The following is a 71,433-nucleotide window of genomic DNA, read 5'->3' as shown; positions in this document are numbered from 1 at the left end:
CCCCATTAGGGTAACTAACTGCTCTGCATCTAGGAATGACTGTTGGTGGTGAATGACTTGTCAAGGGTTTTATTTCATCCTTTAAAAAGAAAGCACTACCTTTGTTCATGGTGGGGGGTGCGCAGTATCTATGTGCTTCTGCACAGATACGGAATCAGCAGATAACTTACTCCATTTGTTCTGTCGGTGTGAATGTTAGGTCAAACTCAGCCTAGTGGCAGTCCCTTTTACCCATTGGGCCATCTCCCCAGCCCAGCAGTTTTACTTCAAACACTAGAGTTTGAAAAGAGTCTCCCAAAAGGGAAAGTAAAGGGTGTGTACATGCATGTTGATTTAATGGTGTTAGAGCAAACTTTTTTTTTTTTTTTAAACATTTAAAGCAGTTATTTTTTTTTTTTTTTTTTTTTTTCCAGTGAGGTGTTCACCTCTGGACTTTTCCTCTCTAATTTGTCAGATTGTCAGTTTTTCAGCTCTTGTGACAGTAAAAATTATCCCCGAATCACACTCGTGTCTGGGTGAGTCTAAAGAGAGGTCTCTTGATGTATTTATCATAGTACAGAGATCATCTTGACCTTGAGACTCAAGAACTAGACAAACCAGCAGCCTATCCATGAACCACTTCTCAAAGCAGACTCATGATCTGAAGGCTGCAGACAAAAATGCCTCTTCAGTAATGTACTGTTGTTTGGGGCCTTGGAACATCATGTGAGGTTGTTTCATCCTAGGTGAACTGTTATACACCTCCCAGGAGGTTTTCAACTAACCATCAGGTTAGGGTGTGGTCCAGTTGTCCCCACTATGCTATTTATTCTTTGACAGACCCATTGAATTTGTAATGCTGGAGTCCTTTGGCTTCAACTACCCTATAAGGGGAGATGTTAAATACTCCCTCTTTGGAAGAGCAAGACCCTGGCACTCCTTTTTCTGTGTATCCATAGCTGGACAATTCTTGTTTTTTATAGATGCCTGACAATATCAGTCATCAAATCTTCTTAACTTGGAAGTGTTTCCTTTTTAGCTCAGGCCATGTCATGCTTTAATATGTCATGCCAAGGTGCCAAGGTCTTGTTTTTTTAATTTTTGAGCCTTTTTCAATCTCCTGTGACTTTCCAAAACTGATAACACTTTAGGTGACCCCCCCCCCCCAGAAGAGGAATTTTTCAGTTTGAGTATGCCCTTCTGAGACGAGGAATGATAGTTAGGCCCTTTCCATCCATGACATAAAAAATGAGCATCTGTGTACACCTGTCAGGAAAGAATTCTGAGTGGTGTGCAGGTACAGCTGTGTGTTGAGAGATTAAAGAGTCCTTACAGCAGATGTAGGCAGCCACAGTGATCCTTCGCACTGTGATCTGATGGGGCCGTAGCTGGACATGCAGCCCATTATTGATGGACTAATCCTTTGGTAATGCCCTGTTAAGTCTCTTGGTCTTTTCAGAAGATTCATATACCTGCTCTACAGCAGGCAAGAGTGGACTAAGTCACACTACAAGATTAGGGTTTCTCTTGCCCTTAAGGAAAACATGGTCAAGAATAGTAGAAGAGGGAGATAAACTTGCAAGCTAGCTTCTCGGGTCTTGGGAGTTGGAGGGTTTAGAATGTGAGGGAGGAGGATGAGGTGGTCATTGGGTGCTCTGCTTGCCTTTTGTGGGAATGGGTGGAGATTTTCCAGGAATTTGGGCATTCCTCCTTTTATTCCTTTTATGTTTGAAGGGAGTTGTGTGTGTGAGAGAGTTGTCATTTAGAGTGTGTGTGTGTGTGGGGGGGGGTTCTTAGTTAATCTTAAGTCATTGTTTCTAATGTTTTCTCATATGCCTAGATGTTTTTACCCGAAAGTGTCTGTGCTTTGTAACTTTATGACTAGAGGCCATAAAGTTAGCTGAAGAATGAAACCAGACAGCTCAGGATACATGACTCTTAAGAGAAGCTGAAGCAGGACAGCTCAACAGATGTAATGTGGGCTCACACAGGCAAAGAGTAGATGCTTGGTAGGCTCTCAGAGGTCAAGTTTTATAAACTTCAGATTTTATGTCCAGGGAGAATAAGACATTTCTTTTCCTATGTGATGTAGTAACTGGATAAATTTTCATACAGTGCTTGACATTACTAAGATGCTCATCTTTGCCTTGAGCCTGTAATTCTAGCACTTGGGAGGTAAAGACAGGAGGACCAGGAGTTCAAGGTCATCCTCAGCTTGTAGCTGAGGTCAAGAGTAGGCTGAGCTAGAGGCCCTGTTTTAAAAGTAAAAATTAGTTTTGGGGAACCAGTGAGGTGGTTCAGAGGATGAAGGTGATTCTGCCAAACTTGACAACCTGAGTTCAGTCCCTGGGGCCCACATTAAGAAAGAGAAAGCTGATTCTCCTAGTTTGCCTCCCCATCAATAAAAGTATAAGAAGCATTTTAAATTCATTTTTATGTTAACTGACTTAAAACACACAAATGTAAATTTAAATGATGCAGTAATGCCTAATATACCAGTATTGATGAAAAGGAGATTTTCAAATTAAATGAAACTTAGCCTTCTGTGTAACTTGGCTGTTATTTTTGTTGAGTTTCAGACCTACCTGTCTTAGGCCCCACCTTTGATACTTTACAAGTCACTAACCTTTCAGATATTATTTGCAAAGGGGTTTTTGCTCTCTGCTACTTCTTTTATTGTTGTCATAGCTATGCTTGTCTCTGTGTCTGTGTGACTCTGCTCTGATAGGAGGCTGCTTGCTGTATGGGTGAACTGGTTGGGGTTTTCTGTAGTATGACCTGGGTGTTCCTAGAGCCCCTCCTTCTAAAGGAGGCTCAGCCAGTCATCCTGTTGGCACTGAGTTTTGCCTCTTGGGATCTACCTGGTACTTTTTTTGGCTCTTGGTCATGTTCCAAGTGTGGTTTTGGTTACTAAGCATTGTATAATATTAAAGAAATGTCTCTCTCTCCCTCCCTCCCTCTCTCCCCCTCCCTCATTTCCTCCCTTCCTCTCCCTCTCCAAGGCTTTGATGACAGTTGGAAAAGAGCCGTTTCCCACCATTTATGTGGATTCACAAAAGGAAAATGAGGTAGGGAATGCCAGCACAGTTTCAGGATCATGTTTTATGAATGATAAGTTTTTCTGAGCACATAGAGGTATTGAAGATAATGGGCACCTTTGTACTCTGCTGTCTGTCTGTCTCTCTCTAGAGGTGGGATGTCATTTCTAAGTCCCAGATGAAGAACATTAAAAAGATGTGGCACAGAGAACAGATGAAGAATGATTCTCGAGAGAAGAAAGAGGTGACTAATGAATTTGCCACTGTGTACATTTTTATAGCACAGCACCTGAAACTACATTTACCAATTGCATTATTTTTAAAATCAGGCAGAAGATAACCTACGAAGAGAAAAGAACCTGGAGGAAGCAAAGAAAATCATCATTAAAAATGATCCAAGCCTGCCAGAGCCGGCATGCGTAAGTGTCTGTCATTTCTGGCACTGTGGGCATGGCTGTGTCCAAGCAGTTGCTGGGTTTACAGGCGGTACTCATCTTTTGTTCGCATGTTTTGTCTTTCCTTTTGGGGGGAAGAGAGAGAGAGAGAGACAGTGTTTTGAGTGCTGAAGTTGACTTTTAGAGGTTCATTTTGTTGCTAAAATTAGGAGTTGCGTGATGAGTAGATTCTGCTCTCACTGACGGACCCCAGATGTGGAGTACCACCTGGCTATGCTGTGTAGTTTGAGGCAAATGATTTTGCTCTCTGTAGTATCAGTTTCCTCACCGAAAAGTGAAAAGGTAGAAATCTGTGATTTTCATTATTTTTACAAATACATAAAAAGTATTTATGATTCTTTGAAAGTTTGCTCCTGTGTGCCCTCCTCCCCAAGCTAAACAGACAGCTGACTCAGGGGTGAGTGTGGCTTAAGCTTCATTCATGTTCTTGCTGGCCAAGTGTCTGTCACCTCCTAACTTCCCTGCACCACCCAGTTCCTCTTTGTGTTTTCCTTTCTGCCTTAGTTTCCTGGTGTATACAGGGTGTGTGCAGGGACTTGAGAGGCTGGGGTTGTTGCTACTGTGGGGGATGGGCACATCTCTTGTGACAAACTGAATGCATTTATTAATTGATTTTCTTTAATAGTATCCCAAACAGTTTTAAGTATCTGGTATTACACTAATGGAAAAGGACTTTTTCTTTTTGTTTTTACACAGCATAATAAGGTATTTGATTCTAAACCTATATAGTAGAATGACTGCCCGCAATTTGTATTATTTGTGATTTTTTTTTGGTTTGGTTGTAATTTAAGAAAAGCAGTGTATGAGAGAAAGACACCATTTGACAGGGCTCAAGTGGAGAGTTTTTTTTTATTAAGGGAAAAGGATCATAAAAAGGGAAAGGGGAGCAGGGAGACCAGCCTCCAGGGATGGGAGCAATAAGGGAAAGGAAAGGGGCAGAGGGGGGCGCTGTGGTGGGCTTTTAAAAGGGAACATAGTGAATGTGCATAGGTGGTGCTCTTAGTGGCAGTAGCTGAGAAAGTATCTGTCAGGACCCCAAAGGCAGGCCAGTACATATGCCTAAATACTAACAGTTATGGTGGGGAGTTTTTGGGTTTGGTTGGTTTGGGCTTTTTGTTGTTGGGTTTTTTTGGAGAGTGTGTGTGTGTGTGTGTGTGTGTGTGTGTGTTGTTGTTGTTGTTGGGTTTTTTTGGAGTGTGTGTGTGTGTGTGTGTGTGTGTGTGTGTGTGTGTTGTTGGGTTTTTTTTGGAGAGTGTGTGTGTGTGTGTGTGTGTGTGTTGTTGTTGGGTTTTTTTGGAGAGTGTGTGTGTGTGTGTGTGTGTGGTGTGTGTTGCCACAGAAGGTCTTGCTATGTATTCCTTGCTGGCCTAGAATCTATAGAGATCTGCCTGGCTTTACCTTACAAATACTAGTATTAAATGTGTCTCCTCCACACCCAGTGGTGATTGTTTTTAACACTTTACTACAATGTGGATGGATGTTGGTCTGTTATGACATGATTCAAATAGTTTCCATTTAAATTTGACAGGTAAAGATTTGTGCATTAGAAGGCTATAGAGGCCAAAGAGTGAAGGTGTTTGGCTGGGTCCACAGATTACGCAGGCAAGGTGAGTGGGATGGTTTTTCTTGCCCTCCTTTCAATCTTAAGTAAACTTGGGCTTAGATGAAGAACAGCATAAAAACATTCTCCGAGTTCGTTTGGGATTTTGGCATACTGTCTTTTTAAATGATATAATAGTTGATAGCCTAAATTTGTTCCCACGTGATATGATGCTGAAAGTTTGAAGATTATTTAGATATGAGTTGAACTGTTAGTAATCACATTGATCAAGAGGTGTACAATAAGTACATTATCCTCAAATTGAATTTTAATTATCTAATAAGAAACAGGTGTGTGTCATAAGGACATCTGGATGTAAGCGCAGGTTTTTATGTGTGTGTGTTTAAATCTTACTTTTTAGGTTAGTATTCTAGTTGGACCCCACCCATTCACCCCATGTATGGTATGTTTGAATGTGTGTGGCACACATATGTGTGGACATGTGCATGTGGAGGCCTGAGATTGATGTCTGAAATTATCCAGAATCTCTTCCACCATATGTGTTTGAGGCAGGGTTTTTAACTCAGACAGATACAGCTGGTCTAGCCAACCAGCTTGCTCTGGAGACCCGGTCTCTAAGGAGGCTGGGATTGCAAGGGAAGGGGGCACCACACCCACATGGCATGATATTTGCATGGGCTCTGGGATCTGAAATCTCTTCACACTTACATGGCAAGCACTTTTAATTACATGCTAACTCCTCAGCCCAGCATCTTAGTTTTGATTTTTATAATTGCCTTCATAGAGACCTTTTTTCTCTTTTTATTAATTACTTAAGTGATTATCATCTCTTTCATTAAAACACATTGAATATAAGTGAGTGTTTAATTTCACATCTTTTTACCCCTCCTCTTGAGTGCTCAGCACTGTTCTTTACATTATAGGGGGATTCAGACGTAATTAAGACAATGCCTCAGCTCTTGACTGACTTGCTCCCCCGTGATAGGGTGGCTGGTCAAGATCACATGGTTAGAATGAAAGTACACAAAGATGAGGCTTGAGGGGTGGGGGAATGTCAGAGGAAGGGGTGGAGAGAGACCTTGGGGCTGCTTTTATGTGGGAGGATTGTGAAGTATCCTGGTTGAATTCTCATTTCTAGGAAAGAATTTGATGTTTTTGGTGTTGCGAGATGGTACAGGCTATCTTCAGTGTGTCTTGTCAGATGACTTGGTAAGTATTTTATCTTACATGTGCCTGAAAGGTTGTATTTAATATCGTCCATTATTTAAGTTTTAAGAATTTTAGCCTCTATACACATACTTTTAGATGTTTACTATGTCAAAAGTGTTGTGTATCATAAATGTAGAAAGTCTTTACTATACCTTAGAATAGTTAGAGAGACAGGAGTTTTCTGAAATATAAAAGCAGAACAGTATAGAGTCTTATGATCTGGCCTGGGTAACCACTGGGTTTGTTTCCCTGGATGTCATATTTTTAACAGTGTTCCCTTGTCGTTCATTATCTTTCTTTCTGCGCCCAGTTTATTCTGTGGTGCACCTCACATTATGAGTTTGGTTAATTCCTGCCTGTGGTGCCACTTAGTGTGCTTCCGCTTGCTCTGTTTTGTACATGGAAGTTGGGAGTGATAGTGTTTGACTTTTTTTTCTTTTTCCTTCACATGACTAATTCATGTGCAAAGCTCTATTCTGGTTATGTCAAGAGGCACATGATGCTCGTTTGCCTTTATGTAATTATTAGCTTTAGGTGTTATCTTATCTCACTGTTGTCAAATTGCCCATCACTTTTCTCCTAATGATTCTAGTATGTACTAGAGGGGCTCTGTCCATTTAAGTAAAAAATAAACTGTGTGGATATAGACTAGTGTCTTTTATGCTTATATATTCATGTGAAGGGGACTTATGTATGTTTTTAATATAGCCATGTGTTACTGAGTGGTACCACAGTCCAAGGAATACATTAGTAGGCTATCTCACTGAAGACATATCAGGGTGTACTTTGCTATGATATCAGTAGGTAATATGAGCTACCTAATAAATAATCGGTATCGCTCCATTGCTAATAGATGTGTTGTGTAGTACATGGGTGCACTGAATTTCTGTCTTCTCCCAAAATAGCTCTTCTTTCTCCTCTGTCTGTCTGTCTTTCTGTCTGTCTGTCTCAACCCCAGGGTGATAGCACAGACTATAATCCCAGCACTTGCAAGTAGACACAGGAATATCAGAAGTGCAAGGCTGGCTGGGGCTATATGAGAAAAAAAAATTAGTGGCAGTTTTAATCCTGACTTTACAAATATTTGGCCAAATAACCTGTTTGTAGGTAATTCCTTTAACTTTATTAGAATAGTTTAATGTCAGCATAAATAGCCTAATATGAACTTTGACCTTTTTACAGTGTCAGTGTTACAATGGAGTAGTCTTGTCCACTGAGAGCAGTGTGGCAGTATACGGAACACTAAACCTAACTCCAAAGGGCAAACAGGTGAGTGAGGTGAACTCAGGGTGAAAGTCATAGGTATTTAGGAGTTTGTTCTCTGGTGTCTTATTGGTACATTTGGTGTTTGGCATATAAATACACAGATGTAAAGTACTGTAAATTCATTATACTGCATACTTTTCCAGTAAAATATATATGCTAACATGTTTGTCTTAGTCTGCTTTTTGAAGCTATAACTGGGAAATTTATGAAAAATAGGTGGATTTTCCTGTGGTTCTGGGTGTTGGGAAGCCCATGATAGTAGGGCTACTTCTGGTGACCGCTTTCTTGCTCTGAGATACCATGATATTCAGTAGATTGGGATGGGGCTGACTGGCTTGTGTGTGACAGATCTGGTCTCGTGGTCTCTAGCAGCTTACTCTGAGCTTCTGATGGAACTCATTCGTGCAGGCAGGAGTCTCCCGACCTGAGCACCTTCCCTTGCTGCCCCAATAGCAATTAAAGTCAGTGTGACTTTGAGAGGAAGCAGAACTCACATAGGGGGCACATGTCATTTTTAATCCCAGCTCTTGAAGGCAGAGGCAGGTAGATTTCTGTGAATCTGAAGTACGATGTGTGGTCTACATAGTGAATTCCAGGACAGCTAGAGCTACATAGTGAGACCCTGTCTCCAAAAAATAAAAGACTCGGCTTTTTATCTTAATTCCTTATAATCCTCCTAGTTAGTTTGCAGCCACTCTGCTATGATATAGCAATAACTTCAGCATGGAGGAAATAAAACTTGACCATGCTGAGAATTTCGGAAAACAGTTTAAACTGAAACTGTTCGAACAGGAATTGGTAAATTCTTTTTAAAAAAGAAAAGTAGAAAGAAAGAGGGGAAAAAATGAACATAAGAATATGTTTGTGTTTTAGTCAAGGGTAGATAACCTACCTGGTCAATAAGTTACCTGTCTGTAATTACGATTCAATTCAAGTAACTTCTGTGGTTGTTAACTGTTGCCTAGGAAGAGAAACCTACAAATGTAGATAAAATATTAACCACAAGAGGGAGCAAACACTCTGAGTTCATGGTGAAGCTTGCCCTGTAATAAAAAGGAGTGAGTGAGGTTCACCAAGCTTCCTGGAAGTGCCATTATTACAAGTGGAGTGGTTGTCATGGTGCTACTCACTGTCTAGTGTTTGGCAACAAGATAATGACATGTTCCATGACTGTGAGGCTTTTAAAAAGAATTACTTTCTTTAGAGGGAAATTTTTGATTATCTTTCTCCAAATAGATATGTGAACTGCTTTTAGTAAAACTTTTCCATTTTAATTTAAGACTTTTAATTATGTGTGTGTGTGTTGCTGTGTGCAGATGCCCTCAGCAGCCAGAGGTGTAGACCCTCTGGAGCTGGAGTTTAGGTGTTAGGAACTGGACTCGGGTCCTCTGGAAGGGGAGGATGTACTCTTAACTGCTGAACTAGCTCTTAAGTTCCATATTTAAGTTTTGAAATATGGATAAGTATGTTAACTAAATCTTTAAATGCTAGAAAAATAAACCATACTGCTGATAGTTATAAGTATTTATTCCAGGTTATGGAATTAGAGTTGATTTAATTCTTACTGTATGCCTTCTTATTTACAAAAGAGAGTGAGTGTGTGTGTGTGTTTACATGGAAAGAAGCAATAAATGTAAAATTGTAACATCAAGTCACCAAATCTCTAATTTTGGAAGCTGAAACTACTAATGATGTTCTTAAAACAACACTTTGCTAAAAATTTGGACCAAAGTCTTCATAATGTCAAGTGTCTGTCTCAGTCCCTCTGCTTTTCCCTTCTGCTTTCTAAACCACAGGCTCCAGGAGGCCATGAGCTGAGCTGTGACTTCTGGGAGCTGGTGGGGCTGGCCCCAGCTGGGGGTGCTGATAACCTGATCAATGAGGAGTCTGATGTGGATGTCCAGCTCAACAACCGGCACATGATGATCCGAGGGGAGAACATGTCCAAAATCTTGAAAGCACGCTCCATGATCACCAGGTGCTTCAGGGACCACTTCTTCGACAGGGGCTACTGTGAAGTAAGTGCCTGTCACATGTCACCTTCTGCAAGAGACACCGGTGCCTTTTGGATGAGTGATGGCCCCAGCAGACCTGTTTGCTCCTTCCCACTATTACAGGTTACTACTCCGACCCTGGTGCAGACACAGGTGGAAGGAGGGGCCACACTCTTCAAGCTTGACTATTTTGGGGAAGAAGCATTTCTGACTCAGTCCTCGCAGCTGTACCTAGAGACCTGCCTTCCGGCCCTGGGGGATGTTTTCTGTATTGCCCAGTCATACAGAGCCGAACAGTCCAGAACACGAAGGCACCTGGCCGAGTATGGAATGTCCTCCCTGAGCTGCCCCTCGGGTGGGGGTGAAGTCCAGCTGGTAGAGTGCATGGCTAGGTTCTGGGCTCTGTCGGCAGCACCATGTAAAAGTAGGGGGCATGGTGGCACATGCCAATCATCCCATTTGGGAGGTGGAGGCAGGAGGATCAGAAGTTCAAGGCCAGCCCGGGCTGTAAGACCCTGCCAAAGAAACAAGGAAAGGCATTTGGCTTCTTAGGGCACAGCCAAAGTCCGTTCTCTGATTTTTTCCTTGACCATTCATTCAGGGTTGAGAGAGCAGGGCATTGGTTCCTTTCTGGACGGTTCCCTAGCCCAGGTACAGATCTTTGCTTAAGAGAAACTTTGTGTAAAAGAGCAGCTCTCAGTGTATCTGTTCTTCAGATTCACTCACGTGGAAGCCGAGTGTCCCTTCCTGACCTTTGAGGACCTCCTGAACCGTTTAGAGGACCTAGTGTGTGACGTGGTGGACAGAGTCTTGAAGTCACCTGTGGCAAGCATAGTGTATGACCTCAACCCGGTAGGTGTAGTGTTTCCCGGAAATGAAAGGGTTCCAATCTTTGTCAAAGACAGAATCACTCTCAGTTTTTGTGGGTTTGTGGAGCTGAAATAAATAATTAGTTAATGTGTTGAAAACTTAATATTGGTAATTGCCAATTCCTGTATTTTAGCTATAGAAGAGTCAGTCCGTAGTTGCTTCTTCACCTGAAATACTCTTTCGTAGTAATGGCCTGTAGGACTACTTTCTTTTTTTTAGAGAATTTACGTTATTTCTGTGTTTATGACGCGTGTGGAAGGCAGAGGACAGTGGAGTTGGTTCTCTTTCCACCTTGTCCTTGGTTCCAGGGATCAGACCCTGGTTTTCAGGCTTGCCTGGCAAAGGCTTCACTTGCTGAGTCATCTGCCTTGTCTCTCCGGTCCCCTACTTGCACTTTGATTTTATTTTATGTCTATGGGTGTTTTGCCTGCCTGCATGACTGTGTCTCTGGAAGCCAGAAGATGATGTTGGACCTCCTAGAACTAGAGTTACAGATGGTTGTAAGCTGCCATGTGTGTGCTGGGAACCAAACCTGGGTCCTCCGGAAGAGCAGTCCATAGCTTAACCACTGAGCCCCCCTCCTCCCCTTTTTGTTTGTTAGTACACGTTTCAGTCTGGTTACTTTCCTTTCATGCATAGCTTTTTTCTTCTTTTTACTCTAGAACTTTAAACCCCCTAAACGGCCTTTCAGGAGGATGAACTACTCGGATGCTATTGAGTGGCTGAGGGAGCACGATGTAAAGAAAGAAGACGGGACGCTCTATGAATTTGGAGACGTATGTATCCCTTTCTCATTGTTTCAGCGAGGGCTGTGTGCTCAAGCAGGTTGCTGGCGGTGGCTCCTTGATCCTGGGTGCCCCGACTTGTCCTCAAGTCAATAGTACTAGCAGAAACGACTGCCTAAGATTATCTGGATTCATGGATAGAGTGCACTTTAGAACAGTGTCCCTTTTGTGCAGTTTCAAAACATTAGATTCCTTCTTTCACACGGTGTCCTTTTCCTCTTAACGATTTCATGGTCGTGCCTCCGAAAACTCATTCCACAGCCTCCCTGGCTGAGAGCCAAGCATGTTTTGGGGGTGTCAGTGTTAACTGACTCAGATCAGTGTGTTTGGCCATTATTCCCAGCATAAGGTTGGGGTGTGTGTGTGTGTGTATGTGAAATGTGAGTAGCTGCAACTCAGCAGTTTTGCTTTGGAATTTATGTTGAGAACAAACATCATACCAGGTTTCCACATATTTCCCTTGCTGTCTTGTAAGTTCAGTTTATGATATATAGTGTAATTTTGAACTGAAGTTTTAAATACTTTATTACCATAATACTTAGTGTAATTGAGTGGAACAGTCACCAGCTGTAGAACTCAAATGTCCCAGTCCCTCAGGTGGGCTTCTCTCTCAGCCTGCTGTGTGACTGAAGGCTGGTGACCCAGCTGACTCCTCACGTCTACCTTGAAGTGACATCTTCTACCAGATGAAGTGGGCAGGGCCCGTGGTACAGGAAGCCCTCAGTGCATGCTGGTGTATGGTGTGTATTTCTGCCATCCGACAGCGTGAGGGCTCTAGCGCTAGCGAACAGTTTGCAGGCTTTTCCAGGTGTATATTCATCTTACACAGAACCCCCAGCGTGGGAGGCAGATCCAAGCTAAGAGATCAGATTATTCCCCATTCATCCTGTCTTTTATGGCTGAGGGCATAGGGCTTCAGGGACGAGAGCTGGTGACTGCCCCGTTCTGTTTCAGTCCTTAAACAAGTCAGTGAGTCATGTCCTATTCCCATCAGTTTTTTTTTTTTTTTTTTTCCGGGGCAGGAGCTTTGAGTTCTGGTTTGAATATGGTTTCCTAGAGGATGTTTTGGGAGAGAGAGTAATTTACTTGGTTTATTATCATCTAATACTTCTTGGCTGTTGGTATAGGTGTGGTAACACTTGCAAACTTGATGTCAGTTATTTTATGACTCTTTGTACCATTGAATAAGTGGTTTTTGTAACAGGCAAGGAGTTGCAGGTCACAGTTTAAAGATGAGTGTCATCAGTACCCTGCAGATCAGTGATGTCCTGGAGCATACACTGATTGTGTTCTGCTCTGGAGACCAAGTGGGACACATTCACTTGAGAGCATGGATCTGGCCACTGACCAAGATACCAAGCAGTATCTCGTCACAGTTTAGAGATGTCTGGGCGGTGGGGTTATTCCCTAGCAGCACTCAGCACACTGTGTGTGTGGGGTGGGGGGTTGTGTTAAAAGAAACAGATCTTCCCACAGCTCACTTGATAGCCTCAAGTCAGTTTTAATCCTTTATAGAAGAAATTGTTCCTATGTGCATATCTGTGGGTTTCAGGTCTATGTTGTAGGAAGGTAGCCCGGACTGACTGACGGTGAAGGAGCTGCCTTCTGTTGGCAGTTGTGAATGATAATGAAATCTGATTAAACCTCAGGATATTCCCGAAGCTCCTGAGAGACTGATGACAGACACCATTAATGAACCAATCCTGCTGTGTCGGTTTCCTGTGGAGATCAAGTCCTTCTATATGCAGCGATGTCCTGAGGATCCTCGACTTACTGAATCTGTCAGTTTGTGATTCCATGAGTATTAGAAAAGTTGCTTTTTTTTTTTTTTTTTTTTTTTTTTTTTTAAGGGACTGGGAACTAACTGTTATTTGGGATAAGATATAGCTCAGAACTGCCATTTAGGATAAGATACTCATGACAAGTATTTCATAAATCTAGAATGACTAATTAAAGTAAAAAAAAAACCCTGATTAGGGTTGACATGTTCTGATAAAGAGTTTGGGTAATACTTGAATTTTGCATAGTCTCAGGGCTTCCTTTCAAGTTAGGAGCCTAATTGTAATTTTTCTTAAAGCCTTGCAATTGTGTCTGATGAACTGGCAGTAATTGTGATGATTTCTTTTGTTTGTTTTTCTGGCTTATTTAAAGGTTGATGTGTTGATGCCCAATGTTGGTGAGATTGTGGGTGGCTCCATGCGCTCTTGGGACAGTGAAGAAATTCTACAAGGCTATAAAAGGGAAGGAATTGACCCGGCTCCTTATTACTGGTATACAGATCAGGTAAAACAACTGTTTAAACCTAAGTTTTTTTTTTCCCCCCACTGCAATACCTTTTTGCATACATTGAAGTTTATCTTATTATATTGCATTGGACGCCAGACGAGCTGTGCTTGCTTCCTGCAGCATTTGGACATTGCCCTTTTGCCTTTAGGCAAGTTACAGGTCAATTTCATTTGTAAAGCTCCTTATCTGCTGCAGGTTGTGTTTGTTGTTGTTCTTTTGATGTGTGTGGATGTTTTGCCTGCTTGTATGTTTCACAAGCTGTCCCCAGAGACCAGAAGAGGGCTCGAGGTCTCTTGGAGCTTCCATTACAGATAGTGAGCTAGCATGTGGGTGTTAGAATTTGAACCCAGGGCCCTCTGGAAAAACAGCCAGTGCTTTTAACTGCTCAGTTACCTTACCTTGCTAACCCCTGCTGCAGTTTTTAAATACATTATTAGATCCTACCAACATCTAATACTGTTCTTCACTCTCCTCTGATAAATCAAAGTAATTGAAATCATCTCTTCCTTTCAGGGTGTCTCTCCATCCCCAGTGTATTTTTGGTTTTTGAGACAGGGTTTCTCTATATTGCTTTGGAGCCTGCCCTGGCTCTTGCTTTGTAGACCAGGCTGGTCTCGGACTCACAGAGATCTGCCTGCCTCTGCCTCCCAAGTGCTGGGATTAAAGTCATGCACCACCACTGCCCAGCCCCCAATGTATTTTTTATATTAAACTATCCTCTCTGTATGGTTTGTGGATGTGGGTTGAATTATTACTACAGTGAGTAAACTGTTACATTGTGGAAGTTAGCTCATTGTAGTAATTTATCATGATTGGTTATAGTTTTAAAGTAAGCATACATTTTTTCTCTTTGTTCTTGTATTTAACAGAGAAAATATGGTACATGTCCTCATGGAGGCTATGGCTTGGGCTTGGAAAGATTCCTAAGTTGGATTCTGAACAGGTATCACATCCGAGATGTGTGCTTGTACCCTCGATTCGTCCAGCGCTGCAGGCCATAACCAAGTGCCCCTGAAGCATGAAGGAAGGGAAAATGTTAATGAAAAGATAAGACTGCCTCTGCAAAAGAACAAAAGTCTGAAACCATCCCTTGATGTCCCCTTGGGTGTAGTAGCTTTTTCCTGTCTATATGTTTTTTCTTCCCAGTACCATAAAAAGCAGTATGTGTGACTTGAACATCAAGTGACATCAATGTTCCTTTAATAAATATACTTATTAAATTTTGAGAAAATACAGGGCATGTCACTCTTTAGATGGGGAGACATTTTATTGTACTGTAGGTTACAGTCACTGTATTAAATAAACCATATATGATTATATAGTTTTTAATTATGGTCTGATTTTCCATCAACTTTATATTTTTGTCCTTTTAAATGTCAGTGGAATTAATTTATTACATGTTATAGCAAATGTTCAAAAGAGAAATTGGCCATATGACATAAGAATCTAGTATTAAGTACAGCAGTTGTAGATATTGGAGTCGAATACATAGTCCTTTACATTCACAATTAATCTTTTCTAAATCCACACAGTGCTTCTGATTCTGGGGGTATAGTTTTATGAAGGAGAATTGAGTTAAAATTTGCAGTGAATATGATTCAAATAATGTTTATTTAAAGGATTCCAACTAAGTCCTCAGCCTTCAGTTTAAGAGCAGGGTCAGGCCAGGCCTCCCTCTTCTGATGTAATTCCGAGTAATGAAAAGTAAATAGTTCCAGAATCTGCACTTGGAGTCTTAGCCACCATAGGCAGCTAAGTCACCCCTGCCACATGCATCATTGGGTACTATCTGTACCGCCTTGCAGCCTCCTAGCGGGTTTACTGAATGGCCGCGGTGCACAGGTGGTTCAGTTCTCCCCCAAATGCATGCCATGTGTTCTGATGGGCTGTATTCCTGCTAAACAATAAATGAACAGTTGTCAAACCATTTCTCTGACTTATTTTCTCAAAGCTGAACATCTCTGTCTCACATTTCATATCTTATGCACTTTTTAATCCATTTGTCATTGTTACTGGCTACTGTGTTTAGCATTAGTTACATGATAGTAAAAGACTGAGTTTTTAAAATTAATGCTTGGGTCCTAGTTACAAATCTTTTTGAACTTTTGTTAGTTTAAAATCCATTCAATTTCCTACTGTTTTGCAAATAAATAAAATGACAGGTAGAAATGAGACATTTGTGGTGGAGTACCTGGAACTGTCGATAAGCTGTACTTAGCTTCAGTTTAGCAGTTGACTTGACCAAAATTTATGGGAAGAGGTTAGGCTCAGTTAACTTGAAATTTGATTGTATAAATAGATTGACAGTTGACATACTGACACAGAACCTGGATTAGGTGAGGTTATGGTGACCTGGGACGGAGGCACTGAGTGTGAATGAATGGTCACAAACACCATTCATGGGCTCTTGCTCTCATTGTGTGAGTCTTGCTCCGCTCTGAAGATCACAAATGTCATCCCTCATCCTTTGCAAGGACCAGATTGTACATACCTCTGGTTCTAGTTCCTACTCTCCTTATTAGGCTCTAAGCTCTTTGCTCTTTCCTCTCAGAAGCCTTTCACTTTTCCGTCTGTAGTAGACCTGCTCAGAGAGGTGAGAAGCTAATGCTGTAGCAATCCAAATTGCAAACAGTGTCCCAACTTAGGATAGTTTGATGTTTGGCTTTATATAGTGGTATGAAGGACTGGCCTAGAAAGCATTTTGTTTTTTATCTTTAGTAGTCAACAAATTACAGGTGTTAAATACTTTTTAAAATATGCCATATGTTAGAGGATTTTGCCTGTTAGCTCAGTGCTCTGAGTATGTTTATGATAGATAAGGCCACACTATATTATATAAGGTATTAAAAAGTATATTTTTTACCTATCTCTATCTATTTTCAGCTTATGCTAAGGTTACGGGGGAGTAACATTGTATGCCAAGAAGCACCTAGACTTAGCTCCTTCCCATCTTACTGCGTGTAACAATTCCTAAAGATGTCTTAGATTCAGAGAATAAGCTCTGTTGTAACACTGGATGCCCACTATAATTGATGATTTTATAAATAGCAATGCTTGGATTTTATACAAGACTAGCTAAATCTGGATTCATGGAGATTTTTTTTTTCAAACTTCCTAGTAAAACTGGCATAAGATGATGCTGACCGTTACTAAAATGAACCTTAAGGCTCTTCTGACTATAATACTTAAGTCCTTAGTGGAATGGAATACTGGAGAAGGGCTGGGTTGTTTAAACTTTGAATTGTGTATGTCTTTCAAGCCTTCTAGGAACAAAGGTGCCATGATGTTCAGGTACTGTAATTCATACTATCTGGGAATTGTTGAATGAAGTGACTCTTACGCTATAAGTTTATTATTTTTTGGGTTGTTAGGTAGACAGAATCAAATGAAGTCGTGAGTGTGGACACTGAGTTCTAGAATGAAAGTTCAACTTTTTTATCTGATGGAGCATAACTGCTTCAAGACATGGAAGTTGTCAAAGTTTAGCTTAATTGGGGGTTGGAGAGGTGGCTCAGTGGTTAAGAGCACTGGCTTCTCTTCCAGAGGACCTGAGTTCAATTCCCAGCAACCACATGGTGGCTCACAACCATCTGTAGTGAGATCTGGTGCCCTCTTCTGGCCTGCAGGCATAGATGAAGGCAGAACAGTTACATAATAAATTAACTTTTAAAAAGTTTAGCTTAATTTAGCATTTACCTTCATGTTGCTGAACCACATGCTTTTCCTCACTGCTGCTTCAGTTTAGATGTTATCTGTTCTCCGGAAGACAAGAACCATCCTTCCCATCTGCGTCCCTCTCTCTCTGTACCTCCATTAAGTTCTCATTTTTGCTGGCCATGTAGTAAAGTGGAATCGCTTTTCCTTCTGTGCCTTTCCATTTCCCTTACAATTAGTATCAGGTTTTTTTTTTTGTTTGTTTGTTTGGTTTTTTTTGGTTTTTTTTTTTCAGCTCATTCAGTCCCAAAAGACGTTCAGACATCCTGGGCAATCTCCCTGTTAACATCTTCCTGTAACAAACTCCCCTGGGCTGTCTACCCACTTTTACTAGAACTTTTGCAACTTGTCCTGGAGCACAGCCTTCAGTTGACCATGAGAAAGGGGAACTGTGTCCCACTGCAGAGTGGGAACCCGGGCATCTGACAGCTGCTTTCACTGATTTTCAATCCTTCTTCTCATCTCCACTTCCAAAGGCACCTGCTGCCGCCAGTCCCAGCCACTAGGGACTCTGTTGTCTAAATCTAAATGGTTCTTATTTTAGAATGGCCAGCTTACAATTCAGTTTTTCTTCGGCTGGCTGAACCATGAAATATTGATTCATCTGCCCTCTGGCTTCTAAAATTCTGTTGCTGTGGTATTCTTTCCCTCTTAGTTTTGACTTGTGCTTAAAAATAAAAAAAAAAAAAAAACACCCACCCCCACCATTCTAAGACCTCTCTGTAGAGATTTCGGTGGGGTTTGAACCAAAGTGAAGCTAAATCTATGTGCCTAAGCCCCCTCTTTACCCGGAGGTCACAGTTCTGTATTTGAGCAACAAATCAGAATGTAGTAACAGGAGGGATATGCAACCATTAGCTGCTTGGGAAGACAGATTGGCAAGAGATGAAGACGAATGTAAAATGAACCTATGAAACTTAAAGATTGTAGGTGGTGTTTAAGTGGGCCTTGGTAATCTGAGACACTTTACCTTTGGACTGTGATTGTTGAATGGAGTTTCTGTGGTACATCCCAGTTCAGCTATAAGTCCAAATTCAGAGACTCTCAGCTGTGGTCAGCAGCTCTAATAAACTCATGGCACTTGTGAACCCCAGTGCTCACTGGTCCCTACCCTTGTTAGCATTTTCTCTTTTGAGATGTATTTTGAAAGAATGGAACAACCCCCACCATGGGAACAAAGCACCCCTGGGTTCAAATGCCAGCCTTGCCCCTAGCTGTGTGGCCTCAGGCAACTCAGGGGTCCTCTGTAAATGTGTTTTCCTCATCTGTGGAATAGGGTAGGATCACTTTTCAGAGTGTTTTTAGTGAATGGCATTAATGTTTGGCAGGGTCTAGACACTCATCAGAAACCCCTCTTTAAAATCAGTAATTTCTTTTTCCTGTGACTAATGTGGGTGTGAGGCAAGAACTAGGTAGGCTAAGTCTCCTTACAGCTACCATTAAGATCCCATGTGTGTTGACTTGCTCAGGAAGAACCTGGTGTTTCAAGGACAGGTTGTTGGGAAGGAAAGTGACTCATTGGGCTTGGGTCCTAAAGACCATCTCTAGGCAGGGAGCTTCACGCTCCCTTTATCTTTAGGCAAAGGAGTGGTGACTGCAGAATGCTGTGTCTCTCCAGTAGTCAGAACAGGAGGTTTCGAAACCAAATAGCTGGTCTGTTGGATCTTGTGTAGTCACAGCTCCTAATACCTGGTAAATTTCAAAAACATTGTTATATTTGCTTTGGCGTCAAGGTATTAGGATGGGGGTGGGGTGGAGCTTTGAGTAAATGAACTTGTACTGTTAGTCTTTAAATGATTGCCAAGGGCTGTGTGCTCATGGAGACAGACATTTTTTAGGAGAGACTCACAGAGGACAGGACAGGGCTTTTCTTTTCCCTGTGTGTCCTACCTGTCCCCAGTGTCTCCTCAGGCCTAACATGTTCCTGTAAAATCATTTCTGTGGTTTGTTTTTTGACCCAGGGTCTCACAAAGTAAAGGCAATCCTACCTCAGCTTTTACAAGTGCTACTATGCTGACAGTTCCTCTTAAAAATTCGAATACCACGTGGGTGAACATCCCTTTACCCTCTGAGCCTGAAGTCAGATAAACTTCCACTCACCCTCTTGTCCCCCACTGTCAAAACATTCATTGCGTACATGTAATGCTCGCCCTTAGCTGAATGCGAAAAGAACAGCCCTGGGAATCAGAGTTGCATGGAGGAGTGGAGGTAGAATGGGGCTGGGTGAGAACTGAGCTCAGTGGTAGCGCTGAGGGACTTCGAGCAGGGCATCCGTACAGAACAGTGCACACATCCTAAGTGTGCTGTTGTGTGTTCACGGGTGAGCACAGCGTCCAGGATATCCATGTAAAAGCAGGATGGTGGTGCTGGGGCCAGTACCCCATGCAATCAATGGGGCTCAGGCACTTGGCTCTGGTAGAGAAATCCGGAAAGCTGGCTTTCTAGCCCAAAGCAAAAGAAGCTTGTGGTGTCCATACTTCTGGGAGGAAACAAAAGCCCCCTGGGAAGAGGGGATTGTGAATTTATACACCTTGAAAGAGCAAGACTAAAGCCAAGAAAATAGCGCTGGTCTGCCCAAGACTCAGGCAGGACACCTCTGGGTGCTGGCAAGAGGAAGCCAGTCAGGCCCTGTGTGCACCCACCCTTTTACCACTGGAAATTGAGACAAAAGCACCCCTGTAAAGAGTTATAAGTCACGGGAGGAAATAATGTGTTTTAGTCATGTAGTATTTATCATTTGGGGTTTTTTATTTTTCGGGACAGGGTTTTGTAACGTGTACGGTTTTTCCACCCGCCGCTGCTGGTCTTGTCCCGCCGCCACGCCACCAGCCCCAAATAATACACAGAGACTCTGTATTTGGTACAATACTGTTGGCCCTGTTACTTGTTTCTTCTCGGCTAGCTCTGCCTTAATTATTAACCCATTTCTGCTGATCTATGTATTTCTCTTACCGGGGAGCCGGCGGCATACAGCTTTCTCCAGACTCTCCATCTTGACTCCTCCCTACTACTTCCTATTTCCTCCTTGTCTCCTAGTCCCTCCTATCTTCCTTTCTATTGGCCAACAGTGCTTTATTATTAACCAGTATGAGAAACATACAGAATGACCTCTCCCATCATCTCCTCTTTTCTGTCTAAATAAAAAGAAGGGTTTTAACCTTAACATAGCAAAATATATTATACAACAGTTATCAAGTAACAATCACAGTTAACAACATTTAGTCCATTAACATTTAGCAAGATTTGAAGAAAATATTTCATCATCTATTCTATCTTTGTGTGTCTAAAGTCTAAGTAACTTATCTTTAATCCTAACTAATGAAAACTATAACCATTACTATCTGTCTTCAACTCCTTCAAAGACCACAGAAGGATAGTATATAAACTCTAGAAATGACAGAGACAACTCACTGCCTGGTCACCCGAAGTTCTTTTGTAATCTTCCATCTTCAGCCCATAGGCCATAGTGTGTCTGGCAGACTCTTCAGCAACGCAGGAAACTTTAAACTGTCTTCTTGTATTGGCAGTTTGTCAGTCACTTTTGTCTGTGTCCTGCATACTGTCTCGCAGACTCTTCCATGAAGCAGGATCTCTGTTAGCAATGTCCATCTTGAATCAGAAGTCACTTTCCTGTGGGTCCTGCATGTCCAGTTTATACATCACAAAGTCGAACAGTCCAGACAAGAGGAGTATCTTGTCCAAATGGCTAGTCTTGCCATATTGGAAGTAAACTCCATAATGAGTTTCTTCAATGTCCATCTTCATCTTCCTTTCTGATGCAGGTGGTGTTGCCAGGAACAATTATGTCTCATTGTCAAGAAAAACCCTAAACCATTTTAGATGCCATATTCTGTAGGTCTTTGAAAGGTTTGAAGAATGCCTATCCATCTCAAATATATGTCTGTATATCTAGAAATACTAACTAACTTAACTATAAGTTCTAACTATCATAGGTAACTATCTATAATCTGTACTACATTATACATTACATTTCTAACTGAGCTCAATAAACACAATACCTAAACAAGAGGAGAAATATACATATCACCTTATTGACCTTAAATTGTATCAATAAATGAAAATCTATTCCAAAACAAAGTATTCATATCCATACCATAATTCCCTTTTTACCTTTAAAAAGAACTGGCTGTGATCATTAACCATTTATACCCAAGTCCATTTAAATGAAAACAAACATTTATAAACATTTGGGAATTTGGGCGTCGTTCTTTCCAAACTACTTCCTGCTGATAGGGGGCACTGTCATGGGGGATCCTGAGAAGATGTAGAAATCTTGGCTGTAGTCTGTAAGGCTGTTTTGAATGTAGGATCACCTGGTACTCTGTTTCAGGCGGTCTGGCTTGCTCAAACCACATTAGTCTGGAAGGAATCCACAGCTTTTTATTTTCTGTGGAAACAAAAATAGAAATCCTTTTCCCCAGTAACTTGTCCTTGAACTTAAATGTTGGAGTCAAAGCATTTTTAAAATATATAAATTGAATTAATGCAGCAACATTTCCTTATCAGTTGTTATTTTCTCAGCAGTTAAACAATGTAGAGACAACACAATAGCATACAGTAACCAGATTCTCTCTGAGCTTTTCATCTTTACGTGGCTTTATTATTACTCTGTTTATTTTACTTTTATTTTTTTATTTTTTGACATAGGGTTTTACTGTCCCTGTGTAACTCTTATCTGTCCTGGAATTTACTCGGCATACCAGGTTTACTTTACAAATCACAGAGATCTGCTTGCCTCTGTCTCTTGAGTGCTGGGATTAAAGGCGTGTGCTACAACACCCAGTTCCTCTTTGTCTCTTTAAAACCATTTTTTTCATGTCTATGTATATTTTAAAACACACTGTAAACCTTTAGAGGTTTTTCTTAATATGAATCTGTCTTTACTGTAAATCTTTATCTTCGTCTGGCTACAAGTCTTTTATCTGGTAAACAACAACATTGCTAAAATGAAAGTCATAGCTGTGTCAGCTGCGGTTTACCAAAGAAGGTGGTGGGTACTTTTCCCGCCAGCACGGAAAGCTGTGCTCATCACCTTGGTCTGCGCTGCCACCCAGAAAGCATGCTGCCAGCTTCGAGATGTGGTCACTGCCATTACCACCTCTCATACACACCAATAAATTGTTAGCAGAGTTATTTGAAAGCTGTGCGGTTTTTTGCCGCTTAAGCTGAGTCAGGAATCTTCCCTTAAAGGAGCCGCGCGAATATCTGCTTGTCTCTAGCAAAGCAGAGTTCAACTGAGAAAAATGCTGCTACCAAGAAACCTTGCTTATCTCTGTTGTTTTGTTTCTAAAACCCATTTTTAACCTTTTGTTAAATTTTAAGTGGAAGTTCTTACTAGCCACGTGGGCGCCATTTGTAAGGCATACGGTTTTTCCGTCCGCCGCCTGGTATTGTCCTGCCGCTGCGCCGCCAGTCCCAAATAATACACAGAGACTCTGTATTTGGTACAATACTGTTGGCCCTGTTACTTGTTTCTTATCGGCTAGCTCTGCCTTAATTATTAACCCATTTCTGCTGATCTATGTATTTCTCTTACCGGGGAGCCTGCGGCATACAGCTTTCTCCAGACTCTCCATCTTGGCTCCTCCCTACTACTTCCTATTTCCTCCTTGTCTCCTAGTCCCTCCTATCTTCCTTTCTATTGGCCAACAGTGCTTTATTATTAACCAGTATGAGAAACATACAGAATGACCTCTCCCATCAGGGTTTCTCTGTGTAGCCCTGGCTATCCTGGAGCTAGCTCCGTAGACCAGGCTGGCCTCAAACTCACAGAGATCCACTTGCTCTGCCTCCACAGGACTGGGACTAAAGGCATGTACCACCACTGCCTGCCTTGTAGTGTGTCTAAATATTGGTCCAGGTGCTCCCATTGTTTTTTCCTTTATGGACTCAAGTGTGCATCACAGTGCTGCAGGGAGACAATACAAAAGGGCATGCCCAAGATCCTTCATCACCTGCAAAGTTACATCCAAGAGCCTTGGTTTTGCCTCAACTCTGCCACGCTCTGCTCAGGCCATGTGACTTCCTCACAGGTCCCTAAAAGAAGTTGATGTTCTAACTCCTACATCCTATATGTATGTGTTTATTTGGAAATAGGGTCTTTACATGTGCGCTTAAGATTGGACTATAGGATAGTTGATTCCAGTACAACAGGTATTCAAAGCCTTCCCAGATAGGGAGAGACCAAGACGGATCAGGGGGCATGTGGCCCTGTTGACACATGTTAATGAAAGGTTTCTAAAACTCAGAGTTGGGAAAAAAATAGCAAAATTTTGAGGCTTTGTCATGGTGACAAAGGAAACTAATACAGGTTTCAAAAGAGTCCTCATGCAAGCTCTGGAACCCATGGTCAGGTTTCACTTGGCAGAGTTCTTCTTTCTTGGGTTTCACATTCACAGAATTCATGTCCAACTGTGCTAAAGAAAGTAGCAATTCTAGCCTCTCTGCATTCCTCTGCCTTCTCCGCTTTCCTCCCTGGCCCCTAGCCATACCTGTCTTTTTGCTGTTTATCCTCATCTCTTTTGTAGACAGTTCCTATGTGACCTTCTAGAATGTTCCATGTGGGTACTGATTAACGTCCAGTGCCATACACTGGGTCTGACAGTGGCCCTGCCTTCATACTTGTCCAGTCTCATAAGTGAGCTGTTTGCAAGAACAAGTTCCTTTTGAAGTTTTCACACTTTTATCCTCATTACCTGGGGCAGCACTTTTCTCACGGGCCATACTCGGTGAGTGTGAGCAGTAGTGGGCTCCAGACCCCATGTTAGTTCAAGAAGGTGCAGTCAAAGCATGCTGTGTTTACGTCCGGATTTGGTCGCTTAGGTCTTAATTGTGAGGACAATGACCCACATTTCCCTGAGTGATGATTTTAAGTTGGCCATTTGTCACGTGCAGTCACTGTCTCTCTTGCACAGAATCCCTTCCCCCAGTCCTTTTCTGATTACGGAGACCAAGTCGAGTAATCTAAATTTAGTTTGTGTAGCTCAGAGGCGCCAATCACTGCAAATAATGAATTAGGGGAGTCTCCCCTTCCCTGAAGCACTGAGCTGAAACCAACAAATTCATTTTAGTTAGAACTACAGGCTGAACTCCAGAGTGTTGTCTGTGACAGGCGAGTGCTTTATTCACTAATTAAGTCGCAGGGGCTCAGACAAATCTTCTCCCTCGTGGCGAGTGCTGCTCATCTCAGTCAACAAAGCCCATGTCTTTCAGCCTTCTGTTTGCTAATGGAATTGGTATAGAATTTTGCTTAAAATATAAGCTGGGTGAGAGAGGAAGCATATGTGTGTGTGTGTAGATACACATATATGTATATATATGTGTGTGTGTATGTATATATGTATGTCTATGTATGTATATGTACAAATCCCGTAGTGTGGAAGGGAGCATATATATGCAAATATATGTAAACCTCATATTTCTTTAACCTTCTGAGGGCTTTTTACATTTTCTGTAACCCCAAATCCAGAGTTAACAACCTCTGGACTAACAACTTAGTTTTTTTGTTTGTTTTCAGTTCCTTGAGACAAGATGTCCTGGAATCCCTATGTAGACCAGGCTGGCCTCGAACTCACAGAGATCTGCCTACCTCTGAGTGTTGGGAGTAGAGCATGTACACTCTGCTTGCAGGAAGTTTTGAAGCCAGGTTTGGTAATGTATGCCAGTACTTAGGTGATAGAAGTTGGAGGATCGATGAGTTCAGATTATCTCAGTTACAGAGCAAGTTCAAAGCCAGCTTGGACTGTAGGAGACAGCCTCAAGAAAATAAAAAAAGTAAAAGACACCCGTTTGTTTTTTCTATCAGTCCTGGCTGTCCTGGAACTCACTGTATAGATCAGGCTAAGAGATCCTCCTGCCTCTGCCTCCTGAATGCCGGGGATCAAATGCTTTAAATAGAATTCATATGAAGTATAGTCTACCTGCTTTTATTTCATAACAATAATAATAATAATAAATACTCACTGGGAAGCTGTTATAGTTGATGTAAGGGCAACCTTAAATAGTATCATTTTTTGTTATCAGAGTCAAGAATTAGCAAAAGGACTTAGCCAGGTGACTCAGGCCTGTAATTCCAGCTACCAGGGATTCTGAGGCAGGAAGGTGACAGGTTCAAGACTTGCCTAGACACAAATTAGAAAAATAACTCAAAGTCACAAAGTTTTGCTTGTTTCCTATTTTTAGTGTGTGTGTATGCTCTCTCATTAGCACATGGGAGGGCAGAGGACAGTTTTCATGAGTGGGTGCTTCCCCTCCACCATGAATTACAGGAATTGGAGTTGGTTGGCTTGTACAAGCACTTTACCTTCTGAGCTAGCTTCCCAGCAGCCCAAGTTTCACCTTCCTTTTTAAACCCATGAATCTGCAGTATGTACATCAAGAAGCTTTTACACATAGACTTTTGAGTGAGTTTTTCAAAGTCCATGAACAAAAGGAAAGAAATATTGCTCGTTAATTTTTGAAATGATACTTATTGTCTGGGATACAGCATTTTTGTCAATTCTTTCCTGCTTTTCGGTCACACATAAACTTAGCCTGTCTCAGCTGCAGGTTTTGTGAGAACCTGCTGCAATTTGCCTCATCACTAATCATTAGCATGACTCTGGGAGAGGTCAAGGAACCCCTGTTATCTCCACCTAGCAGGACTGCTCAGGGTGACAGAATGACTCTTTCAGGGCCTCCCAGAGGTGACGAAGAGACATCGTAGACCAGTGACCTCATCGCTATGTGGTCTAGCACAGCATTTCTAAGTGTGTTGTGGAGCCTCTGTAGTTATTTTCTAAATGAACATAGAGAAGTTCCAGCTTTAGATGGGTATTCTTGGGTTGACTCGGCACTTTACAGGGCCCCTGGGTTCTCTCATCTGTTATCATTTTCTCCATGTGTTTGTCCCTGCGTACACATTTCCCTCACCTCCACCTTCCCACGAGAAAGGAAGCAGCCCCCTTGAGAAGCCAGCCCACACCCACACCCAGTCTCTCTATTGGACAATCTCTAATACCATTTTGATTTTGAAGTCAAGAATTGACAAAGGACTTGGCCTGGTAGCTCACTATTGCAGTCTCAGCTACTGGGGAGGCTGAGGCAGGAGGCTAGCAAGTTCAAGGCCAGCCCTCGCAACTTAAAAACCCCTACCTCAAAGTGAGATATGAAAAGAGACAGGCCCCATGCCTAGCACCTGTGAGGCTCTGGGCTCAGTCCTCAGTGCTGAGGAGGAAATGCACATAGAGGTAATTTAGAACAAATTTTACTATTGTTTTCTCAGGGAACAAACATCACTCTTGAGTCTGAAGATCCTGTCAGTTATATGAATTGTAATTTACATTTTACATCTGTCTTATGAACACAATAAACAAATAAAGCCAAGAGCTCAGATTTTAGTCACAGAAAACTAATGGCCAGGTTTATCTGGGGTCCTACCTTCGTTTACTCTCTCCTTTCCTTCCTTCCGTTCTTTCCCAAGTCTCCATGAGAACTTCTTCCGTCAGTCTTACTCTACCATTCTTCCCTCTTCCTAGGGTGCCCTGAGTCTTTCAAAAATGCTGTTTGCTTATTTACTCACATTCCCTTCTTAATCCATCTGTGTGTGCTTTCCTGACCTCCACCATTCCTAAGGCCCTCACACCAGCAAAATTACTCTGATTTCTTTGTCCCAAACTCTGCTACAGAGAGGTGCTTGGAAGAAAGCACACACGCACACACCCTCTTTCTGCTCTGGGAACAAGGTGAAAGGGTCTGCACTGTGGTAGATCATGGAAGCAACCAAACTGGGAAAAAGAGGCAAAAAAAAAAAAAAAAAAGCCTGGGCACGTCCGAGGACAGTAAGGAAACGTCAAGTCTTTTGCTGAGTCGTGGCTATCGTTCCAGTTTCAACCAGGTTGGCCTTTTCAGCCGGTGCCACAGACGTAGCGGGAGTCTGGGTGCACTGACCCGTGGTGGCAGGAGCTGATCTCCAAGCCACAGGCCTTATCTAGGCCTGTCACAGATTCCAGCCGGCCAGCAGCATCTGGCCACTCCGGCCTCAAGCCCCGCCCTCCTGACACACCCCTGGGCGGTCCTCCTGCTGGCCCCGCCCACGCCCCCGCTGGCGGGCGACTGCGCGGGGCGCGGGTGCGGAGTGCTGGCGCTGGAGGTAGGCGCTCGCCGGCCCTGCTGTAGCGCCGCCGCAGAGGATCCCTGGCCATCCCGGAAATGCTTTCGGCAGGCGCCAACATGGCTGCGGCCCTGCGGGCTGCGGGCGCGCTGCTCCGCGAGCCGCGTAAGTGGGGTTGCGTCTGCGATCGCGAACGCCGAGGAGCGGCCGGGAGGCCGCGGGTTCGAGTCACAAGGGCCAGCTGAGGGGGGCTCGAGCAGTAGCTGCATTTAGTGGTTATGGGAGGGAAGGTCTCTGAAAGACACCTAGAGACTCGGGTGGCGGCGTCATCATCACTCTTGGCATCTGCCTTGTAGTTCGCTCTCTGCTGGTGACAGTACGGTGCCCTTGCTGCTCCGCCCAGGCCAGTGCCATGGCTTCTGGGAAGAAGGACCCACCCGGGAGGCCTGGACTAGGGTTTTCGTGGGATATTTAGAGAACAAATGAAATCTGGTGCACCCCGTTAGTGTACGGTGCGCCCACTAGATGAGCTGCTGGGACCCTGGGAGAGACACACTCCGTTGGACCGAACTGAGCCAGGGGCCCAACCTCCCCATACTCGCTTGTTTGCTGTGAGGATTAGGACCCAAGTGGAGTAGAAACCCCTCAGTTACTGATGTAACTCAGTACTAACTACAAGTGAGACACTCAATAAATTTGAATGGTGACTAGACCTGACCTATTTCAAAGGAGTTTCTTAATCTGTCAGTTTGGCACCTACTTCGGGTGGAGAAAATAAACTCCGAAGGTCCACACGTTATAGCAAGTGCCTTTGTTACAAGACAAATATGGTACATTGAAGATCAGCTTCCCTAAGGACACTGGGAAACAAAAGGTATTATCTTTAAGATAAGGACAGTGTCAGTAAAGGAAGTACCGAATTAATCTTTTCTTTCACCATCCTTTCCAGTGACAAATAAAGTCTAACAGACTCAAGATTGAAGGTCATGAAACAATATAAGAAATAAAGTTGTTTTCTGTGGAAGTCAGAAGTAGCTAAGTGAAAGGATTCAGAAGCCACAGTATATCTCAATTCCAACTTTGTTACAGGCTCAAATGCTTTGAAAAATAATATTTTTTTATGCCTTGAGAATTTCATATGTGCATATGATGTATTTTGATCATATTCACCCCGATATCTTTTCCCTAACTCCTTCCAGATCCATGCTCACTCCCCACTCCTCCTAACTCCCTGTTACCTCTCCTCTCTTTTTTAACCTGTAAATTCAACTTATACTACCCATGGGAATGGACTCACTTACCCACTAGAGTGGTGGTTCTCAACCTTCCTAAACAGTTCCTTATGTGTGGTGCCCTCCCAGCCATAAAATTATTTTTGTTGCTACTTCATAACTGTAATTTTGCTACCATTATGAATTGCAATGTAAATATCTGAGCTTCCCAATGGTCTTAGGTGACCTCTGTGAAAGGGTCATTTGATTCCCCAAGGGGTCAAGACCCACGGGCGCATGGTCATCCTTGCCTTTTAAAAAGAGCCTAACTCTTCCCTCTCCAGAAGCCATTAATTGACAATAGCTCCTTAGCTAAGGTTGGGGGCTCAGAAGCCCCTCATCACACAGGTTGACTGGCTTGGTCTTGTGCAGCAACCACAACTGCAATGAGTTCATGAGTATGGCAGTCTTGTCATGTTCAGAACACCGTGTATTGCCCTAGTCCTCCACAGGGCTCGGCCCCTACAGTTGTCTGCCCTCTCTTCCGCTATGTTCCTTCGGCCTTTTGTGGACAAGGGCTGTGATATGACCATTTGTGGCTGAACACTTCATTCTTTACACGTTGCGAGTTTTGGGATTAACTGCTCACCAATCTTTAAGGTGATACTTTTACCATTTTGGTGGACAGGAAAAGATTAATATTAGCTAAAACTGAGTATTTTCTGCAACTGAATTCTGGAAATGAAACTGGAAAAGGCAGTTTTATGTTCTATGCATTTTATCATTTAGGAGTAGTAAGATGCTTCCTCCATCATCTCATATACTACACAAATCACACACACCACAGATTCCTGAAGAGACCAGAGGGTTTGATTCCCTTGGAGCTGAAGTGTAGGTACTTGTGAGCTACCCAGTGAGTGCTGGGACCCAAACCTGGGTCCTCTGTAAGAGTAGCAAGTGTGTCAACCACAGAGCCATCTCTCCCACTCCCCAGCTTTGTTGTATTTATGCTGAAGATACATATACACATCCATAATGTCTTCTGCTTCTTTTATCAGCATGATGCATGGAATTTTTTTTCATGATATGCTCAAAGTAAAATTTCTATTTTAAAAAAAGATTTGTTTTAAATCGTGTACATATGTGAGTTCATGTGGGGATGTGTGAATGTGAGTGCAGGTACCTGAGATGAGATCTGGTTTCTGGGGTACAGGTGTTATAAGCTATCAAATGTGGATGCTAGGAATTGAACTCAGGTCCCTTGCAAGAGCAGCCAGTGCTCTGAACCCCTGAATTCTCGCCCCAATATTTTTCATGGTTCAGAAGTTACATTGGTTTTGTAAGTTCTCCTAACATGTACTAACAGGACAGTGCTGGATGGGGGGCAGTGACAGTCCTTTTTCTGTTCATCGTTACAATCCACTGAAACATCAAAAATTAGAATAACTGGCCAAATCTGGGAAGCAAGTCCCCCTACTCCCACAGTCCCTGCTTCTAATATGGTGTGGGAGCCCATTTAATTCTAGTTAGTATATGTAATTTGTGCAATTTGTGTGGTTTCTCTGTGACATTTTCATACAAGCATATGACACTGTTATCTTTTCTTACCACCTGCTCCTTGGGCCCTTCCCTATCTCTAAGAGCCCAGTAGCCAGGGCAGGAGGTTTTAGAGGGGTTCTTGATGGGTATGTTAATCCTAAGTCACAGTCCCTTATCACTACCATAATTTGGTCATTTAGAGACAAGAACTTTGTAAGCCAGGGCATGGAAGTGGGTGAGATATTGTACTAGGAAACTGTAATGTACTAGCTAGGGAATCTAGACCTACCCCACATTTCCTTTTGTTAGGTTCACAGAAAGACCTCCTACTTATGACCATCAGTTATAATTCTATCATACCATGGGATCTGATGGAATCTCATCTGTACAGGGACTTGGAAACATTGCACATGATTGAATACCTGGTTAAATCTTATCGTGTAGTTCGTAATTAAACTTGTCTGAAACAAGGGTGTGTGTGTTGTTTGAGACTTCATTTGAGTGGAATTGAACTTCTTTGTGTCAATCTTTTGATTTAGTGAGGCTTCCCAAGCATAAGCTCATGTAGTGGGCTCTGCTGGAAATGTGCACTATCTGCTTTTATTTATTGGTTTTGAGGTGGGGTCTGGCTTAAACCCCAGCTGGTCTCAAACTAAAGATCCTCCTACCTCAGCTCGCTGAGTGCTATGGTTCCAGACATTCACCAGTATGTGAATGTGTGCAATCTGGATAGAAAGACATCTAGGTGACCTGGGCTGTGTGTGTGTGCCATTTTTTTTTTTTTTTATTTTGTTCCCATTTGGGTGATTTAAAGAAATTAGAGCAGGTGTGGTTGCTTTCTCTCGAAACTTGCAAATGAAACTGTTATACTAATATTATACTAGCCCCTGTCACATGGCAAATGCACCAGAGTGCTTCTTCTGATTTTTAAATTCACAGAGTTGCACAGCGAGGACTCATCATGTTATGGAGGGGAGTTGAGGCTTCTATGAGACTAGTCTGACCCAGGTCACACTGCTCGAAGTGGAAGCTGAACTTAGAGTGAGACCTATTTGATCCAGCCTGAACTTTGTCCTCATCAGGGCACTTGGAGGAGAATACAGGCAGAAGATGAGTGGTTCCAGACTAGTTTTTAACCTGGTGTTAGATGAGTGGAGAAGGAGGCCGCACAGTAGCTGCCACTGTCCCTTATCGCCTTCCTCAGTACTAACTTGTGGTTTCAATTTAATTTTACAGTTGTTTAGGGACCAATACTCCATGTTACATCTCAGCATGGCACATGTACTCCTTGGCTCAGTTCTTTTCCTGGCCCCTCATCTATTCTTGTGGAGCCCAGGTCAAGAGTATGGATAGGACAAGTGTATCGCACATAGAATAGCAAGTCCTGCCCCTCAGCCTTCACCATTAGACTCTCCTAACCACCTGGAAGGATGAAGTCTTGAACTCTCCTAAACCACTGTAGAGAAGAGTCCTTGAGAATGCTGACCCGCAAGCTTTCTTGCTTCTCTTCCTCCCACCAGCTCTTCCCTACCACCCCTTGGCCATCCTGAAGGTCACGAGCAGCCTGTATGGATGGCAACATCTGTCCTCCAGAGGATAGGTTCAGGAAAGGAGCCTGCACAGACTCTGGAATTTGCTTAGGGGAGAGGGAATTCTTGAGTTGTGGGGCCTGGGAGCCTGGTATGTCGTGTGGAGTTTTGGACTTTGATGGGCTCTACACTTTGTGAATGTATTCCTGCAGAAGAGAATGCGCCCCCTTCTCACTGTCAGAGCACAGCGCAATGCTGGGATTCCCATCACTTATGCTTTACCCAGAAGGCTTGAAGACAGAAATTGGAAGCACAGCTAGTTGGGAACTGGCGCAGTCTCCACTCTAAATGACCCTACATTAGTAGTCCCTCGCTTCCCCATGGTCCCCACGGTGCCCTCTCAGCACTGCCCACCACTGGAAACATTCTGAGTATGCAGAGGGCCTAGGGATGGGACCGGAGCAAAATTTTCAGTCAGAGCAGGGTGAGAAGGTGCACGTGGCTGGAGGAGGGAACCAGCACCCCAGCCTGCTAGAGAAAGAAGTCCTCAGTGCTGTTACCTGCCTGCAGAGATGCTGGGTAAATCACTCCTGCCATTGCACCGTTTTAAAATTTAAACCTGGGAAGTATGCCCTGAGGACCTCTTGAAAAGAAATTACTTTCCAACTAGATTTCATGCTAGCACTTTAATTTTGTCACAGTGGTGCATGGCAGCTCGAGGGCCTGTCAGCCATGGAGGTGGCAGTCGGGTGCAGCAGCAGCAGCCACCACAGAGAAAGTGCATCATGCCAAGACTACAAGACCCCAAGCTCAACCAGAAAGGAGGTAACTTTAGGCTCAAATAAGACTTTATTTTCTATTATGACAGACACAAGTGGGTTGAAGCAAGCTAGAGGGAGAGGGGCTGGGGAAATGTGATGTATTCATTGACAATGATAAGTTATTTTCTTGGTTTTCTTTTAGCAGCTGTTAAATAATAGGTTTTTAAGGACTAACAAAGGACATATATTTAGATATAGTCTTCAGTTATTTAAGAATGCAGCCCTGGCATATGTCATATATGAAATCAATTGTGTGCATACTGAATATTTGTGTATGAAGGTTTGTATATTTATGACTATAAAATGTATGCCTTGCATAGGATAAAAAGTAGTTAACCTACCAAGAACTTCTCTAGCAGATTCTACCATTATTATCTTTAGCTTTTAACATAATGAACATAATTACCAATGACATGCAATGGTGTATACTTTCTTAAGGAAATAGAGTGCACTTCACTCAGTATTTATGGGTGGAGGTAGTAGCCATGGTGTAGCCAAGTGTTCTCTTCAGCAGCTGAAGCCACAGATGCCCATATGACCTCCTCTGTGATACAAAAGAACAGGGTTTATACAGGGAAGTTGTGTAGATCTAAGAAGTAAAGGAGCTGTGACTAAATGACATCATGACTTTCCTGCCAGACAAGATGTCATTCTAGAGTTGTACAGTATTATTAGTTACTTTTTTGTTTTTCTTCGTTCTCTTTTTTTTTTTTTTTTTAAGGTTTCTCTGTGTAGCTTTGGAGGCTGTCCTGAAACTCAACTCTGTAGACCAGGCTGGCCTCAAACTCACAGAGATCTGCCTGCCTCTGCCTCCCAAGGGCTGGGATTAAAGGTGTGTGTCACCACAGTTCGGCCTTAATTACTTTTCTATTGTGAGAAAACACAAATTATAGAAGGGTTTATTTAGTCTGACAGTTCCAGAGGGTTACAATGGTATGGCAGCTGGAGCAGCATCAGAGAGCTCACATCTTAAACCATAAGCAGGAAGGAGAGAACACTAACTGGAGTGGTGGGAACCTTTGAATATCAAAGCTCAACTTCAGTGACACACTTCCTCCAGCAAAGCCACACCTCCTAAACCTGTCCAAACAGTGCCATCACTTGGGGACCAAGTATTCAAATGCCCCAGATCATGGGGGGCATTCACAAGGGGCATTCTCAAACCATCATGAACAGTCTTGTAAATGAAATGTTCTCATTTTGTGTTTATTTTTCATTATGATTGTGACATTTTACTGATTGAAGGCAAAGAAGCTGAGGTTGGTTTAGGATGTGGAATTAGGGTCAGGTCCCAAATCCCTTCCTCCCAACTCTGTCTTCCTAGAAGATGTAGTTGGTAGGTAGGGTAGGAAGCACAGGCATCTTGGGCTGGCATGGTACCTTATATGCTCTATGGTTCCTTAAGATTTAGAGAAAAGTATTAATGTGAGTAGAAGAGCTGTGAGGAACCTGTTTCATTGTTGTCTTAAGTTTTTTTTTTTTTTTTTTTTTTTTTTTTTTTTTTTGCTATGAAGACACATCATAACCATGGCAACTCTTATAAAGGAAGAACATTTAATTGGGGTGGCTTACATTTTCAGCGGGTTAGTTCGTTATCATCATGGTGTGGCATGGTTGCATGCAGGCAGACATGGTGCTGGGGGAGGAGCCTAGTGTCCTACATATTGGCTTGCAGGCAACAGGAAGTGATCTGACTCATTGGGCATGCCTTGAGCATCTATGAGACCTCAAAGCCCACCCCCACAGTGACATACACTTCCTCCAACAAAGCCACATTTCCTAATAGTGCCTCTCCCTTTGTGTGCCATTTTCTTTCAAACTCCACAATCATTATATTTTGAAGTGACAAATGTCAACAATATAAATGGTCTCAATATTATATTAATTGTTAAAAGTAAGTAAAAGCATAAGCCTGAGGTTCTATTAAATAACTTTATAAAATATTTATATAAAATAATAGAAAATTTGGGTAGAAAGAGGATTTAAAAGTCATAGTAATTACCATCTAATATTTTATTATCCATTCAATGTACTTACTGACATGAAAACAGTACTATGCATATTATTTTACAATTTTTCTACTATCACCATATATTTACAAATATTTTAAAGCCATTTTCTGTTTTCCATGTTACTGTGACAAAATACCTTATAAAATCAACATAAAGGTTTTATCTCTGCTTACAGTTTGAGGGTACAGTCCATTATGGTGGCAGGGATGTGAGGTTGAGGGTCACATTTTAATATGCACTCAGGAAGCAGAGTTTGCTTTCTTCTTTTCATCCACTGGGATGCATGGCATGGTGCTCTTCATAGTTAAGGTAGATCTCCCCCTCCCTGTCCCCCACTTAACTCAGTTCAAAATCCCCTCAGGCATCCTAAAGATTTGTCTCCTGGCTGATTCTGTATGCTGTCAACATGACAGTCAATCTTAACCATCTCAAAGAGTTTAGGATTGTTTTAGTAGATCACAGTTTATTTATCTAAGCCCACATTCCAGGCATTGGTTATGTCTAGTTTTAGATATTTGAGATGCTAACATAAGGAGAATCCTGGGTGACCATTGTGATGCCACGGTTTTGAAATACATGGTGTTGCTTGGGGCTTGGCTTGAGCTAGGCTACAATGCTAGACCAGCGACTGTACTAGCTTAGGAGTCCACAGGCTTTTATCGGGAGTTTGGTTGTTTAATTTCGGGTTTTATAGGCAACACCGTCTTCTTTGCTGCTCTTTACCTTTGTTGTTACAATGTCAAGGCAACCATAGATAAGTCCAACAGGAGAGTGGAGCTGTGTCCCAAGTCTCTCTCTCTCTCTCTCTCTCTCTCTCTCTCTCTCTCTCTCTCTCTGTCTCTTTGTCTAGGTCTGTAAATTTGGTGCAGATTCTGTTGTTTATTGGGTTCTATCCTAGAAGTAGTATAGATCCCTGGGTCATTGATATCTCATAGGTCTAATGAAGAATGAGATTTCATTCTTTTTCATCAACCACAGAATAAAATGACTGTGTTAACTGATGAGTTTTAGTGCCTATTATGCACATTTCACAAGAAAATACCAGAATATAGCATTTAAACTTTTCCAAGTAAGTTTTAAAACTCGTGTTGCAGTAGATGTTCAGACAAAGAGAGCTTTGGCCAGTGAGACTGTGGTCTCAGGTGTGGACTGTGAAGGGGAAAAGAGACAGAGACCCTTGATTAAAGCCCTGCACTCCATACTGGAAACATAGCAGAGGCAGACTAATGCAGCACTCATCATGCACAACACAGTTTGGAATTAAGCCTTACGTGTGTTGGGGCATTTTCAAATCATATGCGACTCTTTCATGTCTAAAATCAACACGGGTTTGCAAAACGTGAGCAGGGCTGAACAACATCCGCTTTAAAGCCACTCTTGCCCAGAGCTCAGGTGTTATAGATGGAAAACACAGTTCTAAATCCCGCTCGCACACTGATACCCTTTGTGGCTTAGGTAAGTCTTTTAGCCTAGGCTTCCGTAACCAGTAATCTGCTAACTGGCAGCAATCCACGGGAAAATGCACTTAATTTATTAGGAGTCACAGAGACAAGAACTGGGGGAAGGATGGGTGGTCTCAGTGGGAAGATTTGGGGACATTGCAGTTTCACCAGGTGATACATCTGGCACGTTTAAGTAGCAAGAAAACTCCATAGCCCTGTTAGTGTAATTGTAGCGCGCGCGCGCGTGTGTGTGTGTGTGTGTGTGTGTGTGTGAAAAACTTTTGTAGGGACTAGGGTGATGGTTCTGAGTTAAGGGCCTGCTGAACAATCCTTGAGTTGAAGTCCCTATATCCAAATAAATTCTGAGCACAGCTTTGTATGTCTGTAATCTAAGGCGAGGGCAGGAGAATCCTAAGGGCTCACCATCCAGCCAGGCTAGCTGAAGTGGTAAATTCCAAGTCAGTAAGAGAACTTGTCTCAAAACAAAACAAAACAAAACAAAAAACAGAGGAAGACAGGAGTCATCAGCCTCTGGCCTCTCCATGTGGCCCCCACCCTGCTCCAACATGTACACATACACAAAGTTCTGTAACATCTTAAGTATAATTGCTTAGTGAAGAGAGGTCGGACTTTCTTTCTCTAAGCTCTCCAGACATTTTTGGTCATTACAGCTGAGGTGAGGAATTATCCTGGTTTGTTTCCATGGCTGTGACAAAAACAACTTGAGGAAGAAAGAGTTTACAGGTTACAGTCCTTCATCGAGGGAATCCTAGACAGGAATTGAAGCAGAGATGCTTCCTGGCTTTCTCCCTGAGCTTTGCTCACCCTATGTAACCTGAGACCACCTGCCCAATGCCTGACAGACATGCCCACAGGCCAGTATGATAGAGGAAATTTCCCTATTGAGATTCCCTCTTCCCAAGTAACTCTAGTTTGTACCCAAGTAGACATAAAACTGGCCAGAATAGGTAATATGGCCACCCAGTAGGTGGAGGCTAGGGATATCACCAAACACCCTACATTGTGTAGGGGAGTCCTAGATAGTAAAGGATTATCCCACCAAGAATGTTAGTGGTGCTGATGCTGAGAAACACTGGCCTAAGACAAGTGAAGAATGGTTCTACTTTATCTTTACCATGGGCTCCAAGTGGAACATTAGTCACTGTAGTAAGAAATGGTTTGGTGCAGGGGGGTGTAGGCATTCATGGTAGTATTTGAGGTGAACTTCTGGCTGGCTATTTCTCAGCTTTTTTCCTTTTCTTTTTCTTTTTTTCTTTTTTATCAAGAGTGAATGGAAGGAGGAGGTAGATATATTGTCAAAGCTAGAGGATGGAGAGACATGTTGTAAACTATCCAGGCATGGCATCCACCCCTGAGCTCATATCCACAGTGGCTATCTGCATGAAACATGCTCATAAGTGTGCTCATCAGTATTCTAGCACAGATGGTAAAGGGGTTCCTGAGGCCCCACCCCTCCCTGAGGAATACTTGGCAGTTAAAATTAGTCGTTTGTAGGGCAGAGGGAGTCATTTTCTTCAGTAGTGTAGCCACTGGTGAGCTGCTGAATGCAAATAAGCCAAATTGAATCTTGAAACTAAAACCCCATGACAGTAGGGCAGGGACTTCTTAGGAAGAAAAAGAGAATTCAGTGGGAGGGATTAAAGCACATCAAATACATATATGGAATGGCCAAAGATAAATTAAAAATGTTTTTAATAGTAGATGGTGGGGGTAGCTGTAGAGTAGACTGTTACGGAGCAGTCAAAAGCAGTAAGTGCCGATTCTTACTGTAACATGGAGAAACCTTGGACATTTTGCATTAAGTAAAAGAAACCAGATATAGCTATGTGAGTCTGTTCTGTGACATATCCGGGATAGGTGAATCCATGACCCAGACAGGTAAGTGGATTTAGTGGTGGTTACCAGGAATGAGGGAGAAGATATAGAGGGGTCAGAGCAACAGGAAGACTCTTTGTGGGCTGATGTAAATGTCTTAGAGTTAAGAAGCTCACAACATTGTGAATGTAGTGCTCAGTTTAAAATGTCTACAGTGTGGCATTTGAGCGATATTGCCATTGAAGAGAATGAAGAGAGCAAACGTTCCTGTTTACTACTGCTGTCACATGGTCCTCCTCCAGGGATCATGCAAGGCTCAAACTGACCTGGCTCCCAGTTTTTGATCATGGTGTTTTGGAGGAATGGGATGTGTGGTGAGCTTCTCCTGGTTTCTGGCAGGGGCTAGGAGTAGCGACCCCTTGCTTTGGGCTTTCAGGCCGTGTAGGACACAGAAGTGCTCATTTTCACATCTCACTTTCATTTTTTGCATTTCCGGGGAGCTGCTTGAGCTAAAATGCTTGTTAAGGAGTCATTACCTTAGTTTTCCTCCTTCTCACTTGTTGTGCTTTATTCTGTAGCCTGGTCTGACTTTCGCATCAGTGCCATTTCCTGCAGATATTATCCAAGCAGTGTACCCATACGAGGGACAGAGGTGTGTGGGGACACATGGGAGGGGACACTGAAGACAGACTGGTAGCAAAGTACTAAGGAACAATTTAGCTTTGAAATAATTTCCTATATGACAAAAGAGACAGGTACAGATGAAAGAGTGAGGGACAGACTCACTGGAGTGTTAAAATAAAAGGGGAACTCTCTCCGTGTGGCAGAATTCACTGGGGGTGGATTATGTTGAGTTTGCGCTGAGTTCTCCAAACAACATTTTAAGGTAGGACGTTGGACTTTAGTTTTAGCATACAAAGAAACCTTCATCTTTGGAAAGCCTGACCTTGTGTGCTCATACAGGACTTGCAGGTCCTTTGGCCTCTGAACCATTTTATTTTTCTAGAATTCTGTGTCTTTGAAGAATTGGGTCTTTGTTCAAGACTGTCAGGATAATGGGGAAGTTTTGAGTTCACTTAATGCCAACTTCAGGGTCAGAGGTCAGTGAGACGTGGTAGCCCTCTGTGTCTCTAAGGACACAACCCTGTGACGGCAGCAAAGGGCCTGTGTGTTCTTATCAGCTGAAGTAACATCTGCCCTGGAGCAAAGGAAACTGTGGCCAATGAACTTTTATTTATTTATTTTTTCTTGTGTAGGAAGCCAAAAACTGGCATATTAATGTTAAACATGGGTGGCCCAGAAACCCTTGGAGAAGTTCAAGACTTCCTTCAAAGACTCTTCTTGGACCGAGACCTCATGACGCTTCCCATTCAAAAGTAAGGTATATTGTGTAACTAGAACGTGTGCTGTGTACTTGAGTTCCCAGTGGCTCTGGTGGTGGTCATGGCAGCCCTCTGTCTTCTGTTGGAAAGGAGAAGGAAGTGAGGGCTTGTCGGGGGAGTCCGTTAGTGAGCATTCTCCTTGAGCCCTCTCCTCCCCAGAGCCCTGGGGATTACAGTTGTCTAAGCACAGCTGAAATAACTTTGAAGTTTTAAAGACTTTTATAGATGCGTTTGTGTGTGGGACTTCCCTGCTGATTAACTTAGCTTGTCACTCCCTTGTGCTTGAAGGTAGCTTATGGCCTCTTACCTCTTCCTTTCATTCTTGTTTCCCTAGACCCTTTCTCTCGTTTTCTTTAAAAAGAAGTTTCTCAATGAAAAATTAATACATGTATATGACTAACATGCAAATAGTATGTTTACACTAAAAAGCAAATGTCCCTATGGCCGTGAGTTCCAGCATCAGTTACGCAGATGGAACAATGCAGGCATATGTGAGTGTGTATATTCTTCCCCGCTTCATTATACAAATGTCACTCAGTGATCTTTGTTATTTTGTTTCCTGACATACTATATAAATCTATCTCACTTTCTTTGTGACTGCTTAGAATTGCATTGTATGATTTTGTTAACTTTACTTCATGGGTAGAGATTGTTTACAGTGTGACAGTAAACCGTTTTGTGTACCTCATGGTCCACATGTGCAGCCATATAGGATTGGCCTTCATTTTGTTCAACTGAGAGCAATGTGGACTGTGGGGATGTCTCAGTGTTCAGTCTCTGGAACCCATGTCTTTGTCTTTCTTTCTTTCTTCCTTCCTTCCTTCCTTCCTTCCTTCCTTCCTTCCTTCCTTCCTTCCTTTCTTTAAGCCAAATGCAATCCCAGCCCTGGGGAAGTGGAAACACACAGATCCCTGGGACAAACTGAGCAGCCGGCCTAGCTTGCTTAGTGAGTTCCAGGCCAGGGAGAGACCCCGTCTTAAGAGGGTTGATGGCAGAGGAATGATGCTTAAGGTAATTTTGTGGTCACATACACACACACAAGCAAGCAAGCACTCATGCACATATCTGCACCCAAATGCACATGTGCCTCCCAAATACAAGCACACACACACAAACATACATATTAAGAGCAATGTATGACACTGAGAAGGTAGCTGTGGCAAAGAATAAACCACACTAAAAGGGATTTCAGCTTCGGATTCATAGACTCACTTTGTTTGCTGGTTTGCTCATCAGGTCACTGGAATTCCCTCCCATTGTCCTAACTCTATTGTCTTATAATATTGTTAACTCGCTTGTCACCTGGGAAACGATTAAAGCATTTATTTTTAAATGATCTATGTTGTCCATTTTTCTTGCTGTTTGGTGATGTGCCGGGATGCCACCGATGCTGGTGAACTATTTAGTGCCTTAGGAAGCTGACTCTGTGGAGTGAGAGCCTTTGCAGAGCCCCTCCAAACCATCCCAGCCACAGTGTCACAGTCACCTCTGCAGGTTACAAAGTGTGGGTGCTTTGAGACTAGGAAGGCACTGTCTTTGGTACAATTACAGGTAAACTTACCTTAGCACAGAGTGTACCTGGATATTGATATAACTAAATACATTTCTCTGTGTAATAGTGAGGTGCTTTCTAAAAAGATGGTGACACATGCCTTTAACCCCAGCACTTGAGAAGCAGAGTCAGATGGATCTCTATGAGTTCTGGGCCAGCCTGCTCTACAGAGCGAGTTCTAGGACAGCCAGGTCTACACAGAAGAAACCCTGTCTTAGAAAAAAAAAATTTAAGTCATGTGTGTAAGTGTGTGTCTACATTGTGTGGACATAGTTAGAAGAGGGTATTAGACCCCTTGGAATGGAAATTACTGGTGGTTGTGGTGGGTGTTGGGAACAGAACTAGAGTCCTCTGCTAGAGCAGTACATGGTCTTAACTAAGTCACCTTTCCAGTCCAGTAGTGAGGCTTTGATGCCCAAGAATTTTGGAACATAACCCGAGGCTTGTTTGATACTATGCTTTCTAAGCACTTCACTTAAATTCTGTCAGTGTTGAGAGATTTTTTTTTTGTATTACATAATAACATGTGTTAGAAAAGAAAAATGTTAAGAGCCATGTATTATTTTCTAGAGGACTTCCTTAAGATTGTACACAATAATAATAGATGTATCAGAAATTATTTGAAACTTAAGCTTTATGTTGATCCACCAAAATTTGTAGCACCAAATGATAATTTTCTTTTTACATTTATTTAGCATCTGTGCGTGTATGTGTGTGCCATGGAAGGACCCACATGGTAGAAGGAAAGAACAAGCTCAGCTCCTTTCAATCACTTGTCTCTGACCATCACATCTGTGCCAAAATGTACACACATGTGCATTTGCATACATGCATGCACACACACACACACACACACACACACACACACTAAATAATAAACAACAAAAATGAAAAAGAGGCCTGTGTGAGTTAGGCTTGGTGATGCAAGAAGCTGGGGAAGTAGTACCCAGAGCCAGGCTCAGCAGCACTGTGAGATCCAGGGCAGTCAACATCGTGTGGTGAGAGTCTGTCTCCAAAATAAAAGCAAATCACATGGTCCTGAGGCTTTGGGTCAATGGTAGAGTCCTTGCCTAGCATGATGAGGGTCTGTTCCTAAATTAAAAACAAGTCATAATGGTCCTGGGGTTTTGGGTCAATGGTAGAGTCCTTGCCTTAGTATGGTAAGGGTTTGTTCCCAAATTAAAAACAAATCATAATGGTCCTGGGGTTTTGGGCCAATGGTAGAGCCCTTGCCTAGCATGAATGAGGACTCTGATTCTGTCCCCAGCATCATGAAACCAATGTGTGCTTCCTGTGCTTTCTCTCCTAATTCTTATTAGATGCAGAGTCAGCATGTAGGATGGTAGCTAGCAGCATCCAGGCCAGGGATGTCAGGTACCCAGGATGTGCAGGAGATGCTCCTTGAACACTCATGGGGTAGAGCGGTGAACTCTCAAATCCATGTTGAATTGTCAGGGACCTCACATCAGTCTTCCTAAAGGCTGATCTTGTTAGGCTCTTCTTAAATTTTACTCATCTCTACTGAGTAGAAGATATATCTCCGATTACAAAGGTGGAATAAAATCTACTTGATTATATGTTCAATGATTTAGTAAGCTGGCACCATTCATCGCCAAACGCCGAACCCCCAAAATCCAAGAGCAGTATCGTAGGATTGGAGGTGGATCCCCCATCAAGATGTGGACTTCCAAGCAAGGAGAAGGCATGGTGAAGTTGCTGGATGAACTGTCCCCTGACACAGGTGTGTGTTCTCATTACTACAGTGCTAGGGTTGTTAAAGTACAAATTAAGAGTCAGGCATGGTTGTGCACTCCTATTATCCCAGCACGGAGGTGGGAAAGGTAAGATTATTCATCACATTGGCAAAGTGTGTGTGTGTGTGTGTGTGTGTGTGTGTGAGATATGTTGTATGTATGATTGTTTGCAACTGTGGAAGCACATGTGTGTGCATGTGGAGGCCCAGAGTTAGTATGTTTGGGATCTTCCTTGATTGTTTTCACTTTATATACTGAGGCAGGGTCTTCAGTTTAATCCAGAGTTCATCAATCCAATGAGTCTAAGCTAGCCATCTTGGCCCAGGATCTCTTACCTCTGCCTCCTATGTGCTGGGATTACAGGTGGCTACCTGACTTACCCAGCTTTTTATGTGGTTACTGGGGCTTTGAACTCCAGTCTTCATGTGTATACTGCAAGCACTTTTTCTATCCGTTCCCCTGGTCCAAATGCTAGCAACTATTGATTTGTGATTTTCTATAATATATAATACATGGTCACTTGCCTGAGTTCTCAAGTCATTGTCCTCTGACTGTAGACCGTGTAAAAATTACTTCCAATGTCACAAATAAACTGAAAAGTTGGAAAGTGTTTCAAAAGGAAGTTTAAAGCTAAATTGAGCTAGATTACAAAGAAGTAATATACCATACACAGAAGATGGGTAAGGCTGTTGCAGTGTCCCTGTATTCTAGTTGGAGAGTAATTAGATGAGCATTTAGAGAAGTGGCTAGCTGTAGCTCTAAGTATAAGCCACCGAGCAATATTCAGCCTGACTATATTGGTTCTACATAGACTGAGACACTAAATGCAGGAATGAGCTACAGGTGCTACATTTATTCCCATCCAAGGTACACTTGATTGTAGAACACATAATTCCATATACTAATACAGCGTGAGTCAGAATGAGTGTCCTACTTTGCTTTCTGTCACTGTGATACCATACTGACCAGAAGCAACTTGAGGAGGGAATGCTTTATTTCTTTTTATATTTCTTTGTAACAGTCCATCACTGAGGGAGGCAAAGGCAAGAATTCAAGCAAGAATTGAATTCTTTCCTTTCCTTTTCCTCTCCTCTCCTCTTCCTTCATTCCTTCTTTCCTTTCCTTTTATTCCTCTTTTTTTTTTTTTTTTTTTTTTTTTTTTTTTTTAGACAAGGTTTTTCTATGCAACAGTCCTGGCTGTTCTGGAACTCATTGTGTAGACCAGGCTGGCCTCAAACTCACTGAGATCTGCCTGCCTCTGCCTCCCAAGTGCTGGGACTAAAGGTATGTGCCACCAACACCCAACTCAGCCTGCTCTCTTATACTGTTCAGGACCTCCTGCCCAGGGGTGACTCTGCCAATAGTGAGCTTGGTCCTCCCACATTAATCATCAGTCAAGAACGCATCCCACAGACACTCCCACAAAGCAATCTGACGCAGGCAATTCCTCCAGTAAAGCTCCCTCTTCCCAGAAGACTCTAGTCTGTGTCAATGTGACAACATCAAATGTCATAATGAGAAACGTTAAAACTGGAAAAGTTCAAGTTACGATATATGAAAATGTGTTTGTTGTAAATGCATTCCATGTGCTCCTGGGGCCCTCAAAGAGAGCAGCCTAGGCAGGACCGTAAGAGTTATCTCTGAGAAAGCCTCACTGAACTTCAGCCTGCAATCTCCTCAGCCCCTTTGCACCAAGGGGCCTACTCTCTCAGGAGACCATCTCACTTAGCAAATTGTTCAACTGTGCTCCTGACCTTCAGGTTTGCATTGCTGGGCTCAAGGGCTTTTCATGTGCAGTTCATCCACACAAGCCACAGTGCTTCTCTTTAAATATGGCAGAAAAACTTAGCAGGCTGACCGTGAACTCACAGAGGTCTTCCTGCCTCTGCCTCCTTCCAGATGCTGGGATTAAAGGTGTGTGCCACCACAGCCCAGCTTTGGGGTCTTTTTCCCCTTCCCTTTTCTTCAGTCTTTTTATGCTCGATGAGAACAGATGATTAATATTAAAATCTTGCATTTTAAAGATGATCATATAATAAAAGGTAAGCAAATAGGACTTTTAATTTTGGAGAATAACCAAGTGTCCCTGTGTCTGCTGAAAAGACAGACACGATGCCAGCAATAGCCTAGCTTGCTCACCATGTCAGCACTGTAGAAAATTGGGTTAGTGTTCATTATTCTGGCCATTACATTATGTTTGGTGACTCTGAGGAATCTATATAAAGATTAATACCATCTCCTTCCCTCTTGTGCTTCCTAATAGCACCTCACAAATACTATATCGGATTCCGGTACGTCCATCCTTTGACAGAAGAAGCAATTGAAGAGATGGAGAGAGATGGCCTGGAAAGGGCCATTGCTTTCACACAGTATCCACAGTATAGCTGCTCCACCACTGGTAAGAACATCTCAAAGGTGGCTATAACCCTGGCACAGTTAGCCCAGGAGACAGAGTGTTGAAGGAATTTGCAATATGAATGGCAGATCTGGTCCAGTGTCTTCTTGACACTTAAGAGTTCAGGTCAGTCATTTTAAAATCCCATGCTTCATGAGCTTCCGGAGTTATTGGCCTGTCATCTGGGAATTACAAATGGCGGGTGGTGTACTTGCTTGCTACTTTAATACAGTTGGTTAAAAAATCAGCAAGGAACCTTCATCACTTTCTAGGTTTGTATCCTAATATTACTATTTTTATGTCTAACTATAATGAAACTATTATTAAAAGAATAAACTGATTCCATTTTGAAAGCAAAAGTATTCATATGGAAAATGCTGCTATTTTTATTTTTTGTGTATGTCTTCATTATAGGTTAGTTACTTAACTATTAACTTAAAATCTATCTTGTCCAGGTGTGATGGCTCACACCTCTAATTCCAGGCAGAGGCAGACTGATCTCTTTGTATTTGAGACCAGCCTGATCCATAGAGTGAGTTTCAAGCCAGCTAAGGTTACATTGTAAGAGTCTATCTCAAAAACAAACAAACAAACCAAAACAAAACAACAAAAACCAAATGTGAGGGCTCAAATTAACATATTACAAACTTTTCTGTGTTCTTTGTTTTTTTTTAATGCATTACTCCTTGCTGTTCTCTATGTATTTGACTGAAGAAGAAACATAAGCTTAGGAAAGCATATATTCTTTTTTTTTTTTTTTTTTTTTTTTTTTTTTGCCTTTTGCTTTTTTTTTGAGCCAGGTCTCACTAGGTAGACTAGGCTGGCCTTGAACTCACAGAAATCTGCCTCCTGAGTGCCGAGATCAAAGGTATGTACCACCATGCCCTATTATTCTTAATTATAGGTAAAGCTTTATTATTACCTACAGATATGTTTGCATTCTCTCAAGGATTTAGGTCAGTGTGTTTGTATTCCCAGTTTTCCTTTGAACAAAAAGCTATGGAGGAAACATTCCAAGTGTTATGTGCCTTAAATACTGAGGCACACAGATATTTGTGTGTGTGTGTGTGTGTGTGTGTGTGTGTGTGTGTGTGTGGAGAGAGAGAGAGAGAGAGAGAGAGAGAGAGAGAGAGAGAGAGAGAGGTCAAGCATCTGTTGAAATGCCCAATCTTTTACATATACTCAGAAATTTGAATTGTGATTTACTGTGGGAATCTATACTTTTAAAAATACCTGGTAGTGTATTATTGGGGAATGAGGCAGATCTCAGAATTTTCAAGATATAGTTTGCTTTGCAAAATGTCCTTCAGCTTACAGACATCTGCTCTCCAAAGCACAGAAGTTACAGTTGTTTTTGTGTGGCAACAGATGCACTCTACCTCACAGATGGTTCTTGCTGTGTGGGCAGGGCTCAGGGCACACACGACTTTTCTCTAGCACATCTCATGTATAAGGACCAAGCATCTGTATTTCTGAGTTATAGATGTTTTAGGAGACACATTTATTCTTTGAGGCCAATAGTCTCCTTTTGCTACTGTGTCTTTTAAAGACGGACTGTGTGTTCTGTGTATCTCTCACAACATCTTTCAGACTTATATTTCTTCCTTCTTAATTACTTCTTCCAGTAGGATATTGACTGTTGTCCAGTGACTTGAGGAAACTAATGTGACTCCCAGAAGCCATTTTATACATCATAAAAGGATGCCCAAATGTGCAGTGAGATCTTCAGTGTGAATATGATGGGATACTTTGATTTCTATGGAGATTATTTTTGTCCCTCAAATTTAGATTCTCTTACATCACTGTTTCTACCCATTGAAATTGAGTCCATTGATTTTTCTTTTTAATGAAAGTTGAATCTTAGCCTGGGCAAACAATTTGAGTTATACTATGGCTCTGTCCTGAGTAAGCCTTATAAACTGACAAGTTAGCTATGATTCCTATGGTAAGGAACCCAGGAAGCTGGTGATAGGTAGGACATAGACATGTCGGAGCTTGCTTTGTGTGAGACTGAGGAAGAGGCCCCTTTAGGGTTGGTTTTATAGGCATTAGGATTTGACCCCAGTGTCAGCTTCCCAGTGTCATGATAATCACCTTTTACTTAGAAACACAGCCCTTGTTTGGTTACCTGCCAGAGGTCAGTGTTTGCTTCCTTTCTTCCAGGGAATGGTACAGTTTGTAAAAAATTATTAAGTACTGGCTTTTAGACCCCTTGAAAGGCTTCTTGCCCTATGACTGCACCCTATGACTACACCAAAACTTCCGTTTGAACCTGAGAAATATTTAATTTGTAATATTGACTGAAAATATCCAAAATGCTCTAGATATGGAACTGTGCATATTCTAACGAGAAGACTTTGTAAAGTGAAATGGCTATAAAGGGAAATACCAGAAAGCAGCTCTACAAGAATGACAAAAAGCAACAGCAGCATGCTGGGATAACAGCCCACTTCTGTCTTTCTCTCTCACCCCCTACACTGCCTGTAATGGGGCTGATTCTGGTCATAATGGGAATGCTTTTCTTCACATGCTCTCAATTTTAAGTCTTGTTCCCTGCAAATTCACAATAGCTTATATATCATAAACTTGCAGCCCTCATGTCTCTCAGTAGAAATGGCCTCAATAATCTTTGAAGGTCTGTTGAAATTGATTGCTCTTTAGTGATCTTCATTTGCAGGGTAGTTAAATCTATATGCATTTTAGAGTATTGAAAAGATCGTAATTAGACGGGGTTTCTGTATAGACACAGCTGCCTACTTTGAACTTACAATTATTGCCCTTACTCGTTTGTGTTGTATTTTCACCACAATCAAGTGTGTCTACTAAATGGCTCCCTTGTATTTTAGGCAGCAGCTTAAATGCCATTTACAGATACTATAATGAGATGGGACGGAAGCCCACCATGAAGTGGAGCACAATTGACAGGTGGCCCACGCATCCCCTGCTCATCCAGGTGTGTATGGCTGCCAGCAGCTTCTGTCTGTGATCACAGCATCTAGTGCAAAGTCATCTCTGCTCGATTTGAGATGGTCTCTCGCTTGCATTTCATGTTGGGATAAACTTAAGGTTAAGATGGTCACACTCTTCTTTCTGCAGATTATACATTACTACCAGAGTTAGATTTTGAGTTTTGTATTTTTCAGTGACCAGAAGAACATTATTTTATCAATACACAGTATTTCCCTTAACTTCCCTTAACTAGATTGAATGACCAACAAATAAATTAAAGCCTCCATTTTCTAAATCCTTTAAAACACCAAAGGATTAAAAATTAAATATAGGCCAATTGGTGGTGGCTTACGCTTCAATCCCAAAACTAGGGAGGCAGAGGCAGGCGGATCTCTGAATTTGAGGCAAGCTTTGTCTGCAAAGTGAGTTCTGGGACATCCAAGATTACACAGAGAAATCCTGCCTTGAACAAACAAACAAACAACAACAACAATAACAACAAAAAACCCCAGTAAAGATAGTATAGATACATATTCGGACACATGAAAGTAAACAACATTTCAGTGGGGAAACTTTCATAGATCAAAGGAAAATTCTCATTTCTCCTGTACACTTACCTTTGTAATATTCTACCAATGGGTATTTTATTTTAGAGGAATTGGTTAAAATTACAGCTCTAAAGCCAATAGCTTTGAATAGGTGTTATTTTGTTCTTTTTTTAAAAACCTTGAACATGAGGTTTGTTTTTAAAAAAAGTCCTGAGTCATTAAGAAAGATTTTTTTTAGTATGCAGAAGTTTCTGCTTTTGAGTTATTTTAGTTCAAATATATGAAATAGTTTGGACTATCGTTTGATTTTTTTTATTCATTGATCATACTGTGATTTCTGGCAAAATACATAAGATTGGCTACACTCAAACCTGTGACCACTAGATGGTGCTAGGCGGCATTAAAATCAGGCTGGCTTTCCCAAGAGCAATGTCCTGTGGGCAGGGAAAGGGTTAATATGTGTGTTAGAGTAAAAACTGGAAAGAGGTCCCCTAGGGGTGGGTGTCGCTGTGGGCTCTGTGTGTGGTGTGTGTGTGTGTGTGTGTGTGTGTGTGTGTGTGTGTGTGTGTGTGTGTGTGTGTCCAGTGGTCATCATTCTCCTGTGTCCTTCTAGGGGTAGCTGGAGTGCCTAAGGCCCCAACTGCTGCTCTGGCTGGGAAGGAGGGGTATTTTCAGGTCTGCCCTGACATGTGGCTCAGGAAGAGAGGTCTGCACAGCATCTGCCTGCCCTGATCGAGGGAGTAATTAGATTTGCATTAAAATTCAGCCCTTTGAAAGGGGGGAAGCAGAAAGATGGAAAGGTCTCTTAACTGAGGAAGTCTCTGTTCATAAAATGAAAGGGAATTTTAGAGGCATTTATCTGCCCTCCTGGATGGTGTGATTGAAGGCTCTGAGAGGCCTTGCTGCTTTCATTTTGCACAGGGACTGTGCACAGAAAATCTTGCAGATGGGTTTAGGTAACTTAAGTAGCACTTCTATTTGCCCATGCTGCTTAAGTTCTGAAGATGGCTTAGTGACTCTTGCAAGCCCTAAGGAAATGTATTTTTACTTGCAATTTTACAAGTTGAGGAAAGGAAAAGAAGGGGGCAACCCCCTAAAAATCTAGCCTAAACACAACTAAAAATGTGCTCTTAAATCCACACTTCTTGCATGTTATCAGTACTAGCTACTCAAGATAGTCATATTATTGCCACTTCTCTAATACTGCTGTTTATCCAGCTGTTGGAGTAGTTGCAGTAAATGTGTGTTCCGAGCTCCTACGTAAACTTTCCAGTGGCTTCCTTGTGTAGGCTGTGATTTAAAAATGATCCTTCTGAGAGGCCTTGCTTCCTAAGTTTACAACATGGAGGTGGGAGAGGGAAGGGGGAGAGGTGAACAAAATTCTAGATACCATCTATAGGTACCATTTTGTTCAATAGGGCATTTGCTTACCAAAATGTGTGAGTTCTGAAATGAGAAATATCTTAGTATTCTTGGGGACTAGTTGCAATATTCAGTATTGACTGAATATTGATGTATATCAATAGACTACAAGTTGATATGATTCTGTTATTCTTTGAGTGTTATTTGTATATGCAAAATAGTTCCAAGATTAATAGTTAAAAGGATAATGTGACTGGAGAGAAGGTCCATTGGTTGAGAACATATACCACTACTCCAGGTCAGTTCCCAGCAACCACCTCAGGTGACTTGCAACTGCTGCTGTCCCAGCTCCAGGGCATCTGACACTCTCTTCTGGGTTCTGCGGGCACCTTCACTCACATGCACATTGCCACCATCCCCATATACAAATATGTGTATTAAAAATAAAACAAGGGCGGGAGAGATGGCTCAGTGGTTGACAGCACTGGCTGCTCTTGCAGAGGACACACAGTTTGAGTTCCTGCACGTACATGGCAGCTCACAGTCATCACTAATTCCAGTCCCAGGGCCTCCTCTGGCTTCTATATGCACCAAGTATGCATGGAGTGCCCAGATGTACATGCAGATGCAACACCCATACACACAAAATAAATAAAATCTTAAAAATGGTGTAGGGAACTGTCATCTATTCTTCACAGGTATTCATGTGTTAACATTTGTTTCACTTGACCTATCATTTGCACATTCTCTGTATGTGTATATATGTATATGTGCATATATTTTTTTTCTAAACTGACAGCAGATAATGCAAGTGCGCACGTGTGCGCGCACACACAAACACACACACACATGCCTACCTTAAAATCAGGGCTTTTCTCTTAAGATAACTTCAATACAAAATTCTACAGCAGTTTATTTTAACACTGACAATCAACTCCTGTCTAATTAATTTCCAGGCACATTCCAGTGTTATCAGTTGACCAACTTGTGTCTTTTGCTACATTTTCCTTCTAAGCCAAATGGCCAGGAATGATTCAAGTGTAAGATGAAAGAGCGTCGCTTCAGATCTGGTGTTTCAGCACCTACCCATGAGAATCAGCAAGTAGATGAGAGAGGGGGTAGGTCTGGTGGACAGAGGTCTGAAGGCATAAGGACCTGAGTTCTAGTCCACACCCACACATATGGCTAGCCAATGCTCATATCGACACATCTTTTCCCCCTCTGCGTGTTTAATGGGAGTTGTTCAGCTGTCATCTGTCATCATGAAGCTTGTGAGGAGGATTGCTTTGGTGCAGATCCTGGCCTTATAAAAGTGATGTCATAAAAATAGATGAGTATTTTCTTATTTCTCTCCTATTTCGGGCTAATGTATTTTAATGTGCTCTATGCCTTAGAGCCAAAGTAAGGAAGATTTAGAAAGACCCTGTAAGCTGTTTTCCTGCTAACAGAGCAAATGTGAGGTCTTAAAACAACTTCTCCTTCCCATCTGTGTTTCCTTTCCATCTGGAAGTGTGCCCTGCTCTTCCCGAGGGGAAGCAGATCCTCCTCGGTGTTCATTTGCAGAGAGCCATTAGTGAGCTTTAGAAGTTTCCCATCAAATTCCCTAGGCCCCGAAACCATTGCCGTCCACTCTGAAGCTGAACCACATCAGAGAGGCCGTACTTCCAGATTTGGAAGATTACTCAGAAATTTTTGGTACAGCTCTAATTTCTGAGATCCCTTCTCCCCTTCTTTGCTCTATTCTCACTACCCTCTTTCTCCCCATTCTTGGGGTTCCCACAGTGCTTTGCAGACCACATTCTGAAAGAACTGGACCATTTTCCCCAGGAGAAGAGACGTGAGGTGGTCATTCTGTTTTCTGCCCACTCCCTGCCAATGTCCGTAAGTAAGAACGTTTTTTGTTGGGTGACCTACTGATAAAGGATTAGGTTTTCACTTTTGAAATGTGTAAAACAGGCCTGGCTCCTCGCTGTCCTCAGCATGGTGCAAGAATGAATTCTAAAATCCCACCCTTCGCTTGCTCATAGACTCGCTTTCTGAAACCTCCCAGAAACTAATTAAGTGCCCAATATTACAAATAGACCTCTCATTAGTAGCTTTATTTAAAATGATAACTGGAAGATTCATCCAGATATAAGCATTTCTGACAAGTGTACCAGCTGAAGAAGTATGCTTTTGCCTGCTGTATGGAAGAGTATACTGCGCAGTTTCCTTATAATGAACTCTGCAGCCAGTTCCAATCAAGTTCTATTCACACTGGGCCTGATGCTGTCTTCAAGATTTAGCAGAAGCCTGTGCATTCTAGGAAGCCAATATGGTTTCAAATTTGCTAAAACTAGGGACCACTGAATATATAGCACACAGTTTGTGACCCTTAGTTCATCATATCATACCCGGTGGTTCGTTGAAATGTCACCTCCTGTGCCACGGGTGTTTATTTCAGGAAACGTGGCAATACCATGACAGTGTGCTGTATGATATTTGAAAGATCTTAGACATTGTACCCAGTTTTATCTGCTTAGAACTAGAATCCTGTCCCAAGAATACCGTTTCCCAAGCCATAGAGGTGGAAGACTACATTTTCTTACATGGGATTGGTCTGAACCACATGATTAATGAAACCAAGCAACCTCAGGTGGAGGATACCATGTTGTGCTTTGATGGTCACTGGAGTCAAGCCCTGTACCACTCACCTGCAAGAGACAGCCATTACATTAGTAATAGATGGCTGTAGAGATAAATATCTCTTTGGAAGCCTGTCTGTTTCATTTCAGTGGGATCACACTAGAAAGTGCCACACAAATCCTTGCAAGGATCCATTCTAGGTGTGATGAGACCTGAGGTACCAGAGTGAAGCTCCCGGGGGAGGGAGGCAGCGGTGGAGGAATATTTACACTGGAACATCATAGGAGTTGCCTTAGAGCTCATCCTACCTGTAGCACTTTTTGTTATATGGTGCCAAGCCAACTTTATATTTCTTTCTTCCCATCTACATTTATGTTTCTAATGATTACTTGGCCACTAGTAATGCCATAATATATTTTCTTTGTATTTCATTTCAATAATACAGTATTTTTGGGTATCTCTTATCCACATCAGATAAGTGGGGAAGAAGTAAATAGACAACACCTTTGTTCCTGTTCATTAACAGGAACAAATAATTAATAAACATGAAGGGAAATAGCATGGTGGATCAGGAGGTAATGAACACCATAAAGCAGGGGGATGGAGTTAAGGAGTCAGTACACCACAAAAGATGAAAACAATGAAAATAAAATATATGCCGAATGTCTTCAAAGGTTTTTAATAGGCTTTCTTGTTAGGAGCACATGCCTCATTGTTCACAAATCATTTGTCTGCTGTCAGTTGTTAGAGAAGGGTGGAGAGAGATCGAGTAGAGGGCATAGATCATATATGGAGGAGTTTGTGATCTGAACCAGGAACTGCTTCCTTCTAAGTGTTTGCCATCAGCTCAGCCATTCTGCACTCTGTCCGCTCTGGAGGGAAAGAGAACCGTCCACATGGGTAGACCTTGTCCACCTTCCACAAACAGCATCTTCTTTGGGATCTTGTAGCTGACTGAATATAGTGTTCTTTGGCCAGTGAATGATTGGAACCAAGGAACTTTTCCTAACAGTGCTCAGATACAATTGTCATTAGTTCAGGGGACAGCAAGGGAGGGGTGTGGCTCATGTTCCTCTTGTCACTGCATAGTCAGTGATCTTGGCTCCCTTCACAGAGTTGGTTGCTGAATTTTGCAGGTTGTCAACAGAGGAGATCCCTATCCCCAGGAAGTAGGTGCCACTGTCCACAAAGTCATGGAAGAGCTAGGTTACCCCAACCCCTACCGACTAGTTTGGCAGTCCAAGGTAGGTACTTCTCATACATTTTCAGACCATTGTCTCTTCAAAATATGCCTTATCATTTATTTACAAATGGGAATTTGGGCTTTTCCATGCCAGCATGCTGCTCTGTAAGTCAGCTGCTCACTGTGGGCCAAAAGAACTCTACAAAAAACAAGAAGATAGAAAGGGAAATTGAGTGACTGGTAGAGTTCTGTCCACCCTTAATATCTGACTTTTAGTTTTAATGGAAGAAACCACTTATTTGTATCATTGGGCCAGCCTCTAGAAGAATTCAAGGTTTAATGTGAAATATCCAAAACCATTCAAGGAAGTGTGAGAGGAGCTCTCACCTGGGTGGGCAGATATGTGTGTTCCATGTGTGTTGGGGGTGGAGGTGTGGTGATAACATGTTAATGACGTGTCAGGAGAAGTGTTCCATCTCTGTATTGGTCTTCTTTCTTATAGGTTGGCCCAGTACCCTGGTTGGGTCCTCAAACAGATGAGGCTATCAAAGGGCTTTGTGAGAGGGGGAGGAAGAATATCCTTTTGGTTCCAATAGCATTTACCAGTGATCACATTGAGACACTATATGAACTGGATATTGAATACTCCCAAGTGTTAGCCAAGAAGGTAAGCGTACCCATATGGCTTCTTAGTCCCATCATGATTGATTTTAACAGGAAATTTTTCTACAACTATGAAACTATACTATTGAAAAAAATTACTGTTTGTGGGGCTAGGTGTGGTGGAACACTACTTCAATCCTAGCACTGGAAGACAGAGGCAAACAAATAGATCTCTGTGAGTTCAAGGCCAGTCTTCTACTTAGTGAGTTCCAGGCCAGCCAGACCCTGTCTCACAAAAGCAAATGAGGAAAGAAATTTATACCTACATACATACATACATGTATGTATATGTGTATATATATATATATACACACACACACACACACACACATATATATATATATATATATATATATATAGAGAGAGAGAGAGAGAGAGAGAGAAGAAAAGAAAGGAAGGAAGGAAGAATGAAGGAAAGAAGGAGGAAGGAAGGGAGGAAGGAAGGAAGGAAGAGGAAGCTTTTGGTGTATTTGTATGTACTAGGTCCTGATCATTTTGAATAATACTTCATAAGTTAATTCTACATCAATAGTTAGAAGAGCAAGTTTGCACCTTTATTAAACCATGTTACCCATTGTCACTGGAACTAATAACTTTGTTTGTGTGTTACTGTATCGTGTGAATGTGAAATCTTTAGTAAAGGAATTGTACATGTCACCAAATCTGAGGGGAATTGTTTATTAGTCTATAATCCCTGGCCTGCACTTGCTGCAGCGGTAGTTCTCAGGCTGTTATGTCGTTTCTGGTTGGGTTTGGTGGTGTATGAGTCTTTGACATTTCAGAGAGGAGCATGAACAAACACAGAAGCAGTGTGTGCTGTGATTCTCCTGACCTCTTCTATGCACTCACTTAATTAGCTGTTTGCTAACAAGTTGTGATCAATCTGACTATTGAAATAACAAATACCACTGTTGGCATAAGATGGATGTGGTGTGTCACTCACAGTGGGGAAAAACTCTTGCTTACCTATCTTGTGGCTTCTGAGGGCTAGCCTGAAACCTTCATGGCTTATTGCTGTGTTTCTGTGGGCAGTTGAAAGCATGGGGACTCAGGAAGCCATTTTCTCCCTCTAATCTTGGGTGAGACCTCGTGGCCTTCCCATGAGTGACTGATGCAAATCTGGCTCCAGAGAACACCACACCTTTCCTGGGACTGGCTGTCAGTGAGGGGTAGGGTGGAGGGTGAGTAGGGGCAGAACTGGACCAGCTGTCAACTTGTGAGTTACTTGTGAGTCTATGCCAGTCATCAGTCTAACACTGATGAATGAAGGAAAGCCTATATTTTCTAATCACTAGTAGTTTATGAGCAAGGTGTAATTTGCAAAGATGAGGTTTCATTGTTGCCCATGGGTTTCATTTATTGATGTCTCTGTATCCCCACCATGACTGGCTACTTTTAAACATTCTAGAAGACTTCAGTGAAAATAAGCCTTAATTAGTACAGGGTGTTTGAACATGTTTTTTCCTATTCATTTTATTACAAGCAGAGACTGTAAACAGTTAGTAACCAAGAGGATTATTAGCAATTGGCAAGTTAATCCCTGCAGGGAATAAAGAAAACTATGTAGTTATCATTATTTTGATATGAAAATATAGCACACACAAAACAACTGACTTTAAACGTGTAATTTTTTGCCACAATAGAAATTACTTTTTTCCCTTTTGCTGATAAAAATAGTAAGTTCTCAGATGGTGCTGTGTTAAGAGTGGGGCTCACTCATACTCTGACCCTAACTAACACTTAAGGCTTTTCCACGTTTAACAAAATGATATTTTATCCATATTTTTAACCCCCATTTTCTTTTCTTTTGGATATAAGTAAATATAATTAAATGCCTGTAGCCATTTTCATTGATTAGTAGTCATTTGAGGTTTTTTTTTTTTTTTAAATTTTCACTATCATATTCTGTGACTATAAATGCTTCCAGTTTTCCAGTAATGTTCTGCGGACAGATTCATTGCTGTTGCATCTTCCTAGCCCACCCCACCCCCGCCCTGATCACTAATACTGCTTATTTGGCTGTCATGGGTGTTTTTTTTTTTTTTTTAAGTAGAACCTCCTCCATGTTGAGGTCTAGGTGTTCACTGAAACCATTGTGCTTCCCATGTGGGCCCTCCTTTAAATGCCAATGTAAAAGATAAAGCAGCTGCCCATATCTCAGCATGGGCAGGAAAGAAAAGATGCTAGCTGTGGAGTAAATCATACACAGCTCCCTATTATCTCAGAACAATTAGCTGTATCTGTTGTTGGGTTTTTGTTGCAGTTATTGTTGTTTGTTTTGTTTTTTAAGCAGGGGAAAGAATGGCGCTAAACAATACTCAGATTTTTTTTCTTAGCTCTTCCTCTATAAGAGTTTATTTTAAAACCCAGTTCTACATTGAATTCAGTCTAGACTCAATATGACATAGGGTTCGTATATTAATTTCCCTCATTTTGGCACTTACTTGGGATCAAAGCAAATAGGAAGTTTTACTTAATTATAGCAACATTTACTTAGATTGAGTCTGTAAGGTTTGCCTTAGAGAAGTAGACTAAGAACAAGATGGTGTGTGCACTTGGGTCAGTCACTCTTGAGAGTTCTATCCAGTATAACTGCGCTTGTGCAAGGAGGTGGGTGGAGGTCACAAAGGCACAGAAGGGCAGTCTCTGGTAATCTGGTCAGCCTGCCCGTCTACCTCATGACCAACATTCATGAGCAGTCTGCGGCCATTCAAGGTCAGGCAGAGTTGTGTGAGTGCACTTCTGCACGTTTATCTTTTGTAGCACTCGGTGTCTTTAAAAAAAAGAAGAAGAAGAAGGAAGTGAAAGGAGAATAAAATGTGTCTTTTTCTCCCCATTCTCATTTGATTCAGTGTGGAGCTGAAAACATCAGAAGAGCGGAGTCTCTTAATGGAAATCCATTGTTCTCTAAGGTACCGCCGTGTTACAACTGTTTTAGTAGAACATAGCGCAGAGTGGTCCCTCTGAGAAGCTCTTGCAGAATATTGCTTTTCTCACATATTAGTACATTTGGAGTTCCAATTAATTACAAAACTAGGAGCGAATTCCTTCTCTGCTCCTCCTTTTTCCTTTAGGTAACCCCAGTCTCCTAATCTTGCCCACCCATAGCTGCCTTGTTTTAACTCTGCTTTTCAATGAGAAGGTACAGTGGGTGGGGTATGAAGACCCATTTGCTAAAGTCTCTGTTTTAACTCTGCCTAAGCTGATGACTCTAGAAAGGACTTTGTTTTGAAAAGAAACTGCAGCCAGAGCAGTTTTCCTAGGGATGAGTGGAGGGCATGCACTGCACACAGGGCCAGCAGACCTCTCGTCTCAGATGGCTCTGTGCTCTGTCTTGCAGGCCTTGGCTGATTTGGTATACTCTCACATCCAGTCAAACAAGCTGTGCTCCACGCAGTTGACTCTGAGCTGTCCACTCTGTGTAAATCCTGTCTGCAGGGAGACTAAATCCTTCTTCACCAGCCAGCAGCTGTGACCCTGCCTGAGGACCCGTGGGATTCACAGATGCACAACCTCCAGACACCATCAATGAGGATGGAAGCCACATAGCCTGTATGCAGCCTGTGGACACAGATCATGATTTCTTTCTTGCCTTTATTTTGTTTTACTTTATTTTGTGCTTCCTTTTGTAGTCCACGCTGGCCTCCATGGGCCTCCTGCTCCCATTTTCTGAATGCTAGCTAGCATTACAGACACAAAAAAATTGTGTTTCTCGGGGAACAGACTCTGAAATTCTTACTGAGGTTTCTATTTTCATACACACGTACAGTGAATACTCATAGCCCTTTCTGAGATCAATTTACTTGTGTCGAGTATGTACTGTGAAATTCCAGGAGTGATTCTGCACTTACTGCCCCCAACAGCCTCCTAAAATTGTATTTCGAGTCCCCTCTATGTGCTACCAGTAGTGAGTGAGATGTCTACAGCCTCATGGATGCAGTTTAGGTGGATATACTTAATTTATGAAATATAATATGTAAAAGAATTGGGCTGAGGGCACAGCTTAGTGATTGTGTGCTGGCCTACCATGCCTGAGGCTCCTAGTCTGATCCCTTGCAGGGCATGTAGATATTATGTTACCTAGTCTTTCCCTAAGGCCGTGGCTACCGGGATGCTGGTGAGTTGGCGTGATCACCTATAGTTGCCTCTATTTTCAGCACGGCCACCAGTCATTGGTTGTTGTGGTGTCTGTGGGAGAGTCTCATTTTCCTCCCTTGAAATTGAAACAAGTTCACGTTTCAAAAGTGCTCTGAGATTTCCCCAAGCACATAGGCCAGTAAACATAGGCCAGGAAATTCAGTCCTGGATATGCCTTAGTTTGAGCCCATGGTGCCTCAGGGAAGCTCTGTCTGCTCTCTATTTCCAAGGACAGTGCCACCAGGAAATGCTGCTGATGGATTTGGTCTCCCTAGGACCAAGGAGCCTCCTGCTCTTCGTTGAGTGCCTCTGTTCTCTGCTCACTTGTTTGAAAATTATTTTATTAAGTTGACATGTCTCATAACCTTGAATTTTTCTTCATTAATAAGTTTTTGTTATGAAATGATGTAGTCATAGAATAGGCCATTTGTAAAACACAGAGAAGAGAAATAACCATTCTAATGTAATAATTATCATTTTATTCCAGCCCTTTCCTGTGGATAATACACACACACACACACACACACACACACACACACACACACTCACACACACTCATTTATATTCATTCACACATTTGTATTCTTTAAGAATTTCACCATATCCTATCATAGCGACCTCCTTTCCCTCCTTAACATGTCCCTGCTTGGATGTGCAATGAAAAGTTGCTCAAAAATGTAAGAATTGTGTCAGAACAGAACTTGATACTCTGGATTTGGATTTAAATAGATTTTAAAGTCTTTGGGATCCTCAAAGGATTCATAATAATCACTTTCTCTGAAACTTTGTTCTTCAAAAACAATACTTCTTTGAGCTTTTTTTTAAAAAAATAGAAAAACAGTTCATAAAGTGGAAGTAATTAGGAGGATGCATAGATATTCTATACTGAGGATTTACTATTAATAAACATTGTGGCTTTAGTGTGTTTGATTTGTGCTGTCTCTATAAGCTGATCCAAAATGACTAAACATGGAGAGTTTGCTTTGTAATGCAGCAAGGAAGCATGCTTTCTGTTCCCTCCAGGACTTTTCTTACACTGATAATGCCTTCAAATTTGAGTACTGTCTCCTTTTTGTTTCTAATTTGACTTTATCTTCATTAGGAGGCAGTTTTTAGAGAAAGGTCAAAGGTATGAGTACTTTGGAATGCCCCTGTGTCCATTTCATCGGTTTAGAGCCTGCCATGACGTCTCAAGGCTAGTGGCCCCTGTCGTTGGGCACTTGTGCTCACAGCCATTATTCCCCCTTCAGGGAAATTGCTTGTCATCAGTCTTGGCTCTTCAGCAGTTTTTCAGATGAAAATGCATTGGCATGGAGATAGTGCAGGAAGTGCCAATTCAGAAGTCCCTGCTAGAGTGTACGAAGCCCCGCCTCTCCATTTGCAAAGCCAACTTTGAATGAGTTGTCTGGAACCCTATCAGTGGCACTGGATTGGGAGCAGACTGCCCTTGAGAGGTATTTATGAGAATTACCTTCAAATGTTCACCATAGATAAGTGAGGTTCACATACCAGGGTAGCGTTTGGCAGGATGGAAATCTTTTTTAGAACTGATGAATCTTTCAGAGTTATCCCACTTGCCAGCTTTGAAGTACAAATATTTGCCCTGGTAATTGGCAGTGAACTGCCGGTTCTGTTGCGTGCACAGACCTGGCTCTTAACTGATCCGAAGATTGGTGGGTGCTGAGAAGGTTCAGGCTGCTGGTGTCATTGCTGGAAGCCACGAGGATGCTGTCCCACAGACCTGTGTGAAGGAGTCTGCCTCACAAGTGAACTCACTGCTAACTTCTCCCTCACATCAGGGCTGAGTTAGCATTGATGGTAGAAGAACACGACTTTAATCCCGATGCTTCCTCAAAGTGTTTGTGCTTGCTCCCATAACCCCATGAGCAGGTGTAGTGTTTCTTTGGACCCTTACTATTTTATCTTTATTATAGGACTCTTACTATTTTTATTATGCCTGAAATTAGTTATCAACAATCACTTATGAAGAAAAAGTGGGTTTTTCCATCTAAAGATGCTCAAACTAAGCCTGTCAACAACCCTAAGGTAATATTAGGGCCTTGATGTTTTCAGCTGATCTTGAAAATAGATTCTCTTTTCTCCTCTTGATGTGACAGAATAGAATAAAGTCGCTGCATTTGGCTTCTTCCTCTAATCTGTTCTCATACTGTGGCATATAATTCAAGAGGCCACCATTTAAGGTACATGTTTGCTTGGTGTAAGTAGATTTATCTAAACTATGATGTCACACCATGAGGCAAAGGATCATACTATGCCAAATGCCCAGCAAGGCCATCAGAAAGATCCCCCATCTTACTGGGGTGAAGATAAGCCATGTGATACCCACAGTTCAAGCCTATACTGTTTGCTCCCCTGTCCTAGGGAGTGAGCTCATGTTGCTTCATCTGGAGGGCCAAATATGAAATTGGCAGCCATTTAAAAAAAAAATGAGCAAGGGTATGTATAGTCTCTCTTTGCTCTTGACCATGGATGTGATTCCTGCCTTGGCTTCCATTCAGCAATGTAGTATGACCTGGAATTGAAAGCCAAATAAAGCCTTTCTTACTGAAGTTGTCTTCTGTCCAGGTTTTTTTTTTTTTTTTTTTTTTTTTTTTTTTGTCACAGCAACAGAAACAAAACCAAGAAAGTGTGCATCTGTATGCACAGGCACAGACATCTCTGGCCTTATCATCAGGTCCCTGTCCAAATCCTGAAGACAGGGCAGATTGCCACATCCCAGTCTGGAGGGGCAAAAGATCACCAGCCTACAATCCATATCGCCAGAGAAGCTAGGAAACAAGGAGGACCCTAAGAGACACATACATGGTCCCCCAGAGAAGGAGAAAGGGACAAGATCTCCTGAGCAAATTTGGAGCATGGGGGGTGGGAGGGAGTTAGGAAAAAGAGAAGGGGAGGAGAGGAGGGGAGAGGAGGACATGAGGGACCAGGAAGATTGAGTCAGGGAAAGAATAGAGGAGAGCCAGAAAAGAGATACCATAATAGAGGGAGCCATTATAGATTTAAAGAGAAATCTGACACTAGAGAAATGTCCAGAGACCTACAAGGATAACCCCAACTAACAATCTAAGCAATAATGGAGAGGCTACCTTAAATGTCCTTTCCCAATAATGAGATTGATGACTAACTTTCATGCCATCTTAGAGCCTTCATCTAGTAGCTGTTAGAAACAGAAGCAGAAATCCACAGCTAAACACTGAGCCGAACTCCTGGAATCCAGTTGCAGCAAGGGAGGAGTGATGAACAAAGGGGTCAAGACCAGGCTGGAGAAACCCAAAGAAACGGCTGACCTGAACAACGGGGAGCTCATGGACTCCAGATTGATAGCTGGGAAACCAGCATAGGACCCACCCAGACCCCCTGAGTGTGGGTCTCAGTTAGGAGGCCTGGGCGATCTATGGGACCTCTTATAGTGGATCAGTATTTATCCCTAGTATACAAATGAACGTTGGGAGCCCATTCTACATAGAGGGATACTCTCTCTCGGCCTAGACACGGGGGAGGGCCTAGGCCCTGCTCCAAATGATATGACAGACTTTGAAGATTCCCTATGGAAGGCCTCACCCTCCCTGGGGAGCAAAAAGGGAATGGGGTAGGGGGTGGGTGGGGGATAGGGGAGGAAGGGAGGGAAAGGGAACTGCGATTGACATGTGAAAAAAAAGCTTGTTTCTAATTTAAATTGTAAAAAAAAAAAAAAAAAGAAATTCAGCAACAAGATAGAGAGGACATGGCAGTGGTGACCTTCCTCACAGTCCCTGTGTTTTCAGTTGTACCAGCAAGGGGGGAGACATTTGTCAGAGTAAGGCATGCACAAACATTGCTTTCACTTGCCTAAGGTTAAAGTCCTAGAAAAGCTTCAGGACTATTATTCACACACCCTCCTTCCAATTGCATCATCACTGAGATTCCCTGGGAGCTTGTCTTCCCTTTGTAACTCCTCCCAGTCCAGGAGGTTTTCAGTGATATCCAAATTACATGTATAGAGGCAAGAATCACAGGGCTTCTGAGTACATATGTCAAGTGGATTAAAACAGAAGAAGAAAATCACTGCCAATTAAAACATGTAATGTTGTTCCCAATTACGTTTAGGTTTCCTATGCCTACTTTGTAATATGCCTACTGTTGACTCAGACCATAGCACCTGGAAAGTTCTGATGCTTTACCAGGTTTCCTCCAGCTGCTCACCCATGTGCTTCTTTTCAAAATGCATTTCTTTGGGAAATCAGAGACTGTGGGAAGCTACACAGCACTGGGCTGAGAGCTGGACGCCCTTGAGAAGTAGCTTGCTGTGGCTGCCACTTCCAGTGCATCTTGTAAAGAAGGACTCTGGGAGGCATTTGCCTCTTGAGAGTACAGATGTAACACTTTAGGGTCCCAGGAGACGGAGGAATTTTTTTCTTTGAGGTGGAAGCCTTTCTACAGGAAAAAGGGTGAAAAAAAATAATTGTACACTGGAATAATCAGTTTTGTACAATTTTCTTTGGTAATAATGCATGGTTGTTTTAAACTGAGTTAGTAGTCTCCATTTTTAGCACAACAAATTGGTCTATATAGGCCATTATGATAGAATGTTGGAATTATTTTTTAAGAACTTATTTTGGTGATTTTTAATTGTGTGAGCCCGTGCGTGAGTGCGTGCGTGCGTGTGTGTGTGTGTGTGTGTGTGTGTGTGTGTGTGTGTGTGTGTGTGTGTGCGCATGCACAGGTTCCCACAGATGCTAAAAATGTTTGATCCTTGAGAGCTACAGTGTAAGCAGCCTGACACGGGTCCTTGGATTCAAACATGGGTCTTCCAGAAGAATAATATATACTGTTAGCCACTGAGCCATTTCTCCAGTCCTAGATGTTGGAATTGGAAACACGAGTGGTGGAGCCAGGACAATGGCTCATTTGATCAGCATTTGCTGTTCAAGCATGAGAACCTGGGTTTAGATTCCCAAGCCCTTAGCAGAGACAAATATGACAGTGTGTGCTGATATGGCTGCACTGGGCATAGCTCGGAGACAGGCAAACCCTAAGGGCTCCTCGGCTAGCCAGTCCAGCTGAATCATTAAACCCTAGTTTCAGTGAAAGACACTGTTTCAAAGAGTAAGGTGGAGGATTGAGGATGGTGTCCCATTGTCAACTTCAGGGCTACGTGAATGAGTGCATCACACAACATGTGTGTAACACACACACACACATACACACACACACACACACATACACATGGGAGGGAGAGACTGAGTAGGTGAGTTTTGGAAAAAACTTAGTTTGGCCTATATGATCAGCCTGTGGCAGGGATTTAGGTCCTGTTTCGGTCTCTTCACTCTGATGTTCTGTTTCCAGACATTCCCTCATAGTGTGCTGCTTCTACCTACATACAGCTCAGACTGTCCCCTCCAGTCTCCCTTCCCGTCACGTTAAGACAATAGGGCTGGGGTGTACAAGGAAGGCCCTGGATTCTATCCCCAACCCGGAAGAAAATAAACACAAGGAAGGGGCTTTCATAGATTTTACCCTGAGAACTCATGATATGTTGCAGTTTTTTTTTTTTGTTTGTTTGTTTGTTTTTTCATTTTCTTTATTTGAGAGCATACTGATGTAATGGATGACAGTGACTGCACCCACTGGCTTATGGCCACTGCTACTTTCTCCGCTTATAGCAGTCATCCTATAACCTACAGTTTAACAATTGTAGCAGAAAAGGTAACATTCAGATCCCATCCCTTCTTATTTATTTTACCACCGCATTGTTTTGTTCTTTATATAGACAGGAAAATAACGGAGAAAATGATAACGCGGTTTAAAGTTACTCTTGTAACCACTGCACTGATCCCTCTAGCCATATGAAGAATTGGTCTCCAGTTGTTTGAAAAGTATTGTCCAGTTTACCCAACTGGCATTTTGACACACAAATAAGTTATCTTACTTTTGTCTTATGTATTAGTAAGAACAGAAATACCAACGCTGGGGCTGGAGAGATGGCTTGGTGTGTAAGAGCACTGGCTGCTCTTCCAGACAAACAAGGTTCTACTCCCAGCACCTACATAACTGTCCATGACTCCAGTCTCAAAGGACCTGATGATGCCGTCTGGGTACTAGCCATGCACACAATACACAGACATGCAAGTAAAACACATACACATGAAATAATTTTCAAATAATTTTTAAAAATGCAAAAGATCAGCACTTATGTCAGAGCTATAGCTGTTGATCCGTTGCAGGTCAGTTGACTACAGGTCCCCAATCTTGATAAAAATGAGCAATGAAGGGCTGGCAAGATGGTTGCAAACCTAAGTTTGACCCTAGAAGCAGATAAAGGGAAACAGAGAGAACCAACTTCATGAAGTTGTCCTGTGGCCTCCACCCTGGCACACTCACCGCCCCAGGTAACATCATGCATACTGACAATAAATAAATAGGACTTTTTTGTGAGCAATAGAATGCATTTAGACAAGTTACACTTACGGTAAACTCACTTTCATGCATAGACTGTTGTGTTGTCTCCCCTGCCCCTCCTGGCTAAGTGTGACTATTTCCCAGCATCCTCTACTGTGGCCCAATAGAGTTTTTCCAAAGGGGATAGCGCTCCCATCACTGCCTCTTTGCGATGAAAGATGCTGACTGGTCCTGGATTTTCTGATATGAATCCCTTTGTTTCCAGCACAAGCCAATGGGCCTGTTAGGGAATTCCTAGAAAGCAAATCTCAGGAGTAGTTTGAGCCACAGGGTTGTGAAGGAGAGCTCCCACACAGCAAGGTCTGCCTGAAAGACAGTCTTTGTTATACTAGCATGTCGCTTGGCCCTGGAAAACTGTCATGGGGGGAATGCATGCAGCAGTTGGACTTGTCCAAGGGAACACAAATTGCTCTTTCTTAACACGAAGCCATGACTCTGCATCCTGGTTTTGTTCACCAGGATCTATCCTTCATGCCTCTTGCTCTGAAGAAACAAACCTTGCACTGCCTCCCTCGGCTAAGATGAAGTTGAAGGACAACTGAATTCTCACTGGCTTGGGAAGACAGTCCAGCTGTTCTCTGATTCCAGAGGGACCCTCTCCATAATTCTGCTATCATACTCAAGGGCCTCTGGTTCCAGGCTCAGGTGGTACAGCGCTTGCTTGGCATGAGTCCCTGGCTTCAATTGTCAGTGTAATGTGTAGAGGGCACCAGACAGCAGCCTGCTTCTGTCCCTCATAACTTGACCAAATTAGAGAACTCTGCAGCCTCCTCACACTTCTTCTCAGCTTCCCTGCAGGAGCTGAAACCCCTGCATTTCTGAGATGCTTTCTTTTGTTTCTTGAAATAGCATTATCCTTCACTGCGATCCCTTGATCCTCTGGAGCTAGGACTATCTCCAGGGTTTTACGCCTGATCTCTTCCATATCCCATAAAGGCCAAGTACCAAGCTTGAGCCATTATGGTGTCCATCAGAAAAGGTTAGCCTGGCATCACCTGCCCAAAAGGCAGATGTCTCTTCAGCACCCTGATCAGACATTTTGTAGCAGCTGTGGAACATGAGGCCAAACAGCCAAGATGACACCAAACTGTCTCTCCATCATGTTCAACTCCCAGCTGTGTCATCCTCAACTCCAGAAGATCTAGAAATGTTTGTCCAGGAGGGAGGGCTCCCAGGACAGGGCAGCTTCAGGATGGGAACAAACAAGCCTCCAAGTATATCATTGAGCAGCCTCACCTAGGCACAAGACTGGCGTTAGTCTCACCTAAGGAGTATAACCTGGGTGAAAGATTGGAATTATTCTGACACAGTTGTAGGTACCTGCCCCTGGCACCCAGAACTTCGACTGGTGCCCAGTCGAAGACTCTTCAGAGGCACCGATTTTCTAAGTAAGATGTTCAGTTTTCTAACTCAAGTTCACAGTCTGCTTTGTCTTTACATCAGGAGTCCGAGTAGGTTGACCTTTGTTTCAGTGTGTAGACTTTCCTGTCTGAGACTCTACAGTGAGGTCCTAGCAAGTGTTTAACAACTGGCTCACACTTTCTGAAAGAGGAAAAAAAAAAAAAAAAAAAAAAAAAAAGAACCCATGTAGTGAGATAGTCCTTCTGTGGCACTGACCATGCCCATTGGGGGGTGGAGCCATGGGCGGAAGTGACCTGTGGAAGGAGGTCAGAGGGGGCCAGGAAGGCGCTCTCTTTCTGGCGTAACTCGGACAGGAGAGGATCGGGTTGAATTTCCTGGTGTTCATCTGTCTAGGTTGTAAGTTATTTCCCCCTGAATAAACATCTATTCGGCCTATTTGTTTATCCTGATCCTTATTTACCGCAATAAACCCAGATCTGTAAATAGCCACACTGCAGCTACTCTAGGTCACCAGACACAGAGTTGGCCATATTGGCTTCATGAGCCAGCACAAGCTAACTCTGTCCCGCTACTGACTCGTCCATCATCAGAGGCCTCCTTTGTATGTGTTCTTGAATATTCTACCATTTCATTGCCTTGTTCTCCTAAACAGAGAAGAACCTGGAGAACCTACAGATTAATGGGGGTGGTGGGGAGCTAGAGAAGGAATAAGGTAAGGTGCTTTCAGATATGCTCAAGCTGTATCTTTTCTTGTGACAAGACAGCTTATAGCAACCTTCCGGTGGCTAGTGACCCAAGGCAGTCCTCATCAGGGAGGCCTGGGTGCTGGTTATGGGCCATTGAGGGGGCTACATTCTTTATACTATTCCCTTCCATTTTTTTTTGGTGTGTGTTTGAAATTCTTCAGAATTGTAAAATAACTGTTCTGCTCACCTCCTGAAAAGGTTGGTGTAAAAATCATCTGAGACAATGTGTGTAAAACCACAGTTCACTAGAATGGGCTTCATGTATGCAATGAGGCTATTATCCAGTTCACTGTACCCATGAATATTTGAACACATTCCTGGTCATAATTTAAAAATATATGCATCTGAGTTCATGTGTATTTTATACATAATTTAAAGTTATAAAAATGCTCATATTGTTCTTGTTGTAATGAAACCTATATTGCTCACTGAATAATACTTCCTAGAAATAATAATTCACTTGCCATTATATATCATTTTATAATATTTCAATGGCTACTACACTATTACATGAATGCGACTTAGTTACTGAGACTGCCTATTATTTTCATCTGTACCTATTACTAAGCAGTGATTCAAGAATATCCTCAATGATTTCCAGAGGAAAAATCCCTGAAGGCAAGTTTTCTGGATCATAGGCTGTACTTGCAGATATCGCTGAAGAAGGATGAACTGTTTGCATGACTGTGTATGTCTGTGCGTGTGCATTCTTCTGTACATGTGTGCATGTGTGCACACGGTAATAGCCCAGTTAAAAAACAAGTCCAGTGACCTCCTTCATTCATTTGGCTAGCAGACTGCTGTCGTTTCCGGTGATGACTATTCGAGAAGGTGAAATTCCTTAGTTTTTAAGAACAATTAGGAAGAGCCTGGATACTGTAAGTTGAGTGAGCATGCGGAGCTTCCAGCAACCTAGAGATCAATTCTTCTGTCTTGCCCTTTCTGCTCCTTATTGCCACTTTGCTCACTTGCCCCGGCTGGGCCATGGGCAGAAATAAAAGGCTCTAATGCTGTCAGTCCTCATTCATCAGTACATTGGTGACAATTTTGAATGCTGGGAGAAATTGGAAATTCAGGTTGGGAAATTTGGGGAAATTGTGTGTTGATTTCTCTTACCCTTTACAGATCTGCAGGTCCCTAAGCATTGCCTGTGTGTGTCCCTAATGCCCTTCTGCCCCCGTGGGGCTCTGAGCCGTCCATCACAGCTAGGCATGCCTTGGCTCAGGTAACCACTGTATGAACACAATTGTCCCCTTACAGAAGGTCAGCAGGGAACATGTTCCTTCCTGTTTCTACCCTCCTGAAGGTTTTCACGGCCATGCTAATCCACAGCGGGCCTGGGCCAAGGCCAAGATGCCCATCAATATTTTAAAGCAGTGGTGTTATAACATTTATGGAAGACGCACAAAGGACAATTCCCTGAAGTGATGAGCCCGCTGAGAAGGGATATTGGCTAAAAGGAGATTTCCCACTTTGAAACAGTGTGAGATCAAGTGCCATGCTGAAGAGGCCCTTTATATGCACGGGGCTCAGAGCTTGGTGTAGCGTCTGACCTGGTTTCCAATCTCACCTACAACTGTTAATTTATTTGGTTATCTATTAACGGTCTCCTGGCAGCTTACTTTTATGTTTAAAATTAAGTGCTTGATTGATTATTTTCTAGAAGCGTGATGGGCTGTTGTTCTATACTTAAGCCAATCCATTAGTGGGCTCTCTCATTACTGATCTTTCTTTCCTTCCTAGGTTCATTGTGCTTGTGTGTGTGTGTGTGTGTGTGTGTGTGTGTGTGTGTGTGTGTGTGTGTGTATGTATGTGTGTGTATCCGAAGGTGGTGGCAGCGTTAGAATAGAGGACAGAATAAAGATCCCTTCATTCTCAAAGTAGAAGAAAGTGTAGCTTGTATTTTAAAATCCCAATGGAGTTTTCAATAATCAAGGAGTAATGAGCATAGGAGGAAGCAGTGTCAGAGAATTTTATGCTATCATAATTTCATTTATCAAAATTCTTAAATTCTTGGCATAAGTTTCTATTATTGGTGTATCTCTTTCTGTGTGTGTGTGTGTGTGTGTGTGTGTGTGTGTGCGTGAGAGAGAGAGAGAGAGAGAGAGAGAGAGAGAGAGAGAGAGAGATTGGTTTTATTGTACAGCCAAGGCTAGCCTCAAGCTTGTGATTCTCAGCCTTGTGAATTCTAAGACTACAGATATACATCATGTCTGGCTGTGTATTTTTATGTTTAAAAATTTCTATTGTCTCTTGACAGTATTGGAGGCAGTTGATGGATTCTTGCCTTTCCAGGTTTTGTCCCAAAGATTTAAGGCCCATTACACTAAAAACAAAACAAAACAAAAACAAAACAAAACAAAACAAAATAATAATAACAACAACAAAAACCTACATATCAAATAGGAGAAAAGCTCATGACAGTAGGCAGAACTCCTGACTATACACTTGAGTAGAATTCCCAGTACCTTGAGAGCTTCTTGGTTGCTTTCAGCCCTTGAGACTATAAGGAATGGCATAATGATCCCTGAGCACCAAGCCAGGTTGTCTCTGGCCACTCACAGCAACAACATCACAAAGTAGGATGTAACCTACATTCTGCCTGGAAAAGTTTGGGAACACTGGGATGACATGTAAAGGACAGTAATCAAGTGTCTGTTAACAGGTCTTTCTTTTGGCTGCCAGCCCCTGAATAATGATACAAAGACTTCTTACCAAGTATGAAATCTTGGTCTTACCTTAGGCTTGTTCCCAACTAGCTCTTAAAACTTAAATTAACCTATTTATATTAATCTATGTTCTGTCATGTGGCTCATCACCTCTCCTCTACACCACATGTCTTATTTCCTCTGCATCTTGCTGGCTGTGTCTTCACCTCTCACATTCCTTTCAAGAGGAATCTGCCCAGAACTTCCACCTACCTCTCCTGCCTAGCTATTGGCCACTCAGATCTTTATTAAACCAATCAGAAGATACCTTAAGCAGATGAGGAGAAACAGAGACATATCTTCTCAACTATGACCAAATATCCCACAACAATCTGTTCCCCCACTTCACATCTAATGAGTGGATGCCAATGTCACTTTAGGCAGTAAGTTCTTCCCTTCAAAGTGTTTGCTGATTACCTCTCATCTTGGCCCATCTGTACAGGGAAGCTATGGTAGACACCACCATCCACATTCTTAGGCTAGGCTTCCAGTATTAGATGAACAAGGGAACCATAATTCAGTCCATCAATGTGATGTGCAGAGACATTCTTATCTTCCATCTACCTTCTGACATTCTTTCTTGTGGCCAGAAAGTCTCCTTGAGGAAGTTCACCTTTGTCTCAGGGTCGAAGGTCTCATTAGGAGCAACACATGCATCTGTGTCAAAATATTGTCCATGGAAATGGAAGCTTTATTACTCTTACTACATGGGCTTAGGTTTGAGAGGAAGAGGGATTTACAGGAAGACTTTACTAAAATAACAAATCTTTCCCTTGGCTGGACTTTTTCTGGGGAGATAGTTCAGTCAGTAAAGTATTTGCTATGCAAGCATAAGGGCCTCTGCTATGCCAAGAACCCATGTAAAAAAAAAAAAAAAAAAAAAAAAAGCTGGGCATGGTGGTGTTTGCTTGTAAGCCCAGTGCAGTCAGGGGAAGCAGGAATAGTTAGATTCCTGGAGTTTGATGGCTCACCATTTTAGTTTCAGGTCCCAGTGAGAGACCTTGTCTTAAAAACTAAGGAGGAGCAGCACCTAAGGTTGACTTTAGGCATGTACACACACACACACACACAGAGAGAGAGAGAGAGAGAGAGAGAGAGAGAGAGAGAGAGAAAGAGAGAGAGAGAGATCACTTTTCTCTAACACACTCTACGCTTAGCTAGTTCATTAATTTAGATTTTCATCTCAGGCTAGAGTGCCATAGAATTGCCAAGACACTGTGTATGTCTGACTTTTCATTTCTGCGACAAAGACCTGAAAGCATCAGCTTATAATAGGAAGAATTATTTCTACTTGCATGGCAGAGGGGCTGGCTCCATCACCATGAGTTTTAGACAAAGCAGAATGTCATGATGAAAGAGGAGGTTGTTCACCTCATGGTAGTCAGATGCCAAAAGAGAGACAGGGAGAGGCCAAAAAGACCTCACCTTCTAGTCTCCAGGACCTCCTCAAATAATGCCCAAGTCATCACTACAAGAGGCTTTGGGGTACTCATCTTAAATCCTAACATTGAAAGAAAGTGGGTCCCATATGGCAAGGCCCTTCTTCTCCCAGATGCTCTGTTAATGGTGAAGAAGATGGGAGGGATGGGCTTCAATGGCAGCTAGTGACAATTTATGAGATTGCCTTTCTGTTCCTCTCATTGGAAGTGGGAAGATTTGTGGTTCCATGGGCCAGAAGTAAGGAAACTAACTCGGCATACCAGACAGCAATGGCTACGAGAAAGCTATAGATCAGCTGAATCCAGACGCACACCTAAATGATCACGTGACCATTCTGAAGGCTGACTCACGTCCCACACCTTCTTTGTTCCCTGGGGCAGCTGTGAAAAAGAATCGTATAGATTGCTCTACACAGGATATGTTTACTCCACACAGTTTTGTAGGGGTCAGTAGGGTCATGTTCCTCCTCGAGGCTCTAGGTAAAAACACCATGTTAGTTGCTTTTTTGTT

General features: G+C 42.4%; 2 protein-coding genes across 3 annotated transcripts in view; both read left to right on the top strand.

Annotated features, from left to right (window-relative positions):
- Nars1 (asparaginyl-tRNA synthetase 1) overlaps positions 1-14,772 on the top strand; it is a 15,996-nt gene extending 1,224 nt beyond the window's left edge. The window contains exons 3-15 of the mRNA XM_051200956.1: positions 2,982-3,047; positions 3,169-3,261; positions 3,347-3,436; positions 5,001-5,079; positions 6,172-6,242; positions 7,425-7,511; positions 9,305-9,526; positions 9,626-9,825; positions 10,219-10,354; positions 11,035-11,148; positions 12,807-12,938; positions 13,309-13,440; positions 14,313-14,772. Coding sequence (XP_051056913.1) covers positions 2,982-3,047; positions 3,169-3,261; positions 3,347-3,436; positions 5,001-5,079; positions 6,172-6,242; positions 7,425-7,511; positions 9,305-9,526; positions 9,626-9,825; positions 10,219-10,354; positions 11,035-11,148; positions 12,807-12,938; positions 13,309-13,440; positions 14,313-14,444 — 1,554 coding nt within the window. The 3' untranslated portion in view covers positions 14,445-14,772. The remainder of the gene's footprint in view (positions 1-2,981; positions 3,048-3,168; positions 3,262-3,346; positions 3,437-5,000; positions 5,080-6,171; positions 6,243-7,424; positions 7,512-9,304; positions 9,527-9,625; positions 9,826-10,218; positions 10,355-11,034; positions 11,149-12,806; positions 12,939-13,308; positions 13,441-14,312) is intronic.
- Positions 14,773-27,294: 12,522 nt separating this feature from the next.
- On the top strand, positions 27,295-59,128 carry Fech (ferrochelatase). Of its 2 annotated transcripts, none has more exons than XM_051200958.1 (11): positions 27,295-27,433; positions 32,249-32,372; positions 38,915-39,034; positions 42,185-42,333; positions 44,610-44,744; positions 47,588-47,694; positions 51,383-51,481; positions 53,362-53,469; positions 53,911-54,075; positions 56,924-56,983; positions 57,412-59,128. In XM_051200958.1, exons 1-11 carry the CDS (start codon positions 27,367-27,369, stop codon positions 57,544-57,546), a joined length of 1,269 nt encoding a protein of 422 aa, XP_051056915.1. In that variant the 5' UTR covers positions 27,295-27,366; the 3' UTR covers positions 57,547-59,128. The 2 variants fall into 2 exon arrangements, with proteins under 2 accessions (XP_051056915.1, XP_051056916.1); XM_051200959.1 differs by lacking the exon at positions 27,295-27,433 and adding an exon at positions 28,124-28,142.
- The last annotated feature ends 12,305 nt before the right edge of the window (positions 59,129-71,433 follow it).

The sequence above is a fragment of the Phodopus roborovskii genome, unplaced genomic scaffold (assembly GCF_943737965.1).
Source record: "Phodopus roborovskii unplaced genomic scaffold, PHOROB, whole genome shotgun sequence".
Classification (NCBI taxonomy): Eukaryota; Metazoa; Chordata; class Mammalia; order Rodentia; family Cricetidae; genus Phodopus; species Phodopus roborovskii.
This window is presented reverse-complemented; position numbering and strand designations above follow the sequence as displayed.

What these genes read in the sequence shown, in the direction of transcription:
- Fech (XM_051200958.1), top strand. Translation starts at nt 27,367, where the DNA reads ATGCTTTCGGCAGGCGCCAACATGGCTGCGGCCCTGCGGGCTGCGGGC. An exon ending in CCCACTCCCTGCCAATGTCC is followed by an intron (nt 51,482 to 53,361) that starts GTAAGTAAGAAC and finishes TGAATTTTGCAG; the next exon opens with GTTGTCAACAGAGGAGATCC. An exon ending in CCCAAGTGTTAGCCAAGAAG is followed by an intron (nt 54,076 to 56,923) that starts GTAAGCGTACCC and finishes CATTTGATTCAG; the next exon opens with TGTGGAGCTGAAAACATCAG.